The 72,089-nt window shown below is 33.8% G+C and overlaps 3 protein-coding genes across 4 annotated transcripts in view; 1 reads left to right on the forward strand and 2 right to left on the reverse strand.

Moving 5' to 3' along the window:
• The first annotated feature begins 14,273 nt into the window (after positions 1-14,273).
• LOC106135154 (methanethiol oxidase) lies at positions 14,274-30,792 on the forward strand. Its single transcript, XM_013335377.2, has 11 exons — positions 14,274-14,400; positions 18,734-18,885; positions 20,372-20,557; positions 24,608-24,767; positions 24,845-24,953; positions 25,365-25,562; positions 26,058-26,155; positions 27,152-27,336; positions 28,354-28,503; positions 29,628-29,746; positions 30,557-30,792. The coding sequence occupies exons 1-11, from the start codon at positions 14,391-14,393 to the stop codon at positions 30,606-30,608; spliced, it is 1,419 nt and encodes a 472-aa protein (XP_013190831.2). The 5' UTR covers positions 14,274-14,390; the 3' UTR covers positions 30,609-30,792.
• A 24,114-nt stretch (positions 30,793-54,906) lies between these two features.
• On the reverse strand, positions 54,907-60,103 carry LOC106135196 (uncharacterized). Its single transcript, XM_013335428.2, has 5 exons — positions 59,851-60,103; positions 59,319-59,371; positions 58,197-58,379; positions 56,798-56,922; positions 54,907-56,446 (listed from the first exon to the last, which is right to left on the reverse strand). The coding sequence occupies exons 1-5, from the start codon at positions 59,873-59,875 to the stop codon at positions 56,065-56,067; spliced, it is 768 nt and encodes a 255-aa protein (XP_013190882.2). The 5' UTR covers positions 59,876-60,103; the 3' UTR covers positions 54,907-56,064.
• A 6,567-nt stretch (positions 60,104-66,670) lies between these two features.
• LOC106135189 (sodium-coupled monocarboxylate transporter 2) overlaps positions 66,671-72,089 on the reverse strand; it is an 8,457-nt gene continuing 3,038 nt past the window's right edge. For both annotated transcript variants that reach the window (XM_060946665.1, XM_060946666.1), the window contains exons 8-10: positions 71,497-71,658; positions 69,539-69,717; positions 66,671-66,992 (exon numbers count right to left, since the gene is read on the reverse strand). In XM_060946665.1, coding sequence (XP_060802648.1) covers positions 66,695-66,992; positions 69,539-69,717; positions 71,497-71,658 — 639 coding nt within the window. In that variant the 3' untranslated portion in view covers positions 66,671-66,694. The remainder of the gene's footprint in view (positions 66,993-69,538; positions 69,718-71,496; positions 71,659-72,089) is intronic.

Raw genomic sequence — 72,089 nt, forward strand, 5'->3', positions numbered from 1 at the left:
CGAAGCAATTCGAAGTACAAATAACTTCATATGCAACACTGGACTTTTATTCTGATAATAGTTTTAGCAAATAGTGAAATTAAAATCGGTCAAGTTGTTTTTGAGATATTTACAATCTAAAGTGTTCGCGAGGTCTAAGTTCGCGGCGAACGATTAGTTAAAAGAGTTATGAATGAGAAAACCGCAAGCAATATGCAGGGAGCATGGTTAGTGGAAAATTGTAGTTTCTGCACACTCCTCCGGGAAAAAGGTTTCATAGAGTCCAAAGTTCCTAGATTTGAATACAATTTAACACAAATTCGAAACATAAATTTATATCGAAATGTCAATTTACAATTGACGTATAAATTTGTGACAAATATAGCGTGATATTCCCTTACCTGTCGCGAAACTCGTCATCTGATATGAGATTCCAGTTTTGCCTTCAGGAAATATTGGATGTTTCTGAATCGATTTCCAAACGTATCGACAACCCTGGGAATGTATGATTGCCTTTGAATATTTTCTCCTCATTTCAAAATGTAGTTTGAATTGGTTTTAAATAAAGTTAGTCCTTAGTTCTTGTAAATTATGTGGTGAAATGAGTGTGGATAAAATAAATATACTTTTTTTTGTGTATAAATTTTTGAATAATAATATGAAAATGATACTACTTATACATCAAAGCGTAAAATGTCGGAAAATGTATGTATAATTATAAAACTTCGTAGTTTTTTTTTTAACGTGACTTTAAAAATATTGTCTTTCAGTATTATGAATCTTAAAATCATAGCGTACCTGTGTAACGGTAATTTAACCATGGATTAACCTGCAGGTTTAAGACTGAACAGGTTTTAAACTGCAGATGAAAAAAAGTCAAAAGCATACGACAAAGAAGACAGTAATTGTTGATTTCTTTGGTAAAGGCATTCTATGAAGACATAAGGTAAATATTATACGGTAGTGTAATAATAGATTCAACGTAGTAGGTAAGTAGTTAATGATTAATCTTGTCTAAGCGTTTGAAATCTTGACATTTAATTTTCAGTTGTTTGTTTGTTGTTAAAGAACAGTATTTCATATCTGAAACTGACACGTGTTAATAATTAAGATAACGGAGAAATTTACTCATAAGTTCTGATACTTGATTACATGAACATAATTGTGGAATGTAGTTAAATAATGTTAATCCAAGTATTTGTTTATGTAATTTTAAATTCAAAGCTCGGGGTTCTCCTATAAATTGAACATGTATGTTTTCTATCTTTACAGGCCCTAATTTACAATTGTCTTAATGTAGTTTTTAAATTTCAAATAAGTTGGTATACTTAATTGAATGTTCATAAGAACTTCATTATGAATTCCGAAAAAGAGACAAAACATTAAAACTAACTAAATACACTCACTACTATTTCTTTTTTGTCGAATAAAAAGAATCTCTATTATTTATTGTCAATTTACGTTCGGAACAAAGGTAAGTTGAAAATAATGAAATTGAAAGCAATATGGGTCTGAAGGAATTCATCATAATTTCCATGAGGGCGTCCCCATGGGGCAATAACTCCCTGTTTTAACGCTGTTTATGAAAGTTTAGTTGCTAACGAGTGGAAACTTCATCGGTGGTTGTACCGAAATGAAATTATTATTTGATAGTTTTGCAACTGATATATTTTTTATACATAATCTTATATCAGGTCTATATTCCTTGCGGTGGGAAACCAAACAGTCTAAAAATGACCGAAAGGCCACGTTCAGCTGTTTGGTTTAACGATAAAATTGAGATTTAAATAGTACAGGTAGCTAGCCCATCGCCTTAAAGAAGAATCCCAAGTTATCAACCGTGCCATCTCGCCCTGAGTGGTAAACGGGAGGTGGTCCTGATATCTCCTAGACCCACCGTACAAACAGCTATCAAACAATATATTTTTTTTGTCACTTCCAGACCTGAATTGAGCGTCGGTGGTCGAATTGGTAAGGTGGCTGCGTGATGCGCACAAAGGCACAGGTTCGAATCCCACCTCGGCCATGTACCAATGACTGTTATCGAAGTGTGATGTTCTTACAGTGAGGGACAACATCGTGAGGAAACCTGCATATTCAAGTAACTGAATGTGTAACCATGATCGATCCAATACGGGGTTAGGTTGCGGCTGTCAGATGGGAGTCGCTTCGTGTATAAACCTGACTCACCCAATCTAGGATCCATGGTCAGAGGCATACTCCAATCTCCTCTCCAGAGTGGTGAGGATGCAACTGGGACCAAAGCCAGAAGAAAGAAGACTTCCAGAACAGCATTGAAGCGTGCACTAGATAAATTTGCTTATTCTGTTTGCCTTTTATCATCCACAGGAAAAAGAACAAATTTTGGTCTGTATTTTGTACTCGTACCACACGGATATCTAATGCCTAAAGTATGTATAACACAGATTGGATATATATTAGGTACTGCACTGGCCGCAATCACAGTAAATCGAGGCAGACTCTCAGGGGACCTGCGCACAATCTATCAGGCGCATAATAGCTTAGTTAGACGGTTTAATAATTTCTGCTGCGATCATATTGTCTTATATTCAAGTTGATTGTAAAAAAGAGTAAGGAGTTATTAAAAATACATTAAGTTTATTAGTTTTTTATTATGTATGCACATTGTGCAAGATTCCATGCTGGGTTGGTAGTGCAGAAAAAATAAAGCGTGTGCCAGTTGTTAGCCTTTCTCCCACGGAAAGCCGTGCAAATTATAAAAGTCAATGAATGGAAAGGCTTCTTAACTTGGGATTATTCTTTTAGGCAGCCTGTATTGATAATGAAATTGAATGTGTCTTTGTGGCATGAAATTGAAGTATTTGAACGAATAACCAGGGCAAACTACAAAAACATTATCTTTAAGTAAAAACTACTTTTATTTATTTGTCTCACTAGTAAGAAAGCTTTAAATAGATTTATTGTTGTTGTCCAAAGTAAACTTTACAAAACAAAAGTAAAGTTCCACGGATTTGTTGTCTATCTTAGGACTGACTTCTTGAACTACTATGAACAACTTCTTGACAAACACCTTAAAATCGATACATTTGATGGAAACATCTAATTTTGTAGCATAAAATCTTCCACAAATTGTGACATTTTGCTTATTCGTTTGGTTAGCATAACAATTATTATTTTGTTAAACATGTTCTGACGGTGCACTCAGAATTGCCTCAAGACGAACGAATCACTTCACTATTCGAATCAGTGTGACATTTAAAGACTAATAAAAGCTTCTACGCATCGAATAATTTTGACGGCCTCTGTGGCGCAGCGGTAGTGCGCTTGTCTGTGTCACCGGAGGTCCCGGGTTCGAATCCCGGCCAGGGCATGATGAGAAACGAACTTTCTCTGATTGGCCCCTGGCTCTTGGATGTTTATCTATATACGTATTTATTATAAAATATAGTATCGTCGAGTTAGTATCTCGTATCACAAGTTTCGAACTTACTTCGAGGCTAACTCAATCTGTGTAATTTGTCCCGTATATAAAAAAAAAAAAAATATTTTATTTTTTCTTGAACTTTTTAAACAATATATCTGGTCAATATTTGTAATCTTCGTAAATCCACATGTATTGCGGTTTAAGACTAAGAGTAAGTTATCTCGCCGTCCAGAACTCTCAACGGGACTTTTGAACTTTTAGCCAACGCTGCCCACCAACTTATAGTTAAAGACAAATGTACTAACTCCTTTTTCAACTTTCCAATTCATTGGCGTTCTTAAACTTAGTTTCGAGTTCTTAATTAGGAGAACCATTACCATTGAAATAGTTTTCAATTCGTACGTAATATATGGCTTTGAGAATTTAAGACCGATTGAGTGGCATCCAAATAATAAATTTTTAAGACACGACCGATCAACTTGGTGGTTAAAAAAATGTGCTATTTGTAAAGAACATAAATGATAGAAACTGAGATAAAATTATTCCAATTTCGATAAAGAGAATATATAGCAATTAATGTTACTCTTTCCCATCATTCCAAGTTCCAAGTTGCACATTCCTTATGGGCATGAGATCATTCATAACTCTCTTCATGCAAGCTCGGCGGTTTCGGGTACTCTTGACCATACTCTTCTAAACAGATAATAATCATCATTAAACTACTTTTAAGTTGTTGACATAAATCTTTAGCGAATGTATCGTTAAAATCTATTTGCAAACATATCCCATCCCAAAACCCATTTCCCCCAGGTCATATTTTCCCTCTTTATATTCGAGTTCATTCAGAGGCTAACATTATTGGCGTCGATATAACACAGAGCATCCCACATGTCATTTCAGTGCCTGCAGGCGCAAGAAATTGCATGAAATACATCTACGTTACGCAGCCATTTTAGAATGAACCTTATACCCGCTCTCGTGTGTTACTTAAACCCGTGGTTTAAAGAGAGGCTTATTAAATTCTGAGAGGTCAATGAATACTGGTGAAAGCTGCATATGTTGGCATCGATGTTCCCCTATAGGGCATATTGGACGCAATCTGTGATACCTGACATGGTGGGGAATTTCATTATAACCTATTCAGTGTTCATGATGGCTAGGTTGTCATCGGTCAGGCCGTGACGTCATTGTTTACTGCGAATTGAATCTCAATTTTTCTTCAAAGGATTTTTATTGCTGAATCTTAAATAAAGAGACCATGTTTTGTTTTGTATTACGTAGTTCTGTTCAACGTATTTTTAAAATTTTGCTCAATGGTAGCATTTCGTGTGATATTGTAAAAAAAACCCTACTTACCCTTTAGGGGTCTTTCTATATATCTATATCGCTCTATACATCAATTTCATATAATTTGCCACAATATCATTACCAGATTCAATTTCACCTTTACCTTAAAAACTGACTGACTGTTGACACAATATTCTCCATACACATAAACTATGATAAACGCAAAATAGAATCTAAACATCCATTGCTCGGTGCTTACCCTCATATACTTTTATAACGCCTGAGGGTGCATAAAATGCATCCCATTGATTCCCACACAGTCATTGCCCTGATCACAAAATAAAAAAAATACGGAAGATATTTTTATTTTATTTTTTTCAAATTCAAAATTTTTATTCATTATTATAGGATTCGAAGAATTCGAAGTGTCAAGACTATTGTTTTACTCGTGATTGGGCATATTTTCAGTAACTGCTTCCCAGCCCATGTACGTTTTCGAAAAATAATTAGTTTAATTTCTTTTTTGAAACTTATCTTGGGTGTGTTTTGTATATTTTATTAAGTTAAGGTACTTATTGCTCAATATGATACCTATAAAGCCCAGTAGATGCAACATTGAATACTTACATTATTGTTAACAGTAATGTATGAAATGAAAAAAAAACAAAGAATACGATTAACCCGAAAAACCTTGAATTTCATCCCGTCAACCTTCATTTACAAATGTTTGCCTTCGTCTTCTCTCGGGTCTACTGAATAAGTTTTCCTTAGAAATAAGTAAATTCCGCGTTATTTTTTGATGAAGCAAAAGAAGTCTACAGGATAATAAAGATACGTGATTTAGTATTTTCGTTTGCAATGTGTAAATAAATTGATAATTAAATAAGTTGAAACACACGGTATACTTCTATTCTCTCCTTTTTTAATACCATCCAGTAGCAATAGCTATACACGTTAAATGCGCTATCGCACTGTTATTAAAGAACAAATCAATGTTTTGCAATTTTATACACAATGGCATGTTACGATGCGGGTCGATAACATTTTTATAGTATCTATACAGGTATATAATATCTTTGTATGTCTGTATTAAAAAGTAACTATGAATTTCATCAATTCATATAACACTATTAAACGAGCAATATGTATGTATATTTATATTATTTTGTACTCGCGTTCTCGAAAACGGCTCTACCAGTTTCTTTTCGAAATATAGGTGGAGAAGAGTGTTAAAAATCGGCCCCACATCCAGCCACCTATTTTTCTACATTGTATGGTTTTTCTGACGTCCATCAAACACCGCTCGGTCACCCAGGTTCTAGATTTATAAATTGATGTTATGTTATGTAATGTTGTCGGTCCTCAAAGAAAACTAGCATTGCTTATCTCTCACGAGATAGCCAACAAAACTTGTGTTTGAGTTATTCATTGATGCGCATTGTTCTAAGTATTTTTCTCCTTTAATTCATTTATTAATCTACTTAAGCCACCCGATATATTGTAGCAAGAAATAATCTCGTATCAAAAACATATCGTTGCAGGAACACACGGCCGATGTACAAACTAGTTAGTTTGTGAACTACCTACAAACAAAAATTAAAAACATATTCCAAATGCCTAAAAAACGAAAAAGAGCAGGATATTTAGTTGTTACCGGCAAAAAAGAAAAATGCTTACAAAATTCCCTAACTGTCTAGGTGCCTACTATTTTATTTAAGTTGACATATCCAACTAGAAATGATTACTTTGGGATTCTCGGCCGCTCTCGAGCGGGCGGTAACTCTGTTACAAAGTCCCTAATTTGAGTCCTCTGTTGGTGCGTCGTAGGGGCCGAAAATTGAATCAGATGGGTGACAGCATGGGAACTTGACCCATCCTTGATGAAAACCGGGCTGATGTAAAATAAATTTACGGTAAATAAACTTGGGAAAGCCTGTTCCATTAGGTTAAACAAAATATGTGAAAAGTGTAAAGTTTATACTATTAATTCATATATATTTATATAATTAATAATAATAAATTACTCCTTCCGTGGAGTGCTGGACAGCCTTCATCTTTCTACTAACCACGATTCCTACATACTGGACGTGTGTTTAGAAAAATCGAAAAATAATTGCGTTTTAAATACTTTAGTACAAACTTCAACAATTTCTTAGACTGAGGTGTTGCTATCTCTTTTGGTGTAGATAAGTAAGTCGTAAAAAGTCCCCAGATTTACAGGCAGGGCACTCCACTGTGAAGAATAATATATAAAAAGTCACTGGCTTAACCGTCACAAAAAAAAATATTTTACTTTTACCTCGGCGTTGAGTTTTTGAAAGGGCGTAGTCACGAAATACGCGGTCGAACGCACTCAACTGTTAAACTGTAACTTGGGGTCCTTTAGAACCTCCTTGGGTGAAGAGTAAATCTGCATTTTATTTACGCAAAAAGAAAAAAACGAGCATGGAACAAGACAACATATTTTTGTTTTCATAATCAAAGTGATTGAGTAGTACCTATTTCATGAATTTTTATAACAATTAGAAAAATATACCGGTATTTATAATAATATATTTGTATTTTTTAAAAACCAAGAAATGAACTACATATGTAGGTATATTAGAGTAATGTGATTGTAATTTCACACTGAAACGGGTCTGAATATTCCAAGTGACTGTTATCACTTCAAGCCGCCAAGGGACGGCGTCCTCAAAGAACTTTGCACTCACCCCACCCGCTAACGACGAAACTTTCCTTATTCTTGTCACTATAATATATTTTGGCAATACTGACTACTTTTGTTTTGACAAGCAGTGATTTTTGACATGGAACAGAAAACGAACATCTGTGAAATTATTAAGACTACGATTTTGTATACAAATGAAAAATGACATGGTACATACAAATATTTATAAATCACGCCTTTTTCCCGAAGAGAAAGGCATTCTATAGGCAGGTATATTCTAAAGGCAGACTACATCTTTCCTGTTGTCACGATCGTGACATACTTTTTTCGCTTCTTCCACATTTATAACTCTCTTCATTCAAGGTCGTCGTTTTCGGGTACTCTTGATCTGACCTTTTGCCAGAACGTCTCCGATTTGATCAAGATACGTTCGTCTAATTAATTTTAAATATAACTGAAAGCTCGACTTCGAAATATAAGAAATTATCACTGGGAATAGGAAGGATATACCAAAACAGACTGTCCAAAAGATAAGTAACATAGACCAACTATTTCTGGACTATTTCATCCTAAATCAATATTGATCAAGTAATGGTTGAATAAACGTGCACATTTGCCACAGGTAACATTAATATTTGTATTGACTGATACAAAAGGGTTGCTTAACATATATACATACATGAAGTAAGTCTCAAATTAAAGAGTCTTCAAATGTGGTTTCAATCAATTCAACATCCATTTCAATATTATAGGTAAAAATTGAAATATTTCTGTAACGCTTTCACGACTAGAATGTGCAGTTGGCAATATTTTTTTTGGAAATTTATACCTTTATAAATTTCCAAAAAATCCGAAATATGTTAACTCGTTTCTGAAAAAGTACTATTCTGAAAAAGCATGAACAGTACAAAAAATTCTTACTTGAAATACAAATATAAATATAATTTCTTGGCAAAGTACAATAATAGAATGAAAGGGTTGAATTCTATAGTTCTGAAATAAGAAATAACAGATTTAAGTTTTTAAACAGAAACAATTATTTTTCTACCAGGAAACCTCGCCTTTTATCTGAACATTGAACTCTCTTGAATCTTAACATAATTATATACATAATGAAAACATAACATAATGGAAAATCTACATTTTTTCCCAGCAACCGATCTAATATTGTCGAAGAAATTATGAGAAAATCTTTATATTGGTTTTTTCAAATCATCACTACACTGAAAATACTGCTGGCTGCCTTTCCACAGTATAATTATTTTGTGAAAAGTGAGGCGCTAAGGGCCACGCTTCCAATTTGATGGAGGTCTGATTTATTCCCATTTGAACCTCAAGTGGTGCTTTACTTTGGTGGAGAAAACTTTGCTCCTGTATATGCAAAAAGTGTTGTTGTTTTTTTAGATAATTTTACTATAGTTTGTCAGGACTAAAGAAAATAATAAATTAATTCATCACTATTTTATGTGTACAAATTTTTCTTATTATTATTCTTTCCACTTTCTTCAGTTAAATACCATTCACACCTTTTAACTTAAAAGGTATAATGGGCAATGGAATTACCCTCACCCAAATCCTGGTAATAGAGTAAACCAGTGACCTATAAATTCTCACTCCCCTTCTAAAAGGATAATCAGATAAACTATTCTGGAGAGAATGGGAATTTAGAGTCCCAAAGAGCAGCCTAATTGACAAAACATACTTGATTACAGCTGTACCTCGCGAAACAGGAATAAATTGTTTTGGCAAAGACTTTTTAGGAGAGACTAATTTGGTAGTAAAATCCTACTTAAACTATTGAAATAGCCATACCCTTTGTAATTTTTGTCTCCCTCTACATTAGATCTCTTGGCAATTTTATTTGTTACCTTCACAATTTTATTTTTAAAAAGATTTCTACAATTTGTTTTGTCCCTTTTATTTTATTAGATGTATCTTTTGTACTCATGGTCCACTTTTTCTACCAACCTTTGTATGATTTAATCCCTGAACGAATTTATAGTTCGTCTTTTTGCATTTTTAAACTCGCGTATTTAAAGGCCTATTTAAACCTTTAGGCTCACATCAAGATCAATTGGCAAAAATACGGTCTAATTGAGAACCTCCTTTTTGGAAAGCCGGCAAAAAAAATTAAATGAGGTATAAATACACACAAGGACGCAGCACACAAATTGATCGAATAGTCTGGATTAAACAGTTAGAACATTTACGAAATGATTAGGTACTAAGTGTACAAAGGAACTGTTATATAAATAAATAGGATTCGATTAATGTTTCAGTTATTTCAGACTAATTGAATCAAGCTCAACTCTAATTAGTCTCAGTAGAGCAATATTGATATTCTGGAACTAATACAATGTGAAGTTCGTAGGGTAAATTTAAGCTTAGCAGTCCCTGTCATTACCAAGACTTTATTAAGTACTTTCTAATTATCTTTCCCTAGTAAAGGACTTTATCGTTACTTCAAATTAATGCCTTTATTACAATTTAAATTCTTTATTATTTATTCAATTCCAGTATTAACATATACAGCTAATTGTGACCTTTCAGTCTTTCAAGACTATTATATACTCTATCTGAAGAAAAAAAAATTCAAATATTGAGTCGCAAAATTATTGTATCAAATATAATATCAATTTAAACTGTGTTTACTGAGAAGTACCATTAAGCGCCTTCACACAGAAGAATTATATCTTTATATCAATAAAAAACAAAAGATTTCCAACAGATTTAAACTCGACCCCATGCTGTTGTTTCAAAGCGTCTGTTGGCCAGAGATAAGAGGACCCCTTTTAAGTTTCACATCTTAAATAGATTTTTGGACAACGCCTATAAATTACATATAGATTGATATAAAAAATATTTGTTCTAATATAGCTTTTTTTTTCATCAACACAAAAAATTAAATTACATATGTACATACATATAATCACGTCTATATCACTTGCGGGTAGACAGAGGCAACAGTCTTGAAAAGCCTGATGGGCCACGTTCAGCTGTTTGGCTTAATGATAGAATTGAGATTCCAATAGTGACAGATTGCTAGCCCATCGCCTAGAAGAAGAATCCTAAGTTTATAAGCCTATCTTTTAGTCACCTTTTACGATATCCATGGGAGGAGTGGTCCTATTCTTTTTTGTGCCTGGAACCACATGGCACATGAAATTCTTGTCATCTTATTGTATTTAGGTACAATATTCGCGTACTCTATGTACAAACAAAAACGTAATTGAGACTAAATGTATAACTTTTATATTTGTGTATATTTTTAACAAAAAAAAAAAAAATAGCTGATCCTTTTATTCATTGAAATTTCAATGTTTTTTTAAGTGTCGGTGGTTCCTGTTACTTTAGAATAGGACCATTCCACGTTCACAAAATTTGGGAGTCTTCTTTAAGGCGTTGCAGTAGCAAACTGTCACTATTTTTCAATCTATTTATCTACCATTAAACTATCAAGCAAACGATACTTTGTACGATACCTTTATACGGGAAAAATGACACAGATTTAGCTATGTAACATTAAATCTAAGATATATCAAAAATTTTATGGTAGATTGATACTGAAAATAAAGATATTTTTTATTTAAAACTTTTAAATATAAACAGCGTGTAACACTATGTAATATTCTATTATCTGAGAGTTGAGGCAACGATATAGAACAAGGTGAGAGTCGAACGGATAGCACCCTCCACCCCTTACCACTTACGCACTCATCAACATCGAGTTACTAAAAATAGTTAGAAACTATGCCGTGGGGTTAACTAGGAATAATACATATATTGATATAATAAATATAAAAGCGTGTTTGGTTGTCCATCTTTCACATCAAAACTAGTCAACCGGTCTTCATCAAATTTTGCATACATATAGTGGAGTAGAGTTGGAGAAGAACATAGGATACTTTTTTAGATATGTGAAAACTTAATGAGGTAAAAAAGAAAAACATTATTACATCAACAGAACCAAAAATATATTATTTGAATACCGTAACATCTAATTAATTAATCCACAACTCATATCAACTATACAGTTCGGGCTTCAACAGTTAACTAAGGCATATCCAAACGATTTCCTACATCCGAGAAGAAAAGTCATTGGGGAAATTCGTTGGGTGCGTCGCACCGGCGTGTTTTCAGAGCCAGTGCTGTTTTCGCTTACGCCGCGAGAGGCCGCCTCTGCCGCCCAATACCACGTGACTTGTTGAATCGTACATACCAAAACATGTCACGTATGAAACAAACGCGATAAGTGCAATGACAATATACTTTGACATGAATTTTATAACAAAACCACTGTACAACCATGCTAGACTTTTCATGCTCCTAAGTTTCACTTTAGCAATATTAGTAGCCGGAATATTATTACGTACGACTAATCGCTCCGTTATTAAGGAGGATATCCGCAACGAAACGGAATATGAGCTCGAAATAAATGCGACAAATGTGGAGCCGGGGAAAACGAGAAGAAAAGAATACCTGTACCGCCTCTTGACAAATACGACCCGTTCTCTCATACAAATGGAAATAAAGGCGAGGAGACTCGAGGAAAATATGCGTAGGATTAAGGAGAAGACTGCAGATTTATTGTGGAAGAATAAGGACAAAGCGTTGTGGCATATTTTGTTCAAGAATATAAGCAGACATATTTCAATCCGCCACGAATTCCACCAGCATGCTAGCTTGCATAGGATAATGCAAGATAAACATGTACACCACGGTCGTAGAAAAGTTTTCCTACGCCGGTAGACTGTTTTAGTGTTAAGGCAATTGACAATAATATTTATTTTGTATAAAAGAGTTTAGTTGATGCAACCCGGAGAACTCGGATCACGTACGTACAACATGTCTAGCTTATTTCTTTGGCTACAATTTTATTGTGTTGCGATATATATTCCGGTCGTGAAGTCTTAACGATGGCACGCTCACTGAATGGTATTATTGCTCGTATATATTTCGAAGGAACGCAATTTGTTTTTGTCATGCTACGTTTTGCACATATCCGAGTCATTAATCAGCTAAGTGAGGATAGTGGAACGGTTATGGGATTACTGGCTTTAATGTGTTTATTATCTTTGATAAACTGTTCTTTGCCATGTGTTTCCGGTAAAATAAATACATTAATTTATAGGGCAAATCACACAAAATAAGGTAGTCCTAAAGTAATTTTATGTATAGAATATGCAATTTATATACGTAAAATCCAAGACCATCATTTTCCAAATTACCACCATTGTTCGTATATATGTATTTAGATATTCCTGTAGTGAACTAATCCATAATGGATACATACGTACCTACTACATACTACATACATATAATTACGTCTATATCCCTTGCGGGGTAGACAGAGCCAACAGTCTTGAAAATACTGATAGGCCACGCTTAGCTGTTTGGCTTAATGATAGCATTGAGATTCAAATAAAGTGACAGGTTGCTAGCCCGTCGCCTAAAAGAAGAATCCCAAGTTAATAAGTAAGTTTATAATCGCCTTGTACGACATCTATAGGAAAGAGATATAGTGAACGTATTCTTTTTTCTATTGGTGCCCGGAACCACACGCACATCCCATAAAGGATACATGCATATATCACGTGCCCATCTCTTACAGGGTAAACAGAGCAATAGTTTTAAAAAACTAAGAACACGTTGAGCTGAATGGCTTAATGTGGATAGAAAAAGCCCGTCGTCTCAATAAAAAATCCGAAGCCTAAAAGCCTTTCCTTTAACAGTCTTTTCCAATCTGCGCTAGAAGGGAAGCAGCTGGCACACACACACTTTGTTTCTTTCTTCGCTATCGGACCAGTATCTATGAAGCTTGCACTAGATAAATGTGCTTATTTCCTTAGTTACCTTTACCATAGCCAAAGAAGGTTGTACTTTTCAACTACACGACGTATATTATAGTATCACTAACTTAATTGTATTAAGTGGAGTTTGCTTTGCAATCAACGGTTACATTAAAATTTATTAGCATACGTTATGGTTTTCTACAACCAGTATGCAAACATTGTACTAACACCTACCTAAAATCTATTCGTTATTGAATTATGCAACGCAACTGTACGGTTTGCAAATAACTGATTGTTTTTTTTTGATAACTTCATCTTAATCTTTACCTAAAATAATTACGTAGGAAATTGACAGAGTTTTTGGGATACCTACTATATATTAATGCTTACTCTTATTACTTACTTATTTTATTATTATGAATGATGTTTATCAACACGCAAAGTAAATACCATTAGTAATATTAGACAAATTGAAAATATTGAATTTTCGTACAATACAAATATTAAAATTAAAAGATCATATGGCAAAGTGAACTTGTTTTGCTAATGGTACTAACCTGTCAAACTACTGTCGCCGAGCAAAACATACAATGATGTAATAGGGAGTTAGAAAGAGATGGATGGATAGATAACTGTATATTTATTTTTCAAAGTAGTGACGCTATGTGATCGATTTTTACTGATATCGACATCCACTTACACAAATTTTTGGAATGCATAGAAACGATAGCATTTTGTGTTCTAAACAAAGAAAGACATTTTGTGTAAAATAGATGATAAATTCTGATCTGAGAAGATATAACATAGAAATTTACTTACTTATATTTATTTCTTTCTTACTTATATTTATTTATTAAGTCGCACAAGAACAATTTTATTCCATGAAACTTGTGACTCCACTATCAAATATTGTGTGTATAAATAAAAGTAAAGAGTTATCTCACTTAGGGTCACTGTGTATCTAAATAAAAAGCATGTGAATCATATGAACATGTTTTGGAGCATTTGACTTGACCATCATCAACAGTTCTTTAAATAGCTTCTTTAAAAAAATAGAGATTATCCTACACATCTTGATGAATTACCTAACATACGCTGTCGATACGATACGATATAGTCTTTAATTTATCGATAGTCGGCAGTAATTACTTGAATACAACACTATGTTTTAAGTGTTTTGTTGATATCACTGCGCAGTGACCGGCCGGTTGTGTACTCTTTATTGGTTTATATTGGATAAAAATATAGTTTTCGAGAAATGTCGTGCTGTAAGTACTACTCTTTCGATTTTAGTTTAAAATGCTTACATAATAATAATTTACCATGTAAAACTAAAAGTTACACGCGTGTTTGTTGGTTTGAAGTTACATATTTGCATGCAAATTTAATGAATAACATGTCCAGTTTCTGTTATTTATTTCTCTTTATTAACGTCTTAGCTAAATATTATTATTGCAACCATTTTTTAAGGCTCTCAATAATTTAAGTACATATAAATACAACTTATCGTTTGCCTCTTATGACTAAAACTACAGGTGACATGTAATCATTTTTGTGTGGAACAAAGAAAATTTTTAATACTATTTATAATACGTACCTACTTATCATAAATTTTACATAGGTAGTAATGTCACAGTAAAGTTGTTATTGCTATAAATTTTCCTATTGCTTGTTAATATGTTCCTCACATACAATATTCTTATAGTATTTTTTAACTTAGTAGAAAGTTCTAATTATTGAATTACGGGAAATTCATTTAATTTTTTTTAATTCCATTGCGATTGTCTCACCCAAACAAATATCAATATTACTGATGATGAATATTATTATACTGGGTCCTGAATATACCTACGAGTAGTTTATCTATTCTGTAGCAGAAACAGTTCTCTCAACTGGGATCCTGGCGTTAGTCCCAGTTACATGGTTTTTCTTCCACCTCCTTGAGATTTTTTTTGACTATTATTCTATATTGGATAAGTCAGGTCAGAAAGCAGGGAAATGATGAAACATAACATAACATACTACAAACAACTTCGGAATCTGAGACGTAACTGCGAAGTACGCAACTAGTGACATCCAAATATTAGAGCCCTAAGTCGTAAATCTCTTTTTCGCGTACGCACCACGTAGTAACTCGCACATTTGTCAGTTGTAAGAAACTCATTCGTTCGCGTCACGTAATAAGTAAAATAAAAGAGTCAGAGGTCAAAAAACTGTCAGCCACATCAACCTCGGTGCAATTTATCATCTCAGGCCCCGGGGCTGGCATCAAAGCGGGTCCAAGCGAATACTTTAATCTCTGATGGTTATACGGACTGAGTTTTCTTAGGGTTAGGACACATGAGGTATTTATTCCATTATTATAATTTATTGGTAGAATAGTATATAAAATGTTATAAGTACTAAATACTGGTGTTACTACTGGTAGCTTAGGCTGGTAATTAGTTACACGACCGCAAGTTAAGTGAGAATTACATTTAGGCCTCAGTTATAGTATTTATGAAATTTGATTTGATAGCGATAACAATAACGGTGGCTATTGAAATAAACCTTATACGAGTATACAAGCCAAATTGCTTGCCCGGACATTTGTCACGTCGAATGGACGGAGAAATGAAAAAGCTTATACAATTCTACTATTTATAATTTTTATAAAGAAGTAATTAAACAAAACCAAGATTCATCGATGTTGTCATTATCCAACATCATTCTAAATTTTACGGATCAGTCAAGTTTTATCTGAATTTTTTAGTAAAAAGCTCGTGGTATTACGTTTTCTTTAATATGTAATGTCTGAACTAACCTTAAGTTGAATATTAATCGCGATCTTGAGTTAACTTTCAGATATAATGTTGGAAAGCCTTTGAAGATTTAAAGCTTCCGTTATTAAAGAAAGAAAAGTTTATGTATGAAATGTTCGAAAAAATAATCCACAATTTACGTTCTTGCAAAAGGATGAAGTCAAGAGTACCCGAAAACTTGCAAACCGAAATTTTGTACCCAAAGCTTGCATTAAGAAAGCTATAAGTGTGGATGAAGCGAAAGAAGTTACAGAGATCGTGGAAAGTGGAAGGATGTAGTCTCTGCCTTCCTCTGGAAAGAGGCTTGATTTGTGTGTGTATGTAGTATGTATGTATGTTATGTATATGTACAAAACAGTCTCTTGTTTGTTAAGTCATACTCTTAAATATTTTTCTATGCAATTAGGACACAGATTCAACACAAAAAATGTTAAAATATGAAATCAATAAGTATTATGTATATTTATTTATTTTGTACAGAAACTGAAATGTATGCGTCCTTTATGTGCGTTCGGGTGGGAGCGGATTTTCTATGGGAACGGGAAAAGCGGGAATCTTCATATTAGAAGATAAAAGCATATCGTAGATACTTAGTCCTATATAATTTTGATTTTCTGTGCAAAATATTTACATTATTCATATTGATGCGAAAATAATGTTTCTGTCAATTTACCGGACGTTCGCCGTCTGATTTCAGATAAATATGTCGTTACCAACCGAAGTTGATTATTTTTGATATTTTGTACTTAGAATACTCGTATTTATCTTTATTTAATTTACCATCTGCAAATTCATATCACGCATATAATTACATTTTGATTTTACCCCAAAGGTTTTGTCCAAGAAAGGGCAAGAAACTAGCAAAAATCATAGAAATTTAGTTTGTCTCTGTTTGTGCCGGCACCAATAAAAAAAGAATAGGACTGCCTACCGCGCAAGGGATATAGACTTCATTAAATGGTTGGAAGGATTTAGTTTGGCTTATAATAATAATTTTCTTAAGAGGTGTAAAAATAATTGTAGATTACAATCTATGTAAATGTTAGGGAAAAATAGCACCGCATTTGGAACTTTGCGGTCGGTTGAGTTTGGGTGGTCATCTAGATAAATATTTCAACTAGCTTCCAACTATACTATACTGAGTATTAAAATAAAATACATTATTTATTTTTTCAATTTATATTAAATAAATTAGTATGTCTCTGTGACCTGTGGTCCTGACTGGTAATGGTGTGAATCTTGTTTGGCTTGTGTTTTAGATGTTCTTCATTTTACAACCTACCTTTAGTTACCATGCTATATTTAAAATCTCGACTTACTTTTGGAGCTAAATTACTCTATGCCATTTGTCTTTAAATATAAATAAGCTAGGATTAACGAGACATATTGGGAATTGCCAAATTCATAGCTACTCTGCCGTGGTAATAAAATGCGATCCACAAGGGAGGAAGGCCACCGGCAATCATCATGATTAATATTCTAAAATAAAAATAAAATAGGTTAACGATACTCGTATTTCATAATCAGTAAGCCCATGTATGGGTCAAACGAAATACCTAAATAAAATACTACCTTTAAGAGTTGAAATTTATATGTTTATTTTTGTTATTCTTGAAATTATCGCATGTATGTAAGTAAAATATGAATTATTCATTATTCATTATATAAAGGATCACTAACCTATTTAAATGTCTAATTTAGAAAATTTACATCACACATATAAATATTTTTTTTACACGGCATAGTTGCTGTAGAATAATTGTTTTACACATACATACAAAACTTTACATCATTCAGGGCTTAACGTGTTTACCTATCCTACAAAAAAACGAAATGGGGCTTAAAAGTCGTTAATTTGTGATATACAACCGTGATAATATTGTACGGAATGTAGGCATTACAAAAAATAAAATAATTTACTCCTCCATAAATAAATTTCGATTTTAATATCGCACTGATTAAAATCTCTTGTGTTGCTTTGTCCAATTAACCGCGGAGAGTTATGGGCAAAATGAGGACCAAACAATAGCCAATTGATGAGATTACAGGCTACAAAGAGTAATTTATATGCAGGCAATACCTGACATGATTACTAAATTGAGAGGGGTGGCGTCCCTCCGTGTTATCCCTCAACCCTCGTTTATGCAACGGAAAAATAATGTTTTGATGCATATCGACGATTTATTGGAAGTGACAGTTCTTTTTTCGGCCACCAATTTGTTTGTCCTTGTTAAAGGAAATTGAGGGCGCCCGTGAGTGTGGAACGAAATTAAGTATTAAATGGATGATGTACTTGTAATACGTATTTTCATTTTTTATATCTCATTATTAACTAGACATAAAACTTAAATGTTATTTTTTTATTGTAATTAAAATACCACAATGTTTCAAATACACTTAGTCGTCGATTGTCTGAAACTTCTTAGGAATTCGCAGCCCGCTACAGATAATACTTGTTAGTTACTTAAAAATATTATAAAAATACAATAACTGATCTTATTAATGCATTCCTAAAACCAGGAAATCACTGCAAAATTCCATCATTAGGCCATGCCATTAGTAGAACGTGATTTTTCAGTATTTTTCCCATAATTGAATGTACATAGAATCACGTGTCAATTTAAAATACTCGTATATGTATGTATTCGTACATACATCACTCCTCTCTCTAAATAACTTTTCCACATTGTCACAAGCCCTGCATATTTAGACTAAGTTGTCAGAAAAACCGTCCAGGCATATAATTGCCTGTGCCTCTCACACGTGCACAAACAAATTAATTTACCAAATCCTGGGACAGGCAAAGGACCGGGCTACTCGTCGCCTCTGGAGGCGTTCACAAAGGGACCCCGGGAGCGCCTCCTGTACGTGGTCTGCGTGCAACCCGACCGTGCCAAACAGGATTACTTGGCGACGGTAGACGTAGATCCTTCGTCACCCACTTATTGTCAAGTAAGATTCGAAGCTTTTTATATTAGGTACTTTATTATAAAACTATATCATGTTTGGTAATATATATGTATTTTTATTTAAAAAAAAAATGAGCGCATCCTGCTCTTGTTGAATTTGTTCTATGTCAAAATGGATCTAAAGTCATAGCCTGGATGAAAAAAAAGTTAATTTGTTAATGAAATTGCTATCATTGTGTGTTTACAATGCAGATATTAACTAGGAAAAATTTACAGTGTGATTCTTTAATAACATTACACAAAAAAATCATTAGAAAAGAACTTATTTGTTTTGTATATACCTAATCGGAATCGCAGATATGTACATATTTCTGTTTTATTTTACCTGCCTCTAACAATTATTCCCGATTTAACTTTTTCAATGATTTTTTTTTGTATCTGTAGCTTTGATGCATCATAAAAAATCAAAAAAACATTTATTTTATTCTATTTTTAAATACTTACATAAGGAAACTCTAACTGGATATTCCCACGGGAACAAGGTCCCCAGCAAAACCTAGAACATTATCAAAGTCCATATTTGTTCAAAGACGCACAAAACTTCTAAACGAATTTATGTAAGCAGTTTGGTAAACTTACTTACTGCCGTACAAATCGGTAAATAACTTTGGGTTGTAAAAGGAATTCAAAGGATTCAGAAAGGCGAAACTTCCATAAAGACGTGTCTTCTACTAAATTTACGGAGATGGGTTTGTTTATGGAACACATAATGTGTTAACAACATTGTTAATTGGGATATTTTTATTATATAGACATATTGGCAGTTTAACTTTGGTGTTAAACATTCTTTGGATTTAAATAAATTAAAGTATAAATAACCACATAATATCATAAAAAAATATCTGGATTCAAAACCAAAATGATTTTGCCTGATAAACATACTGTAATAAAAATGCCACACTGAATTATTTAATAACTAGTATAAAAAAACGCCCAAGAATATCAGACTAAAATTGGACAATTTTATGCCTATGTCCAGTTTGTCCAAGCAATTGCGTACCCTAATCCTAAAGGATCGCAAGCGTCCATATTATTGTGCTTCGTTCCCATTCCGGAACTAAATTAACAGGAGAAATGCAATATATCTTCCGAAAGGATTTGCTGCAGGATTTTTCGACATAGTTATTGCTTTCGGAACACCTTTTGTCCTTTTTATAAATCCTTTAAATTAGTTTTCGCTCAGGAAAATACTTTTGCATGCAAAAGCAAATTATCGCACCAGAAGAAATTTTTAATATCCGATCTGTTTTCTTTTGTTTTAGCTCAAATATAATGGGTTTGTTAAGAGTTGTGGCCTACGTTTAGATTTTATATAAATAGAAAACTATTTTAGTCTCTGATAAATATTTGTTCTCTTGTTCGTATTTCGCCCCGACCCTTGACCAGCACGTCCTTTGTTTTGATTATGATACTCGTACGTTGTTGGATGTACTAATATTTTAATATATATATTTTTATTTTATCAACAGGTTATGCACCGCACTTACACAGGCAATGTGGGTGATGAGCTTCACCACAGCGGGTGGAACGTCTGTTCCAGTTGTCATGATGACCCCAATCTAAAGAGGGATCTTCTCATCCTGCCCGCTCTAGGATCTGCTAATGTCTATGCAGTCGACGTTGGTTCTGACCCGAGAAAACCGGAGATACATAAGGTATTATAATATTATACCACTCATTAATAAAATTACTCCTGTCTCTAGATGAATCTATATAAACCTATCTCGTAGATAAAAATCTTATAAACTCGGGATTCTTCTTTTAGGCAATGGGCTAGCAACCTGTCACTATTTGAATCTCAACTCTATAATTAAGCCAAACAGCTGAACGTGACCTATCAGTCTTCTGTGGGCTTTTTCTATCCCGAAAGAGATATATACATGATTATGTGTAGATAAAAATCGTAACTCGCGTAAATATTCTTGACGCATATTAGTAAGTTTGAGACTTGTTTTAAGTAAGTTTAAGTAAATAGTCTATGTGAGTTGGAGGTAAGCACTTTAACACTTCGTCATAGGGACTACAAATTGTGATTCTTATTTGTACAAAATACTTTTTAGAAAAACTAAAATTAACGTTAATTTTTATAAACATATATTTACTTATTTTTCTCTATCTCTGTTTCGCCGTATATATCGTACCGTATATTCGTAATCAAAACAAGCCTAACTTTACCTACTTGTTATTTTGCAGTATAGTTTAAAGTATTAGATTGAAATCACGTACCTAGAATTCGGTCTAAAAATTTTGCCTCGGATAAAAACGTTGCAGCGAGGATGTCACACAATAAAACTTTTATACTCTTGTAAACTGTTACACCAAAACTGAACTGAGTTACGACATGACTAAAACTAACTGCTTCATGGATTTATTCACATATAGTATAAATAACGTTTATCCCCTGTATGGTCAACGATTTAGACAGTCTTACATGGATGGACATTATAAGGGCGACCATAGACTATATATTTAAATTTATAACCAGAAAAAGAAGAGTAGACTCAAAATGAGATTACTCGAATATTTTGCTGGAAAAGGAATAAACAGTATATTTTGTTTTACAAAACCGTTTTTGGTTCTTAGACAAGAGACTCACCATAAAGTCTCTGTAATAATAGGAAGCATGTTAATTTATGACTTATGATTATTTATCTCAAGTCGACAGCTACAATACACTAAGGAATAATGAGATAGGTAGTTACAAAAATATTTTTCTAAAAATGATTCGTCAAGACTTGTTACTTCTTTCTCCTGGCGTTAGTCTCTGTTACGTCCTCACTAAGACCAGACTAAATATGTACTATTTTCAAGTAATAAATTTTCGCAGAATCAAGCAAGCTACATGAAAAATGAAGACAGTTTCGCCTTTGTGTATAAATTATGCAACCTCTTTGATTTAAGATCCCAGGGGCACAGCCCTGTTTGGAGACCAGCTCGTAAACTGAATTTTTATGTCAACGCTACGGTAAAGTTTTTTAATTTCTCGCATTTTATGTTTTGGTGTATAAATTATGGAAAGAACGGAACTTTACTTTTCTTTCATCTGAATATACTAAAATAAATTAAATTCTGAAATTATTTTTTAAATATACATATATGTCTATTACTGTTTTAATTATCTCACAAAATGGCACAATGCGAAGTAATGTTACCTGTATTATAATCTATATACATAAAACCGTTGAATTTGGGGCTTCTGTAAACAACTTTTAGCAGAATATAATTATCTAAAACGAGTCTATTTTACTAAGTTTATAATAAGTGCAGATAAAATTCAAAATCGATTGATTTCATGCATTTTACCGACTACAAAAAAACTTTTCCAAGTCTTTCACTACATGTGAATCTCAAACAAAAGTCACTTGTCTCAAGTGCACCCGTGCATTTATTGAAATTAAAAAACGTCAGTGGAAATATATTTGAATATATAGAGCGAGTTGTCTGTAGCGTTAAGTCTGTACTCTAAACATTTTATACCGTTATGATCAACAACTTTGGTGCAGGGGTAAGATTTGTAGTTATAAGAGTTATTTGCATCGTAAATTTGTACATTTTCGACTTTCCTTATACTCTTTTTTGTCACGATAGCTCTGCTTTGTCATAGTTTCGTTAGTCATACAAAAAAAACCTATTGAATCGAAAATAGAACAAAAAAAATTGATGTTTAGTGCAGAGTAAAATATTACATTACTTTAGGAAGTGGAAGTAATTTAAATTAAAAAAAGACCCAAAAAGAATATTTTTTTTTACAAAAAAAAGAAGACATTTTGTCGAAACATAGAACAATCATTCCACTTTCCCTGACAGGCAGTCACTTTCCTTTTTACTTTCAGTAAATGTACGAGTACATATGTAAAATTCAAAACGATAAATTTCTTAAAAAACTAAATACTTACACTGACAAGTGGCAAGCGTCGTCAGCGTTGTAATGTTACTAGGAAATTGCATTTAAATTTAGCTAGAGAGACTTTATTCACAAGAAAACATTTCCTGCTTTCGGAAAACTAATATTTTGTCGAACTCAACTGAATTTAAATTCCAAGTGGCCAATCTGAACTGCACTTTACTTAAACGTATAGCTGCGCTGTTATCGTCTTATTTAAAATATATATTGCAATATACATATTTTAATTTTAAAATCTGCCATGTTTTCACAAACTTTTTCACGAATTAAAATGCTACATCTCATTCTCAATACTTTCAGCTATTGCTTCTTCCTCCTGGCTTTAGTCCCGGTTGCATCCTCGCCTCTCTGAGATACGTAGATCAAAACATATGTATACCCGGATACTTAATTGATCATAACTTCGCTAACATTATCATATCAAGTGGCTTAGTATTTTATTTATTATCTTTTCTACCACCCTTGGCGATCTTGTGCATTACACATCCAGTCTTGACCTTCATGCCGGCGGACAATCATCCACCCAACGCTCCGATGGTCTGGTCCTCTGATGTCTGCTCTCGGTTACAGGCGCTTGGTCACCATTCCAGGACTTATCCAACAACTTTCTTGCATTATCGTAATGTCTTGTACGTCCACTTTTTTTCTTCTATGACATCCAGTTAATATAAATAACATGAATTCTCAGAAACTTAGAATTAAATTTTCCTCGTGAAATGAAAATTTTAATATAAAATCCGTGGTATTCTTAGAAATTTCTCGAGCAGCAACTACATAGTTAACTCGCATGCATAAAGTGTGGCTGCTTTAAACATGAAATAGCAATTCTCCACTGGGATCCTAAAATTCCTGCTTGATGTTCGTAACATTATATTAAGAATAGTTTAAAATAGCATAGTTTTAGGTTCTTTCTGTCTTATTCCGTCTTTTATTCTTTACGTTGAACATGTTAGTGATATCACCCATGTGAAAATACGAAAATTAACAACTGAAACTGAAGCAGAATGATTATTTTGCTCTTCTACCCTAAGGTGTACAAACATATTAAATATCAATAGTTTCTTATATTAGATTCAACAGAAGAAGACTAGTGGTGTTAGTATCAATTTCATTCTAACAAGTCACTACCGACCACAGAACCGGTCGTCCAACTGACCGACCTTATAGTCCTGCATACGCTACTGCGTTGACCTAATTCAATAAACTATTTAGAAATACCGAGATTCGAAATTGCCAGCAAACCTCAGCACGGTCGATAAATCGAAGCGTAGGATAATTATTGGCACATAGTTGGCACAACTAGTGCCGAACTCATCCCAATTCTGTCGGGAAACTTGGTACTTCGCACATTCCAAGTTGCAGACAGTTCGAGAACTCGTTATTAGCTAGTTCGCCTTTTTCGCACATCTTCTGTTGGTCTGTGAATAAGCAAACATGGCGATAACTTTTCCTACGATTTGTTTTCGGCCAGTTCTGTTCTATTTTTTAAACTTTCTTTTTTAATTTGTTTTATTGTAAAACTTTTTTGTGATAATAATATTACAAAATTTGCGAAATGTGACCATACCTTTCTGTAGTTTTTTTTATAAAATCGTTCAAATGCAAATTTTTCTTAGAAAAAAGAAACCTGAGACACCATATTACGATAAAACACATAGGTACATTTTACTACTATCTAAAACAAAAGAGCTGTTAATTTAAGTAATACCGTAACAGCCCCACTACCTCTATTACCATCTAATGGTATAAGAAAACTCAAGTTACGTCCCTTTTATCGAGTCTACGAAAATCTCATTACCAGGTAATCGACGGCACTGAGATGAGGTCATTCAACTGCAGTTTCCCCCACACGGCACACTGCCTTGCGACCGGAGAAATCATGATTTCCACGATGGGAGATAAAAACGAAAACGGAAAGGGGGATTTTGTACTCATCGACTCCAAGACTTTGAAAATGACAGGTGAATGGGCGCCTTTATACACTTTGACGAGGGAAGATTACCTTTTTAAATAACTTTAACGCTTGATTGGATTTTAGGGACGTGGACGAAGGGAAAGCCCGCCAAATTCGGCTACGACTTTTGGTACCAACCCTACCATGATGTAATGATTGCAAGTGAATGGGGTACCCCGAAGTATTTTAAGACGTGAGTATTTCTTAAGTTTGCAATATAGAAAATGTCTATCAATTTAAACAAAATAAAATTATTTTACTGAATCCATTTCCGGATCTTTTTAAATTTATCTACTAAAAGCTTATGATGTTTTGATGTACATTTAACTCGTAAATTCCAGTATAATTTGTTGAGGTACATAATCATTTAGCCATACGCTGAACGTGGCATTTCAGTCCTTTTAAGATTGTTGGCTGTGTCTACCCCATGAGGAATATAGACATGAATATATGTATTAAGTATGATATGGTACATACATACATACATATGTATAACTTTACTCCGTTTTACATATTAACATAAATATGCTTTATTTAAAACTACATAAAATGTTTTCTGGATAGCCAAAAAGATGACAACTTCAGAATTTTTGTTCTTCCCTAGGGGATTCCACGCAGCAGACGTGAACAACAAAGAACGATACGGCAGTGCCCTAAACGTTTACAAATGGTCGACTCACGAATTGCAGCAAGTCATAGATTTGGGTAAAGAAGGTATTGCGCCCTTGGAAATCAGATTCCTTCATGATCCCAAAGCTTCTGAAGGATTTGTCGGGTGCGCTTTGGAGGCCAACGTTTACAGGTACGAGATTTGTTGGGATTTACTCACTGATATCATCAGAAGTAAGTTTTGCTATCGTAAGCACTATATCGGTTAGAGAAAATATAGTATTTCATGGTCATCTGTTTATAAAAACACAAGTAAATGTTTATTGAAATTTGTTCAATTTTATTGAAGCTATGACTTATTCAGACTACAGCATTACATTTATGTTTCAAGTTATGTGATGAAATATTGTATATATATGTATACCTGCATAACTTAAGATACTTGTATTTTACTTTTCAAAATTAACTTTTTATCCAAAATTACCCTCAATTACTCTCAACAGAATACAGTACAAAATAGTTCAACAACTTTTAAACGTTTCAACCACAGTTTCAGGTAAAGTAACGAAGGCAAAAGTTTTATCCGCATTAGTGACACCAACACAATTAGAATATAGTTTGAATGTATACTTTATCAGCAAAAGCAAAAGTTTTCCTACTTTCTGAATAATTCCTACAATTATCACAGGTTCCACAAAACTGGGAATGGGATGTGGCAAGCCGACAAAGTCATCGACGTACCAGCTAAAAAAGTTTCCAAAGACGGTGTCGAGACCCAGCTTAACGGTAACTTTTCTACTTTTCTTGTTTAGGTCTACACAAAATATATAACATACAGAAATAACTCCGCATTCTACACACTGAATCGAGTATACAAACTTACTTAAACTGCGTGATTGAAGAAGGTGTGTGCATTTTGAGTAAGTAGATAATGGCAATTAGCGTAAATAGAAATAGTGCAGTGAAAAATATCAGTGTGTCGAGGCAGCGGTTAATATTGGATACGACCTTTACAAAGGGATGAGAGAGAGAATTAAAAGACGTAACATTCCAAATAAATAACATTTTTCAAAGCTTTTTGGGTGAAAATCTTTGACTGTCCTTATTTTATACTAAGAGTTTACCCAACATTAACTTTTCGGCGAGAACACTTTTGTTGCGACCAATCCAAAGTTAGGTCATTACGCATTGACGCATTTTCTCTTAAAAATAATTTCCTTTTCTTGACACCTTCCATTTTTCTTCAATATTCATGAACCTAACTTAGAGAATTACTTTTGCAAATTTCTAATATAGCCGAAACTGGTGACAGTTTTTTTAACTTATTTGTACAGCAGAAATATCATGACAGGTACGATATTTATAAAAGAGATTTTGTAGTTTTTTTGGATTTACTTAATCCCTAGTACAAAGTGGTCAACAAAACATAAACGAGTGGAGAGAAGTAAGTACTACTTCTCTCCACTCGTTTATGTTTTGTTGACCATATCATAGATTAATTAACTGATAAAACAGAATAAGTTAAGCTTATAAGAATTTTTGACAATTCTTTAATTTGGAGAACCAATTGTGTTATCAATGTTTTTCACAATTTTTAATTTCTACCAAAACATTTACCATTAAAAAAGTGCATGATTTTCCAGCAAAGTGAAGCGAACCGAAGAATACTCGTAAAATTTAACAGTCATATTATTTTTCCAAATCGAAAGACCACGTTCTTGCCGTCGTCGTTTCAATCTTTTCCCTTTGTAACATGACAGTGCTATTAACTTTTTGCTCCAGGTTTAATGTCGGACATTCTCATTTCCCTGGATGATAAGTACTTGTATTTCTCGTGCTGGCTTCATGGTGATGTTAGACAGTACGATATTTCTGATACAAGGAACCCAAAGTTGACTGGGATCGTGCGATTCGGTGGCCTGATTCAACATGATAATCTGAAACTGTTAGAGGATAAAGAATTTAAGGTATGTATGTATGTTTAAACAATGACTTCTGAATGAGCTCTTTGGTTTCCTCTGTCATCATTCTTTTGCATAAGGCACGGTTGCATCCTTACCATTTAAGAGAGTAGCCCGGGTCAAAACGGATTTGACTATGATCCTGGATGTTAAGTATTACAAGTTTTTACACTAATCGACCCCAGTCCGATCTCTGCAACCTTATGAGGGAATCCGTTTGATCATGGATATGTTATTATGTTATCAATACTTATATATATTCCTGGCTGTTATAACGAATTTCTCTCACCCCATGAGTAACGTAACAGAAAAAAGCGATTGGTACAAAGGCGCGGTAGGATTCTAACCTGTTTAATCTTATAGCCAATATTACTAAACGTATGTTTAGTATTTCATGAAAAATGGGGAAAAACATATTTATTATTCATCGTAATCGTTCGTTTATCGTTTTGGAAAGTAAAAATGTAAATGCCAAGTCCAAGCTGTAGCTCAAAGACCGATTTACCCGATTCGTTTTTGTAGTAAACTATTACGTTAATTAAATTGCCACCTACAAAGCAACTCAATCCGTTGAGTTCCTAAGGAATTTCCAATAGTAACGGTTCAAATTAATGTTTCATGACTAAACACAATTACGTTTTTGCTGTCTCACTCTTTTCATTTCAGTTTATGTTTCTGTTGTTTGTTAAATTACTTTCTAATGCTTTTCGTTTGTAAATGTTTTGATATTTCATTATGGAAGTTGTTGCGATTTCCGCACGACAGTTAATCCGACTCAAATGGTTCCTAGATCCCATTATTTCATGATACCTTCTTGGTTTCAAAATCCACTGCAGCAATGTCCAAACTAGTAATGTGACCTTAACTTTTTTTGTCTTTCTGTTTGTGTTTCTTGATGCAATAGAGTTTATTTATCTATCTATCTACGATAAAACAACATTTTAATTAATAATTTGTACGTTATTGATATGACACCTAATGCACACACGCAATAACCTGCTAAAAAGATAAATAATGTTTTAGGAACCTGCACCACAAGTGGTTGTTAAGGGGAAGAAACTTCAGGGAGGTCCACAAATGCTTCAACTGTCTCTTGACGGAAAACGCCTTTATGTGTCTTCGTCGCTCTTCTCACCTTGGGACAAACAGACTTATCCGAAAATGGCTCAAGAGGTTTGTATCTGTTTTAACATGCTGCTACAATAATTGTCCGATTGAACAGCAATACGGCTCGGAGCAAGGCTGAAACTTTAAAGACCTCATTCAAACATTCCACCATCACCGCTTTGCCTAGAAGAATTAGTAATCATTGTGTGATACCATAGTGCCAATTCTGTTACACTAGCGTTTAAATTACTATCATACGCTAAAATATATCCTCCTCGACAATGGTAAATTGATAAACCCTTTCCATGATTTTTTAACGTATAGGTATTAACATCAAGGACACGTTATGCCGTGTGGTTCCCGGCACTAATACAAAAAAGAATAGGACCACTCCGCCTCTTTCCCATAGATGTCGTAAAAGGCGACTAAGGGATAGGCTTACAAACTTGGGATTCTTTTTTAGGCATTAGGGTTAGCAACCTGTCACTATTTGAACTACTATCTATCATTGAGCCAAATAGCTGAACGTGGCCATTCGGTCTTTTCAAGTCCGTTGGCTCTGTCTACCCCGCAAGGGATATAGACGTGACCATATGTATGTATGTATGTATCAAGGACACGTTAATTTGAAAATTTATTTTTAAAACATGCGACTAAACGTGGTATTTCCCATTGACTTGGCATAAGTAGGTATCTGACAATCTATAAAGTACTTTATAGGGGTGCACCCTTAGTGACCGTAATAAAGAGTCTTTATCTCTTATATCAAATCGTCCTTATTTATGCATTTCCTTTGAGGGCTGTTATTTTTATTACGTAGATTATGCTAGCCCGTGTCACCTGAACTGCTGATTATTTATACGACTATTTGTATCCTACTTAAGTAGCGTTTTTACAATTGACATTTTCTCGTGAAATTAGCTGTCTAAAAGCGTATTTTTGTCATAAATGTAAATCAATTGAAACATTTCATTGCTAGGGTCGATTTTAAAATCAAATCAAATGCTCTCCTGATTTCCGGGTTCTAAGATTCTTTATTAGATTTGCGTGTGGTTGATCCTTAAAAACGAAACCTTATTTAGTTCAGTCTCATCTTTGCGTGTTCCCAGTTGTAGGGATTTGGTCTTGGGGTCCGATAAGAACAGAAATTTATTAAGATATTTCTATAAAATATTTTTGTTCGTTTACAGGGTGGTTGGATAGTGAAACTGGATATTGACACCGTAAATGGAGGATTGAAGTTGGATCCAGAGTTCTTGGTACATTTTGGCGGTGAACCCAATGGCCCAGTGCTGCCACATGAAATGAGGTACAGTGGGAAATGATAATATCTATAGTGCCTTGCCTTGAGTAGCCTAGATATATATGAACAGGGAGTCGTGTTTCTTTGCAGGCGACTCTACTTAAGTGAATAAAAGAAACTTTATTGATTTATGCATATACTATATGTAACTGTTTGTTTTAAAAGTAAAGATAAATATATTAAGAAGTTGTGAAAGTTTAAGAGAAACTCATTTTTACAGAAAAAAAAGGCAAAATTAAGCGACTCATTTTAAAAACTTTCACAAAAGTAAAATAAGAATCTATTTCGAGTCGAGGATATAAATAACTTCGCGTGGATCTACAGTTTTATTATTCAGGTTTTATTAGTTTTGGGGAAAGTCCGAAACGCATTCCGTAGTCAGGAAAAGGGTTCTTGTCGGCCATTTTTCTTCGTCTGTTTGAAATGCATTTAATTTAAAAATTTATCTCGATTTTAGCAAAATTCTTATATAACTCTTGTAGAGAGGATTAATAAAAAAGTTTTATCGAATTCTCAAAGGTAAGAAAGAGGGAGAGTCTGATTGTATGTGGTGTTGTTGATTAAAGGGTAAGGCTAGTAATTTTGGGATTCTTCTTATAGGCGATGGGTTAGCACCTGTTACCATTTGAATCTCAATTTCATCATTAAGCCATACAATAGAACGTGGCCTTAAAATAGTTTCAGGAGTGTTGGCTCTGTCTACGTCTCCGTATAAACGTGATTATATGTATGTGAGTGATGTTATGTGAAAGGAAATCAATCAATTTTCTTTTTGATTGCTAGACGATATTTCGCCAGAAATAATTATGTTTTCAGATATCCTGGAGGAGACTGTACGTCAGACATTTGGTTGGCTCAAGACACATAAATCTATGAAAAATAGTGTGCCAATATTTTTATAAGTAAAAAAGACATCTCAAAAAATGTATCATTTAGGTATTTTAGATAGCATTGTACTGTTCGCTGATTTTCATATATATAACGAATTTGAAAACGAATTTTGGACAAATATCATTGTGAATATAATACGTAATAAATATAATTTAACATGATTATGCGTATATTAATTATTTTTACCATGTAATACCTAGTGAATCCACAAAGTACACCTACTTTTTTTTCTTTGGGACTTCGTTTTGCTACAACTTTCGGAAAACTATTGTTTATACTATAGATCCTACAACGTACGGTAGTATTAATTATTTAATACTTATCTGTATGACAATTTCAGCAGACCCCAGGCTATGAACCATAGTGGCGCAACTGGGACCACGCAAAGATGACACGGAGAGAGAAACAAATTTCGAGTGAAAACTATTCCACATTTACCTTTTCCTTATAAATATCACAATTTTTGCCGACATTATTCAAAATACTTAATTTTGCGATTCAATTACTTGTACAATCGAAAAGAAATTATCGTAGGTACCTACACCAAAGAAGAAAAATACTATTAAAACAAAAACTAACAGATCGTGAGCGTGAGCCAAGGGAAAAGGTATTAAAAATAAGCAATCATGAATCATCAACGAGGCAGACGAAAATGTATTGGAATAACCATGAGGAGATCTTTTACACCTAGCAGTAAACTTTCCACTAAAGCTTTATAAGGACAATAACATGTAAACTTCAACACTACACAGTTTTTACGGTTGCTATAAAATAAATAAGGAGTTTTATCTCCGCTCCCAGCGGTGGAAGCTTTTATGTAAAAGTTCTTTATGAGATCCAATTGGATTTGTATTGGGATAACATAGTGGTTGGATTGAATTATCTATGCGAACCTTCACATCTCATTGTTAACACAACATTTTAAGTGTAAGCGTTTTCATCTAGTGTATACAGTGTAAACTATCCTCTGTCACTTCTAAAATAACTCGAAAATCCTAATCAATTATAAACAAAATATTAATAAAAATAAAAGTAAATATAAATATAAGAAATACGGTGTGCAATAATGAAGTGATTTACCTCGGTAAATATAATTCATTGCCGTCTATCACATGCAAATTTCTCATTTATTCGTTTTTATATAAGACACGGGCAGATTTGATCTTATCAATAAAATATATCGCAATATTAAACTTGGATCGTTCTAAGAGATTTTAATGGGCAGATCTAATGCACAGTCAGAGCCACTTTCGACGTAGAATCTGATGCACCTCAAGATTGATGCTCCTTGGTTAAAGATGGATTTTTCAAGTATAAGGTTCGTATCTGTAATACATAATATCCATTATGGGTGAGACAGAACCAACAGTCTTGAAAAGACTGACGGGCCACGCGCATGTGTTTGGCTTATTGATGGAATTGAGATTTAAATAACTGACAGCAATACCAAGCTTATTTTTTTTATTATTTTATAAGCTTTTACCTTGATTGACTTTTACAATCTAACGTTTAAGTCAATCAAGTCAAGTCAATAAATTATAATAACCTAAATCGTGTAAGTCTCTGAATGTATTGCTACAACAAGATTTTTGTACCTAGAAAATAAGTCCCGATTAAGAGCATTTTATTATGATAAGACCAGATGTACCTCCCAATCACCTTCGTAATTATACTTTCAGCTTGAAAAGGCCAATTCAGAGTGTTTATGGCCTTTCAGAGCCGGATTCTAATCTCGGCCATAGATCGACGAAAGACCCAGAATAGAGATTGCTTTCATGATAATGAAAGAATCTTAAAAGGGTCCAGAAATGTCCAAGTAGCATTAGGGGCAGTCGTAACCATTATTGGTGTAAGCTATAAGAACATTTAAATATTCATTCCCCTTTCCTTTTGATGGGCACTTTAGCGATTGGTTTCATTTTCCGATACGCTTAAATAATAAATAAATATATACGGGACAAATAATACAGATTGAGTTAGCCTCGAAGTGAGTAAGAGACTTGTGTTACGAGATACTAACTCAACGATACTATATTTTGTAATAAATACTTAAATAGATAAACATCCAAGACCTAGCCAATCATAAAAAATATTTTTCTCGTCATGCCTTCGCCGGGAATTCAAACCCGGGACCTCACAGACAAGCGTACTACCGCTGCGCCACGGAGGCCGTCGCTTAGCATACCTTTGATTGATTTTTCAACGAATAATATTAATTGAAGAAAACGGTTGCTGTCAAGAGTATGCGTATAAAAAAAATATATTAATATCTTGAAGCGATTGTTTATTTTATGCAAAGAGATTTCTCGTCATAGGCAGATTGGCCAAAGTACTTTTCATCATTAACCATTCGTCAAGGAAAACTAAGGGTCCGTTCTATTAATGATTCGAAGATTACAATTTATTATCACCTGAAAGCCCGAGAACTGTTCATAAGTCACACGATCGTCAGATAGATATCAGTTTCAGTCTAACGAAGAGGTCAGAATTTCAAGTCTCAATCACGTCCTTAGGTACCTCTGGCGTAGTTTATTTATATTAACTAACGTAAACCACATTAGTCTACAACCCCAGATAACCAAATTAACGACCTTTATTGTCAACCTTATGATAGACACAGTATTATTTGAAATGCAGCCATCTCTTGAAAAAATACTTAGATAATATCTTTAAACCTAACAATAAAAATACGGTTGTATAAACTGCAGTTCGTCAACGAAACGATAAATCTTAGGTACAAAAGATATAAATCTTATAGACAAAGTTGAAATAACTTTTGTTGTGTCTCGCTGAAACTAAAGAAATTGAGTTATGAAACTGTACTAAGATTTATTTCGCCGCCTTATGGCGCGCTGTCGAGTTGCTTCGACCATCCGGGGTCACCGCTGACCAATTCAACCTTATCTCAAAGGTATAAAGACTAAAATAAATATAAACCAAAGTGTGGCACATAAAAACTGACCTAAATTCAACGGTGACTTTAATCCTTTTACTTAGTAAGTAACTCGAATGGCCTAAGAACGGCTCAATAAATCCAGAGATAAAAACAAAATAAATTATAGACGGTGATGGCGTTCATTGTTTCTCATTTTTAAGGGTTCTTTCGTCAACAAAGTTTCCTATGGAAATCTACGTGGCAGCTGAAGTCTAGGTTAGAGATCTATAAAGCAGTGATTTGTAAAGATCCCTCTATCATAAGTCAACTCACGCACGATGAAAAGAGTTACACTAAAAGTATGATTTTTTAACCAACCCCAGTTGTGGTCAAATTAATGTTGAAAACTTTAATTTGACATCATTTGTTTGCGAAATATTTAAGACTTTCAATTATGTCGTTAGATATGATGATACGAGTAAACCGCCTTTTCTACGTCCAATATGACTCGGTAGGTATAAAATTCAGATAAGTGAACACATTAGGCAACTTACTTATTGGTGATAGAATGTAGGCTTCTGTTTTTGAAAGATTTTTGTATGGCCCGACACGCACTTGGCCAATTTTCTTTATCTATGGCTGAAGGGATATTAATCAGATTAACACTCCTTTTCTTTAGTCATAATATTTATGCGGAGAAAACGGACGCACAAAGAAAAATAATACAAAGGAGGTAACAATACGGCCGCAAATTGTGAAAGATAATATTTTACTCTTGTTTCACGAAACAGTTGTGATGCAACTTCCTGTGACTTTAGGGAATTGAACTCGCTTAGAACGTATTTTGACATGAGTTCAACCGATGTTACTCGTACATGTCGTTTATTCATATTATGTCTGTCAATGCAAGATATGTGATACATTATGCATTTACTGAATAAAAAATGAGAATTTAGTAAAGCCTACTATCGTAATTGAAGCTTCTAACTGAAAAATAATGAAATAACAAAATTTCAAAACTAGTCAAAAATATTAATTCTACTTATCTTAATTTACAGAAAAAAGAAGGTAAAAAAGAAGATTAAAAAAGACGATTGTGAGATATAGCTTAGTAAATATACTTACTATTTAAATATTTTTTTAATTTAAGATAAAAACTTGCATATACACCAGAGTACGGCAAGTGCGACGCCGTTTTATCGCGCGAAAAACAATCGCTGTTTCACTTTTTATAATAACGTAAAACGGGATAGCGATTTACGTGCGAAAAAATGGCATCGTGTGTGTCATGCTATGAGCGGAGATTACTCTACACATTTTATAAACAAAGAATGAGCAGTAACAAAAGCAAAACGTAACGCGTCACATACGAAATGAAAGGCCCTAACATCGCGAAATTATTCTAAAACGACTACGAACAGAGCTATTAGGAAAGAAATAACTCTCGGGAATGTCCCTGTATAGTCCATAAGACGTTTCCCTGCGTATTTCACATAACATCGGTCCCCACATCCGTCGCCCAATATGTTTTCAGGCCTGGGACTCACGTAAATTGATTCTCGTATATCAAGATTTTTTATTGCGATACAAACGTGAAAATTGTAACTTTAAAATATATAAATAAGAGTCATCGTCCCGACGACTTTTCATGGGAGGAGCTGGGGTTTAAATCAAGGTCCAGGTGTGGTAATGGTAGGTAGTATTAAAGTAACAATGGGGCTACAGTCATCTTCATTTCCTTTTTATCAGAAATTCAATCCAAATTATCAGATCATTCTGAAGATTAAGGCTTTCAATTTTATTCCTTCCGTAACTCCATCGAGTATCCGATCTGTAAATATTTAGGTAATTTTATAATAAAGTTTGCTTTAGACCAGCAGCTTTTTTATAATCCAATATTCTAAAGAATCGCACCTAACGCTTTATTCAAGTTTTGGTGTTTGCGGAACATATTAGAAATACCGGCGATAACTATATCATGTTACGGGGTACCATTTTTTCGAACCACACTATTATCATTTTCAAAAGTGCTAAACTACTCGTGACACTCTGCATTTTAGACTTAATTGGAATCACTAAGGGTTGAAATTTGCGAAGCTAAAGTCATGGTAGTTTCGACTTTCCGCATAGTGGAGAAGGGTTGTCGAAGGCTCTAAGGGTGCTTCCCCGCACAGCTTACAATAGCGGAGACGTGTATTGAATGTTATATTTTGGGTAGTTCCACATTGAAGTATAGTAAAAATTCACCTACAGGAAAAGCACTTTCAGCTATTTAAACGTTAAACGCTTAACTCATCAATAATCTTGTTGCAACAAAATTATCACTCCTAATCAGAAGGTCCATAGGAGAAAATAAATTCATACTTTACAGATCAACATTAAAATATGCAAACTAAGAAAGTATAACAAAAATATATTGGCTTTTCTATGCCTGTTTGGAAAAACATTTGTTACAACGTCTGTAACAAGCTTAGGAATACTAATTATCAGAATGATTATCTTCTTACCATTGACGTAGAATGATTTTTATGACTGGGTTCTTACTTTATCCTCTGTAGAGGAACCCGGTTGTTTGACGGTTTTCTGATAGGTTTTCTGCAGGGGAACCTAACTCGTATTGAATAATTGTTAACACCCCCATGAATGTACTAGTTCTAATAATGTTATGTTATTCCTTATCTAAGACAATCTTAACTCAGAAAAGAGGTAAGATTTGAACCTGTGCCCTCCAGGCGCATTACGCATTTTTAGTCGGGCACCTTACCGATTCAATCATCTTTGTTCTACAATTTTTACAATTGACTTGTAGAAAGTGTTAAATCTCCGGTTCAATGTGGAACAACCCTATGTTTTCTATAGGTGACACAAGTTGCAAGATGACTGAAAAGGCGTGATCATCTATTGTAGCGGCAGCAGCTGTTATGTAAGGAGCCTTTATGCTTACCTATCCTGTGTGCAGCGGGGATTGTTGGTGCTTTGTGAAGGTATTGGGAAGGGGTGGAAATATTTAATATAAGCAATATGCAATAATAGAAGTATAGGTTCGAAAAACTCACCCTTGAGAAATTTCCATTTATGATTTTCTTGTAATACTTTGTTCTAAGAACTAGTGTGTTTTTTTTGTATATTTCCAACAATTTCAGAACTCAATCTTTCACTCAGTATATTTCTATAAACAATTTATATATTTCTATTTCTTAATATATATGCATAATAGAAAGGAAAGCTTATTTTCACATTTCACTTACATTATTTTCACAATTTCTTTACTGTACTTTTTTTAATACAGCACTTCGGGACACCTCTAAATAACGCTTTAAATGTTTTCCTACTTGTAGTAATTCTATTTTGTAAGTCCATTCTTGCTCCATCAATATGCTTGTATAAAGCGTATTCCTACGCCCCCTATCATACATTCCCTAATACATACCTAACATACAACTTCCTGTTACGGGTTTTGCATGCTAAATGACGACCCAATCCCGGCTAATCCAAATAATAGGACGGATTAATTCGCACAAAACAACATACAGGCATATAGGATTGTTTATCTTTACGGCCTACCCCTGGGTAAGCGGAAATGCCACACAGGTTGACACAACTATTATGAATATGGGTTCTATGAATAAGGACACAATATTATAATAATTTTATGGGTACCCCATAAACTCAATCGAGGTAAGTATAATGTTGCATGTTAAAAGTCTTTTCTAAAAATGAATTGTCAATGACGTTGTTTAGTTTTTCCAGTGGAATGATTACGGGTTTTTTTTTATTTTTTGGTTCTTGACGCGATGTTTTCTTAGAAATATAAGTGCATTTGTTGTTTCTATTTGTATAGTATCCAATAATAGGTTATAGAATAGGACCTGACGGCAATTGTTTCTGTATAAATATTAATTCATTTAGAGCTAGCCACATAGTAAGTTCGCAACTCTTCTAACGGGCTAGTCAACGAACCTTCATTTTATGATTAATACTTACATATATAAATAAATAAACAAAATATGTAACACTTTAAAATGTCCAACGGAAAAATACTGACATATACCATTTTCACGATAAAATAAAGCCTTAATGGTGGTTCCCCGCCATAAATTGATACGGCCGTAAACGTCTCTCGGGACAGTAAATGAGTTTTCAATTGCCACAGGGGAGATTAACTGGATAACCACAATATTACGATCGTATAAACAGATCTTCATTTAGTTAGAACAAAATATAGAGAGATAACATATAGACAAAGATATGGATGTCACATTGAAAATGGTCTTTAAAACCTTTCAGATACATAATAAGATAGGTGACAATATGAAATTATATTATTAAAAATTGATGAATTTAAAAACAAAACAGCTAAGTGAAGGTTGAAGTGAAGTAATAGTTCATATCATTTCATCGAAATAATCACGAAATTGATTTTGTTTAAATAAATTTTCGTTTTACCATTATACTCTTAGATGCATTTGGCATGTCTGTCCGTCAGCCAGAGAAGTTATCTGATGATATTTCGTGTCGAAAATCACATGTATTTATTCATATTTTAATATTTTTTTCATTATGAATCTTGAAGTTGTACGCTCCGAAACCAGCAAATGTATAAAAAGCTTTCGATTCGTATTTTGTGCCGAAACTTTTTTTAAACAACTTGAAGTTGTTGCAGAGAAAACAATTTGATTCTATTTTAAAGTCAATTCCACATTGAAGTGTTTTCACTGCTATCTCTCTAAACACTCATTATATTACGCTAAAACTGGGTAGGTACCTTATTACCATTTAGGCTGAAACGGGTCGAATAATAAACAGGGCTGGATTGTGGAGGTGCGAATTGAATTATACAGGAGATGTTACGCTCGTATTAGACACAAATTGGTATGTCGTGTTCTGAAATTGATATTGCATGTTGCGAGCTGTATTTTGTCAATTACATTTCTCATTATCACGTCTTGAAATATGACTGCTATTTCTGTAGCTGCCCCCGTAGCACGGCCCGCGCGACGCCGTTTTTATAATAAATTAAAATAAGTATATTTTTGACTCTTTGGAAATTGGAAAAATATATTAACAAATTTACATACATACACATACATACATAAAATCACGCCTCTTTCCCGGAGGGGTAGGCAGAGACTACCTCTTTCCACTTGCCACGATCTCTGCATACTTCTTTCGCTTCGTCCACATTCATAACTCTCTTCATACAAGCTCGGCGGTTTCGGGTACTTTTGACCTGACCCTTTACCAGGACGTCCTTAATTTGATCAAGATACGTTCGTCTAGGTCTTCCCACTCCGACCTTTCCCTCCACACTCTCCTTGTATATCTGCTTAGTCAACCTGCTTTCATTCATCCTCTCCACATGACCGAACCATCATAATATACCCTTTTCTATTCCTGTAACTACATCTTCTTTCACATCACAACATTCCCTTATCACGCTGTTCCTTATCCTGTCACTCAATTTCACACCCATCATACTCCTTAACGCTCTCATTTCCACTGCATTTATTCTGCTTTCATGCTTCTTTTGCCATACCCAACTTTCACTCCCATACATTAATGTCGGGACCAATACGCCCCTGTGCACAGCCAGTCGAGCCTTTTTGGATAGTTTCTGACTGCTCATAAAGGCATGCAAAGCTCCATTCACCATGTTCCCCGCGTTCACTCTCCTTTCAATATCACTATCATACTTGCCATCTGATGTAAACTTTGATCCTAGATATACAAACTCTTTCACTTGCTCCACTTTTTCTCCTCCAATCAAAATATTACATGCTGTCATTTCTTTCTCCATTTCAAAAACCAGTGTTTTAGTTTTACTTACGTTCACTTTCATTCCTTTCTCTTTTAAAGCTTCATGCATATCTACAGTTTACCATCTCCTGTAACTCCTCCGCTGATGACGCCAGTATAACCTGATCGTCGGCATAGAGCAGACATTTGACGAGTAACTCATTCATCCTTAATCCACTTTTAGACTCTTTCAAATCTGTCAAACAGCTATCCATAAATAGGTTGAACAGCCACGGTGACGCAACACATCCTTGCCTAACGCCTTTCTCAATCTTAAACCACTCAGTGTGCGCTCCGTTTATCCTGACACAAGCACTCGAATCCTCATATAAGGATTTCAGTGCTCGTATTAAGAGACTGCTCACCCCATGCATAGAAAGTGCTGACCACAATTCATTCCTCTCAACTCTGTCATAGGCCTTTTCCAGATCTACGAATGTGCAATAGACTTTTTGACTCTTGGCCAAAAACTTTTCGGCTATGCACCGCAAGGAAAAGACCTGATCAGTACATCCCATTCCCTTTCGAAATCCCGCTTGAGCATCCCATATTTTGTCATCAGTTTCATTCCTGACTCTATTAATCAATACCTTAGCAAACAATTTGCCGACGACGCTAAGCAGGCTTATACCACGATAATTTTTGCAGTCCAGCTGTGACCCTTTTCCTTTGTAAAGTGGCACGATAACAGCCTTACACCAATCTTTTGGTACTCGGCCGCTTCCCCAACACAAATTGAAAAGGCAGTACAACTGACTAGCTACTACGCCTTTTCCTGCTTTAAGCATCTCGACCGACACTCTATCACACCCAGCAGCCTTTCCCGCTTTCATACTCTTAAGTGCTTCCACAATTTCGAACATTTCAATTTCGCCTTCCATCTCATTCTCTTTTTCTTCGCTATAGCAGAAATCTTTCTTATTTCCTTCCTTTTTACTACGCTTTTATATTAGCTTGGGTTGTATGTATGTATGTATGTATGTAGGTATGTATGTATGTATGTATGTAACGGAATCTTTGACCTTAATTTTCACTGGTTTCTAAACGTCTGATCAACTTGGAACTTTGCACACGTATTAAGGACCGATGACAATGCAATATTTTGATAAGAGTTTCTCATTATCCTTATTAAAACTGCCAGGATTAATAAATTCATTTTTAGATCCTTCGTAAGAGAGTAAGAGAGACAGAGCTAGCCATTTCCATACAAGAAACCGAGAAGTTCTGACGTATAAGGAGTCCAAAAAAAATGTAATATATTTCCATATAATGTTACTATTAACCTGAGGCTTCTTTATTTCATCGCATTGCTCCATTTAGAATTACCATTAGAAACCATAGTAGAATTAGTAGAATATTTTAAAACAATAAAAAATATATAAGTAATAAAACAAAAGTAATAAATGAAAATTGAACAACTAAATTTACAAAAATACAAGAATAAAGTTACTACCTACAGAACTTTGCGATATTTAATACGTATTTAACATATTAATGCAATTCTTGAATTAACATTAGGTATCTTTTGCCTATTTATAATAGCAACACTGTAATACTCGTTTGGAAAATGAGTGACAGTTTTTTATGTCAAATAAGTTTTGCAGTAAGTTTTGATTGAATTCGATTCGAACACCTGTAAACTTTCTTTCTGTTGTTTTTTACCGGTGCCTGTGTATTTACCTATTTGCACTTTGTTTTGTGCTGATAACTTGTCGTTATTTGGAATTTGGAATCTTCCGTTGAGTCGAGCTTTGTTCTTCCGGATATTCGTGTGATTTTATCATCTGAGATTGGACTCTGACTGTGTTTACTGTGTTGTGCAGATATTTTGAGATAGGACTCCTGTAAAAAGTACCTTATTATTTGAGATAGGAGTCCCAAGTTTGTGTTTGTTTTTGTGAATGACAGATTTTACAACAAAAGTGCCACGATGTCTTCAGATAAACTTTGTTGCGTTCCTGGTTGTAAAGGCAGTGGAGGTATGTTTGAAATATTTTTGTTCCTGTATCAATCTGCCTCTTAATCTTGTGGTTTGATTCCTGGCAAGGCCACAATCGAAAATTATTACGTTTGCTGGATAGTCAAAAATATTATTAACAGTGATTTATCACTATAAAATTCTTTTCAACTGGGTTTAACAATCATCATACATACATATAACTTCCAAAAAATAATTGTATAAAAAAACTAAAAAACTACCCGTTTTATTGCAAATCGAACTAAAAAATAGAAAATAAATAATAGTTTAAAAAAAACTAAAAAACTACGCTTTTATTGCTAATCAAACTAAATAATCAAACTAAAAAATAGAAAATAAAAATTAATGACAAAGGAATTCAGTAGTAGCAAGTCGAACAATCAGTTATAGTCAGTTGTAGTAGTAATTACCTCGGATTAAAATTATAACAAAATTAAATTTATAAACAAAACAATTTAAATCAGAGTAAAAAGCGTGGGGTGCCTGATGTAGTAAATATTAAAATCATTCTATTAGCATATATTTATGACAAGAGAGTTATGAAAATGAAGTAAAATGCACCCCACGCTTTTTACTCTGATTTAAATTGTTTTGTTTATAAATTTAATTTTGTTATAATTTTAATCCGAGGTAATTACTACTACAACTGACTATAACTGATTGTTCGACTTGCTACTACTGAATTCCTTTGTCATTAATTTTTATTTTCTATTTTTTAGTTTGATTATTTAGTTTGATTAGCAATAAAAGCGTAGTTTTTTAGTTTTTTTTAAACTATTATTTATTTTCAAATAAACTTTCAAAATAGTCTTTCCATATCTTTAGTACACATTCTTCTCCTTTCACAACGCTACCATCCTGGCATCTGATCCTAGTCAGCTCTCTGGTTATAGTATTTCCTCGGGCTGACCTTACGGATTTCCAGAATACTTTCAGATTTGACTGAAAGTCTTCTGATAGCCTTTTATCAAAATCCTCTTTATACTCTTCTTTCTTTCTAATCACAGCTTTCTTAACCAAATCTTTCATTTTCTTATATTCCTTACGTGCTTCATTCACATCTTCATCTATAACCTCTTGCATTCTTAAGTTAGCTTTTGCTGCTAACAAATCCAGCCATGCTTTCTTCTTTAATCGCACAAGTTCTTGCACATCTTTACTCATCCACGCATTTTTGTGATTTTTTCCTTTCCTTCTTCTACTTACACCACACACTTCAACAGCTACTTTCACAATTCTTTCTTTAAATTCCTTCCATCCATCTTCAATATCGCTCATTTCCTCTAAATCTTCAAATTCATCCTTCAGTCTATTAATATACTTCTTACCTACATCCATATCTTGCAAATTTTCTACTTTTACTCTTTCCAAAGCGCTGGTTTGCTCCCTTACCCTGTGCCGCCAGCGATTGAAGATACCCCTTATCCGGGATATCACCAGTAAATGGTCCGAGTCAATGCCAGCACCGCGATATGCACGGGTATCCAGCACTTTGTTCTTCAATCTTTCATCTACAATCACAAAGTCTATCATACTTTTTAAAATACCTTCCACTCTTGTGTAGGTGTGGATCTCTTTATGTTGAAACATTGAGTTCGACACAAAAAGATCCCACTCTAGACAAATTTCTAATACACTTCTTCCATTATCATTCACCTTTTCGTCACCAAACGCACCAAGCACCTTTTCATATCCATCACGCTTTACACCCACCCATCCATTAAAATCACCTAACATAATAATCTTCTCATTTGGCTTGGTAACTTTCAATACTTCTCTTACACTATTCCAGAACTCCTCGTTTTCGCTTTTTGCTGATGTTGTACCCCTCGAACCCACATCCCAAGGTGCATAAACACCTAGAACGAAGATCCGAGTGATTCCAACTTTCAGCCTAATCCATAGCAGACGAGGGCTGACACACTCATACTCATTCACGCACTCAGCCATTCGTGCAGAAAGAATTAGACCGACCCCTTGACAGCCTCGGCTGGTACTGGAAATTCCAGACCAATACGCCGTGTAAGGGCCGTGCTGCGTCGCGTCGCATCCTTTCCGCTTCGTTTCATTCACGCACAACACATCCAAACGTCTTTCATCCATCATCTGGCATACTTCCTCAATCTTATCCTTCATTCCTCCTCTTACATTCATCGTCGCAAAGCGGCTTTCAGCAGACCGCATACCGCTCCCGCCGGGAACGAGACGTGATGGGGTGCGGACACCATCGCCGCCATTTATATGCTTTTTAAGGTTCATAATGCGATTCCCACGAGATTTGATAAATTTGATAGGTACCAAAATTTATATTTTTTTATCGTTACCGTAACATATAACAAACAAAATGACACCGTTTCTCGTTAGCATACACAGTAATGGGGTACACGATCTGACAGCTTGTAAAAGTGATTGCGTATACCGCCGCGCCGCCCTATGTGAATTAGGGTTGCCAGTGTTCCATTTGCATCGAAAATTGCCCGAATATTTATCAATTTACCTTTGATGTAATCTTTGAATGTAAATTCGTCTTTTGATTAATTTGTTTGTTTGAATTACAAATTTTATCTTTGATTTCGCTCAGGCAACTTTTTAAATTATTTTTGACGGTTTTGTTTATTTACGAAATATAATTTTAAATATTCTATTAGCTTATATTGCATGACAATAATATGCTTATCTCTGATTTTTATTATATTTATTGTTAATTATTTACCAATTCATGTACACCAGAACTTATAGGAATAAAAACCCACAAAACAGCAGTACCTACATAGTTTTACCTCGAAACACAGGGTTTTATAAGGATTTTTTTTTTTATAAATGACAGGAGATTTTATTTTTGGTAAGAAATTAATAAATAACTTTTTACTACAAACTAAAATAAATCCTCCAGTAAGAAACATAAATTTAAAGAAGTATATTGGTCACTATTGACATCTCAAAAACTATCAGTATTTCACACATGTAAGAGTCTACAATTTACAAGGGTGAAAGTAATCTATCAATCCACCTTGGTACGGGATAACATGTGGCTGTACCCTACCTTCCTAAACTGAGAATCGTAAACTGATTCCTAAGGCATTGTATTAAATTCTAAATTTCAATGAAAGGCTTTCTTCATATGATGTCTGTACATTGAGTATTCATGACGCGTTCTACTTGTATATGGGATCAGGCAACGGAAACAGATTTTATTAAGCCTGTTTTAGAGAACTGATAAATCTATTCCTACTTGTATAACAGGAAAAATATATAGCTATAATATATTGTATTTCACGAAATAGCATACTTTGGAAGGATTAAAGAGTAAAGTATCGTCTTTTGTTTTCGTGGATGTTCTTATTAAAAAAAATACCTTTAATAAAAGGATAGAGAAGAAACATACTTTTTATTGATTTCTTATCTCGTCGTAAGGATTCCAGAATAAAGGCACATAAATTTAAATTAACTAGTAGTTAGTAGAAGGTCTACGATCTTGCAATAATTCTCAGCGTCACACAAATTTATTAAAGGCAATGAAAAATTTTGACCAAATAATGTTTTGAAAAATTGCGTAGAAAAACAGTTGTCAATATTACTCAAGCACAAAATGACATAACAATCAACGCAACAATAACAAAGGCCATCATCACAGCCAATAAAATTAAATTTGTCGTTCGCATTTTCCTGGTTACAGATTTAAATGAATTTTTTAAATAGCACCGACGCGTTTTTCCGCCGACAAGTTTAATTAAAAGCCTTTAGCGGCGCGACAACGACGGTTTCGTCGAAAAATGTGAAAATTTATTTCATTTTAGTTTTCTTTCCTTAGCAGCTGTTACGCAGTTGTTGGTTGTCGTGACAACGGGTGATTTTTTTTTTGAAGACAGTTAGTAACACTGGCTGACAATAATAATGGTCTCTACTATGTCCTGAAAAATCTTGAGCATCTCCTTATTACGGAAAAAATACATATTGTTTCAATAACATACTTATTCTGATTTTTATCATAGCTATGTTTAGGTTGTTATTTGTTTTCTGTTCTCTTGCACTGTTCAATGTACTTCTTTCCGTATGCCGTACATAGTTTTGAATCCACGTAAATATTTCTTTCGAATCACGAAGAAAATAAGAAAATATTGATTGTTTGATAGATTTAAGCTACACTTCACCTGAGCTTTCATCAAATCGATTGGATCAAGGTATATGTTCGTCTTAGCTTCTCACCCCACATCCACACACCCTTAAAGGTTACATAGCAGTGAATGTACACCGGCACTGCGCCGTGTCCTTTGGTTCCCGGCACTTTAGAAAAGGACCACTACATATCTTCCAAAGGATGTTGTAAAAAGCGACTAAGGGAAAAGCTAATAAACTTGCGTTTTTCTTGTAGTCGATGGGATTCTAGAAACCTGTCACTATTTGAATCTTATTTCACAGCTGATCGTGGTCTTTTGGTCTTTTCAAGACGGTTGGCTCTGTCTACCTCGCAAGGGTTATAGACATAACTATATGTACGTATGTATGTTGACAAGGCTTAGTCGGTTTTAATACGGAACCTCTCAAGAATTCTCTCTACTTAGCTTCAGCCGTTAATGCATCTGGAGATCAACCAGGGCCGGACTAGGAATGAATATTTCAAATCACTTTAACGTAATTGAACATTTAGTGTCTAAGTGCCAATGATTTATGTACGAAGGGAAAAAATGGTCGTAGGTCGTAGGTTTGTATCATCATAACACATTTAATTAAGTAAACTGTGAGCCCGTTAAGATGTTTGTGTGTAAACAATTTTTAATAAAGTGTTTCAATCGTTCTTATGTTTAATAAATATAAGAACGATTGACAGATCAATTAAGATTAACGATGCTCCAAGAAATTAAGGTAAGGTACCACATGAATCATTTGATCTAGTGAAGTTTGAGTTTCCGCGTTGCAATTGCATAGGAAATTCACTATGTACCTAAATTTGGTCCTGTTATCAAAGATACAGCGTCATCTTAATTAAGTCGGGGTAATAACCAGGATTAACTGCCCCTTTTAATCTTCATATGAAAGGCACACTAGAACAGCAATTACAAGTCTATTAAATATTAATAGTTAACGAGTAGAGAGAAGGGTATAATTTAAGTGGTCGTGATAAATGATTGTTTACATTTGTTAATGAAAGCCTTTGTTAATTCTTTTGAATAACTTCATTTGTATCAAGTATTTATGTAATTAGGTTATTATACTTTCCGTACATTTATGATGATGCAGTTAAGTTGGTTACCGCTAATTCTGCACTGACGCTTTGGAAGCGGCAGTAAACTTAGTTTTAAGTAAGTTATGTTATGAAACCAAAAGATATGACAATTATGTGATGTTAAAATGTCCCATAATAATTAATAAAATGTTTTGAAATTTTAATTTTTATTTCAGTTCAAATTTTGTGTAGACGTAGTTCCTACATAACACCAAGATGATATGGATACACTGGCAATAGGGAAATCTCAACTAGTTTCGATCATAGTTTCAAGAATCTTTCATATTTTTGTTGTTTAACATGTGTTATACTTAAAGTTAACAAAATGAACCCCTTAAGTTTCCCAAACTTAATGGCTTTACCATCAAAAAGTTTTATCAGTATCCATCCCGGAGTTCTGAATATGAGCAAATATAACAACAACCTTTTCTTTTCCAATATTTTCAATGTAGCTTACAGAATTTGTGTTGATATAATGGATACAAATTTACATAGGTGCTGCTAAAATTTGCCTTAAAGTTGCCACATGTTTCAAGACACACAGCACACACACCTTTCAAGAAACATATTGATTAACCTGCTGTTGTATGCAAAATACACTTCTTACCACAAGGGTTAACCCTCCAGGGCGCAGTTCCCGAAATTGGCGCGAAACGGGGAGGCGTAATAAGGTTAGCTCCTGCAGAACGGCCCCTCATGGACTGATGTGGCCAAGTTCGTTTCCATATGAGTAAACAGTAGCCCTATATTTTAAAACAGTATATCTTTGAAGTCTGAAGAGCTGAAAATTCTTCTTTTAGCAAATTGTTCGCTGGTGATACTAGTAGTTGCTTGTTTTTGGGCTGAAACGTCCTTCAGTACTCCTTTTATTATTTAGTTGTATCCAAAATTATAAAAAGTTTTTTTATTGTCTGGTATATAGGTGTGCAAAATGCAAATTGGTCAAGGAGCTAAATTAGACTTATGTTTCCAGAATTGAAAGAGTACTGCATGTTTTTCTTAAGAGTTAATTTTGGCAGCCCAAAGAAATTAAAAAATTTCTTATTTTTAAGAGGCTCAACTCAAATATGCAAGTTAATGTAAATGACTCCGGAATATTTTTACAGAAACGGTACGCAAATACGAGACGCACGAAATTGAAGAAGGCAAAGAATCTGAGATTAAAATTCCTACCCTTTATTTTGGAGAAAGAGTCAATAGATTGAAATGGAAGCCAGAAATCAAAGGCTCCAAGCCTATTTGCGCAAGAATCCTTTGAAATATTTCGTAAAAAATTACCATTACCAAGAATGAATTAATGACCTATTTTCGCTTTCATTTACATTGAGTTTTAGTTTCTTAACATAATTTTTGATATTTTGGAACGTATATTACCAATAATCAGTATTGTATAAATGCGAAAGTCAATGAATGTATGTTCGATTTTGTTCCACGTAAAAAAAATTAGTTTTTAATACAATTAACCATATTTTTCACTTAAATATAAACAACTTTAAAGGAGTCTCTCTAAAAAGAAAATTAAACTTTCAAAATTATAAATGAGGTGTGCACCTTCATAGAATTTTAAACCTTTACTTGCAGCTCAATTTAAAATGGCCTGGTGAATTATTCAGCCCGCACCCTCTAAGTGAAGGGTTGAATGTCCCCTAGTGGAGCGTCAGGAAGTGAGAGTGAGCCTTGAAGCGCGCTCCCAAAGGGCAGTGATTGGTAAGGGCCAAATGGCTTTTAAGCGGCTATGATTTTACATGAAATGCTTAAAGTGGCTAGCAATACATATGTTTGCGAAAATACTTTTGATGTTAAATTGAATGTAACGACTGAAACTACATGCAGATTATTGTGTACATACATACATAAAATCACGTCTGTATTCCTTGCGGGGTAGACAGAGCCAACCGTTTTGCAATACTGATAGGCCACGCTCAGCTGTTTGGCCCAATGATAGAATTGAGATTAAAAAAGATACAGGTTACTAGCCCATCTTTTTACTATTGGTGCCGAAAACCACACGGAGTTATTGTATACAATGTTGTTTTTCTGAGCATGTTTACTACTCTGCTTCTTGATGATTCTGCCTATAATTTTGGGGTCAAAAGTTCACCGGCAACGTGATATTTAATATATACATTTATACGTTACGTCTTAAACAATATTTAATAAAGTCTATATCCGTTGTGGGCTAGTTCAGCTGATGATGATGATGGAATTGAGATTAAAATAGTGACAGGTTGCTAGTCCATGACCTATAAGAGGAATGCCAAGTTTGTATTCCTATTCCTTAGTTGCCCCTTACGACCATCAGAAAGATATGAAGTGGTTCTATTATAAAGTTCCGGAAACCACACGGCATCTTTTTTATTTGAGTTAAATGTTGTATATGAGAATTTACAAAAAACGTTGAAATATACTAGTTATTACTTTGTATTATTTAGCTTCTCCAAACTTCCGCAATACTTAAATAGAAATCTGAATGTAGTATGTTTTTTCTTCATTACCACGCCAACATGAAAGTTTTCATTAGACGAATGTTATTATTTTCGTGGTCACCTTTTACGTCATTAATAAAAAACATATGAAGTGGTCATGTCCTGAAGATATTATATAATAACTTTATTAAATAATTTTGGGATAATCAGTACTTATTTGTTAATCTTCCATTCACACGTCCTTCCAAACGTATACCTATAAGTAGAATTTTTAGATTATCCATACCATAACCATTGATTTACAGAAACCTTTGAATACGTTGTAACTAACCACTGTTGCCATGGCTACCGGAGGCACTTAGACAGGGGAGGCTCAATAACTGCACCATTTGAATTTGAAGTGCTATGCAAAGCGAATCCGTTCTCAAATCCATTGAGATCGGTTTAATATTCGCAATCAAATATAGATAATTGTCCGTTTCTGCTGCCTTCTGGTAGCAGGATTTAAGTAACCTAAGTTTAGGATTAATGATGGAATTAAATAAATAACAAAATATATACGGGACAAATTACACTGATTGAGTTAGCCTCGAAGTAAGTTTGAGACTTGTGTTACGAGATACTAACTCAACGATATAGTATCGTTGAGTTAGTATCTATAACGTAAATTCACAATAACGTATATTTATAATAATTACATATATAGTTAAACATCCAAGACCCAGGCCAATCAGAAAAAAATCTTTTCTCATCATTCCCTGGTCAGGATTCGAACCCAGGACCTCCGGTGACATAGACAAGCATACTACCGCTGCGCCACAGAGGCCACCGGCCGAATTGAGATTCAAATTGTGACAGGTGGCTAGCCCATTGCCTTTTGCCTAAGAAGTATCCCAAGTTTAAAAGCCGTTCGTCGTGATTATATTTTTATAATAAGATCTATAAAGCCATATTCCACTTCGACTTTTCCAGTATTAAACACTAATTCAATAAACCGATATGTCTTTGGCTATAATAATCTTATTTTATCTAACAGAGTATCCCTATCTTCCAGTAAGTACAGTGAATTGATATACCTTTATAGAACTTATTTCATACTTCAACGGTTCAGAAAATTAGAAAAGAGCAGTACAATATTTACTGCATTTACAAGCAAACACATTCTGTGAAACTCTTTGTATTCGCAGATTTATCAGCTTCAACGTGGGATCAAAGAAGTGTTATTATCTCTTTTAAAATACACACTTTCAATGAATTACTCGGTATAATCGCCACATTATGTTCAATGTTTTTATGCATGATATAAAGACAAATCAGATAAAGAAATTTTAGAAAGCAAAATGACTAAATAACTTTTTACTAGCTTTATATCATAAATTCGTAATTTGTACTTGATTTTTTCTTTAAACTCTTTATTTTACGAAACCACATGAAAAATTAAAGAATGTGAATTACATAAATTTACAATGGCATACTTATCCCTTGAACAAATTTTTTTCCAGTCATTTGAATCATTGAAAAAACGTACCTAACCAACTTTATTTAATATCAAGTCAATCGTATTCTTCTCTTGAATAAGTCCAGATTTCTTAACAATTCGTTTAATTTACGATATAAATCGTTCCATTTATTTCCCGCCTTTTTGAATCGCAATCTACCCGCTAACATCCTCAATACTAGATTGCACTGAATTCTCTGGCTGTTTTAATTAAATTGCTTGGGGTCGGAATGCTACCGAGAGCCACTAAATAGCTATTGAGTTTAGAACTTATCAGCTATATTTTTTGACTACTTCCTTGAAGAAGATTCATGGAAAATATTTTAATAACATGTTTGTTTGAGTTAGACAGACAAGATGAATAATAAACATAGTTATCATATTTTAATAATAAAACCATATGTGTTGACATACAGACATGATTTTAGCTAAATTGTTCTTCCCTCTCATTGACCACTAAATATGTTTGAAGAAATTTGGAAACATTAACTTACATAAATCAAACAGTTTTAAAGGTGCTCATTAAACAAGCGTTGCTTGTGTTTGTATTTAAAGTTGCAAAAGTGTTCATTTTATATAGTTGGCTCTCTTAATAGAAGAGATTAATAAGATTCTTAATGTATTCTCTAGCCCTCGGTAGAAATCATCCCTGGCAAGCTAGTGGTTCGGGAATTCAATTACTGTTTATCAAGTCAACTACATCAAACGCCTAAGTTCGATAAACTTGAAGTATTCTACAAAACATGGATGACTTGGAGGTGAATGCATCGATTTTGATAAACAATAATTAACAGTAAAATTATTTCACTGTATGAATTTTTATTTTTCCCTTTGATTAAATTATTCAGGTAAAGGATCAGGTCTACACCGGAGAGTTTTGATAAAACGAGTGATGATTTTAAATGTAACAAATACAAGGGAAATATTAGGTTGTACCTACACACAGATTGAGGAAGCCTCAAACTTATTATCCTTTTAAACCACGGTCGTAGCTGATCTTTGGTAACCAGTTACGAAAACAATATCTATTTAAAAATTATTTTTAGACTTAGATATTAATAAATTTATTTGAAATATAATTATTTTTATTAAAATTATTTCTGTACAATCGTTGTTACTTGATTTACCGCTTGGCTACGACTTAATGATCAATTAGGAATCCTTTGTGTAAATCTTTCGCTGTATTGTTTACTAACAAAAAGAGTTTTCATATTTCTACGTTATCTTAAAAAAGGGTTTTCTAAGAATTGTTGTTTAGGCAAAATGGGTGTGTTTTTATATTTGTTTACAGAAGTTTTCTTTGTTTTATAAGGAAATGATGGAAAGGTTACTTTAATGGCTTTTTTACAAACCCAAACACACTTTAAAATATATTGATTTGAAATGAGAATATTTAGGTCATAAATTAAAACAGTCTAGTCATAGGTCCGCCCGAATTGAATTATTAATTCAATCACATCTATTTACTTAAAGGGGTAGGCAGTGAATACTTACATTCCATTTGGCAGGATCTCAGCATACTTATTCCGTTTCAAATTACGATTTGATCCCAATTATTTCGTCAAAAGTTTTTTACCGAATTAATACTTTATTGGTTAAGCATTTTGCTTGCTAGAAGTTAATATTCCCGCTATAAGCCACAGAGCAAGCTCTAATACAGCTTTAACAATCTAGCGAATAGGCGACAGATCTGATTGCGTCGCGCGACTTCCTCCAAATTGGTTCTTGTTAATTGATTCTGAATAGACTACGACCGTCTCGATTATTCTATAAGTCGATTTTGAGTTTCTTGTGCTAAGTGTAAATTACGTACCTACCTAATTGATGCTTAGTTTGTTGAGTTTTAAAATGTATTTTATATTGTCTTTCAATGAAAAACTTCTTCATTAAAATAAGTGACCTAATTTTTGATATGAGAGTTTCAACGCAAATTTTGAATGATATGAACGGTTTTTTTTATTCAATGAGTATGGGACCGCTTGAGAACCTTCAAGGAAAAAGTAACCGTGAAGTATCGCTGTTTAAGTTGTTCTTTTAATGTTGATCGATTCTAGGGTAAATAAAATTTTTAACAGACAAGTATTATAGATATGATCAAAATGTTGCAACAATATCAGAGAATATAATAGAATAATGTCATTCAATACAATGTATCTATTGTAGTTTGGACCGTTACTGAAAATGTTTTTTCATCTATCGTTCCATTTAATAAATGGCCATCCAGTTATCATAGGTTTAGTAAATAAGTATCAGTAAATCTCTACAAAGTGCGACCATATGGCAGCCGAGGGTTATTTACAAAGAAAATATTCTTTTATGTTTATGATTTTAAGAAATTTTTTTTGCTTAAGAGCAATTTTATAGAGATTGTGTGAAAATATATCGAAATATGAATATTTTTTCAACTTGTAATGTATGATTTACATAACATTTGATTTCTCTTTAGATTTTTGAATACTTTTAATAATCTGACTTACCTTTTAACTGATAATTAATTTAAATACATATTATATGATCAAACTTCTTATGGAAAGAAATTACCGGAGGGACAGGCAGAGACTCAAGAAAAGTGACAATTTAATTTAGGAATTCCTACAAGAACGAATGCTGAGCTAAAAGTAGTCTTTTACGGAAATAGCTAAATCAAATGTATAAAATTGAATTTAACTTCTGCAGATTTCCCTTTGTACATATTGTAAATTAGCTTTGTTTGGCAAACGCACATGTCCATTTGATATTTCATTACACAAATCAGAGCAAATTAATATCTGCCATTCATGTTGCACATAATTGGTTGATGTCCACGAACGGTTTCAATGAAACACTACCTTTTGGGTAATCAAAGCTACATAGACACGTTGGAGAGATATTTCGGAATTTTCTTGAAAAATTAAATAATATATACATATCTCTCGCTTGAATCTTCTGTCGTGAGGGACCCGTGTTCTACTTATGGCTGTAATCCAGGAAATAAGCTCGTAAATATATTGTTCGCAAAATTTAATTCATATTTTCGTGAAAATTATTGACATTAACTGAGCACATTCCAAGACCTTATTCAAATTGAAATTTGTGATCCATGATTTGGTTCCCGCATAAAATTTGCGAAAATATGTCTCTGAATTGCAAATTCTAATGTTACCTGACCAAAACAGGAAGGCGTAATGGACGGTCACGGGGGACCCCGCTAAGAGCATCCCTTCCTTACTGGGGCCATTCGTTCTGTTTAGTATTGCACTCTACTTAGCTGCTTGTTAAATAATGTCTTTGTTATTTCATGGTATTTTTATATATAAAATCAATAGAAGAAATCATATATATAAATTATAATCTCCTTACTTAAATTCGCTATGATATTGCATTCAGTAAATCTATTCATCTGCCTATAAATATCCACATGTGCTTTTTTCATTTTAACAGATTATCCGAAACGTGTATTTGCATTTAATATTTTGTGAAAGAAATAAATATGCTAATATTGTGCGAAAAGTCGATACATTTTTTTAAACTCTATTCTTCAAAAGTACAGTGAACTTAGAATATGATTTATAGACTTCTTTGTTGCTCATGTACACACACACACAAATATATATTTAAAATCTAAGTACTTAAAGCATAAATCAAATAATCAATAAGAAAATAATACAATTCTTTCGCCATCAGCCATAAAATTTCTAAAATATTTTCGCATACACAATACAGCAATCGTTTAGCGAGCCTAAAGAAATTCGCTGGAAATTATTAAATATTATGAAAAGAAAGATGGCTTCCTTACACGTCTGTCTTATCATGACGAGGGTACCTTATTTACATTTGAATGAAAATGCTTAGGTTTATCTACGTGAATTTGGAAATTTCTTATTCGTAAACATAAACATTATTATTTTTATTGGTGTTACACAAAATGCCGGTCTATTTAACCCTGAGTTACAAGGAGCAGTTACTCTTAAAGCAGAAACTCGTATTTTTTATTATTTATTATAACTTAATGGCCGCTTTGCAACGTAAGCTCCTTAAATGTTTCAGGTTGAGAAAAATTCTAAGTGGACATTTGTTTGTACACACCGATTTCCGGAGTTGGAATCTGGACAGAATTCAATCTATCATAGATATTTTTTAATATATAGCTAAAGTTCTAAATTTATTATATAGAAGTCACTTTTTAATAAAGCCAATATATTTTCACCCAAAATGTGATTGAAAATAACCACAACTTCCATTAAAATTAGAGTTGGTTGTTTTAAGGAAACATTCTCCAGTAAAATGTTTCTTTTTTATATAAATATTCTAAATTTCTGAGCCCTAAAATTGAGGACTGTTTAATTTACAAATGGAGAGATACTTACCGATTTGTTCGTGTGCAAAAGGTGTGCGATCATTGTGTAATGAAGAGGAACATTGTCATTGTGACGGAAATCGGGGATTATAACAATTGAGATTGCTAAAACCAATTCGAAATATTGAAAAGAAAATAAAAATTCTCAGCAAAAAGTCTCGGCAATTTTTTGTTTTATTTGACTAAAAATATTTAAATTTGTCTGACCGATCAATCTCCTTAATGATAGTGCTTAAATATAATTTCGAAGTATACACGTATTGCTAATAATATTTTTGTCTTGTGCTGTGTTAAAACGAGGAGTATTTAGATATGCGAAGTGAACTTTGCATTTGTTATAATAGACTTACTAATATAATAGATATAATCAGTATAATAGGTCTTCTATAACATGTTGTCGTACATAATTGATTGAATTAAATTATTACAGATAATCAGAACTAATAGCTTCAGACATCAGTTCCAATGACAATTACTACAAGTTAGTACCTTATATATTATGCAAATATAGTTATCATCATTGTAATGGTGTTAGTCCCGGTAACATTTCTGGAGAGAAACCCGGGGTGCGCGTATGACTTCAATCCTGGATTGGGTAAGTAAGGGTATGCAATTATTTTTTTATAAACTTTCTGCATGTAAATGTACAATGTAGACCTAATGCCATAAGGCGTTCTCTGTAAATATTGTATTAGGTACACATATTACAAAAAACATAATTGAGAATGTATATTGAAGAATTAATTCACACAGATAAAGATACAGGAAGAGACCAAAAAAATTCAAAGATCTGATGAGGTAAAGAGATACTACTATTTTACTTAATAACACTCCTCTTTTTCAGTACGAGCCAAAGGAAAGGTACGTTTTTACACTACCAGTGCTTTATATTAGCAACTGAAACAAATTACTCGTTCCATCTACACTCCTCCCGAGGAAATTTTCTTGAAAAGCTTCTACTCAAATGGAATTCGTTTGGAAAGACTAAAGAAATCGAATTGGTGTCTGTAATTGATTTAGTTGCTTTATGTCCTCCTCGGTTCGACTGATTTCTTTTAGTTTTGGTTTATTTTTATTCATTTTTCGAACTCCTCTGTAGGAGTAACTTTGTTGTTGTACGGTGGGAGTAAAAGTGCATAGGTTTTTGAACTTATTATGTTTCAATTGAATCTATTGGTATATACATAATACATACATATATATAATATGGTAGACTGACTTAAATACAATGCTTGTCGAATATTTAGGCAAAATGCGTTTTCCACCATGTGAGATTAATATTTTTTAATAAAGCTGATCCTCAATAAAGAGCTAATGCAGCCACTTCACAAAAGGTCGTTTCGTCACCCAGTCTCTCGGCGTAAGATTTCCCGTTATACACAAATTCTGTAAACGGAACAGTCAGATGTACTGTGAAATTTAATCTTTTTCCAATTTTCTGAGTACCAGGACCAGTCCATATTGCTTGACAGATCTTTGGATAAACACTCGGTAAAGACCTTTCGGTCATTTTACAATATTTCGGTCCTAAATCTCGTATTGTCATCTTGGATATTGGACCGTTCTGCAGTTTTTTTGCTACATCTATGGAAATTTTGCACAAATGTGTGCCAAGTTTGTGTTTTCTGTGCTCGCGTAATGTAGCCAGAAACATGATTTCTAGACTGCAATCCACTTTATACCTGTAATATAGAAAATTGTATGTTAAACGAATGGATCGATTTTATGATAAGACCAAATTATATTTGTTGGTGACAAATAAATTGTAGTACCTAATTAGTATTATACGAGTAGTACCTAATTACATGATCTCTGAACAGACAGAGTTTTAAGTGGTGATAATGAGCGTGAGAGAAAAATGAAGAGCCATCTTTCTAACTTCAGATCCGGATTAGAGCATAATATTTTTCGCCAGATTTTTCATCATTGATTTTTTCTTCAAATTAATATAAAGCTATGATAATTCAGTGATAATTTTTGCAGAACTTAAAAGTTTTCATTAACCTACGATATTCGATCTAAGGTATACTTACTTATCAAATAGATTACATCTTCCATCCACATCTGCCATGTAGCATATGAGTGCACGAGACGAAGCTTGTGTGCATCGCTCTTCTGCGAAAATTTCGAAAAATGGCTTCTCTGTTGATGATGAAACCTGCAATGTGATTAAGAAATAACATTACTGAAGCTAAATTGAGCCGTGTCGGTTTTCGGATTTCTCAAACCTTCGTTATCTTTTTGTAAATTTCAAAGGAGGCGATTAACGCGCAATAGTATCAAATATTCCGGAAAATATCAAAAAGTTAGTGTATGGCAGGTAGCCAGCGGTTAAACCTATGACAAACCTTTTAAAGGCTACTTATTTTATTTATTTATTTATTTAAACTTTATTGCACAAAAACAAAAAAATGTACAAAAGGCGGACTTAATGCCGTTTGGCATTCTCTACCAGTCAACCAGTTGACCAAACAGAAAAAACTTTATGTTGGTGGTGCGATAAAGTGCACATGCATACTGACAAAATACATACATTACAAAAAAAAAATGCGTAAATACATACAAGATATATATACATAATATAATATACACTATAAATACATATTATTATACATACATAAAATATATAATTAGGATATATAATTAGGATGACCCATCATTAATCTGCCGAAGAAAGAACCCCTTCACAGCATGTTTAAACGCAGAGCGACTAGGAGCTCTCCTAATCATTCCAGGAAGAGCATTCCAGAGCCTTACAGCCTGAACCTGGAAAGATTTCTCCAAAAAAGTAGACCGGAACAGAGGAGTACGCAGAGTCAGGTTGTCTGAAGAGCGAAGAGAACGGGAATGGGTGGAACTCAGAAGCGGGAATTTAGATTTTAAGTAAAGAGGAGAGTGAGCATCATTGAGTAGAGAGTACAAAAAACAAAGAATTCTGGCTTTACGACGTTCAGGAATAGGAAGCCATGATAACTGCGAACGAAAAGAAGAAATATGATCGTGTTTACGGATATTAAAAATAAAGCGAATACAGTTGTTGGCTAATCTGTCGAGTTTAATGAGAAGGACTTGAGTAAGATCGCAGTAACACACGTCGGCATAATCAATAGTAGGAATGACTAAAGATTGGACGAGGGAGATTTTGGTTCTCAGAGGAAGGAAGTTCTTTAGTCTATAAAGAGAACGAAGCATACCAGTTACTTTACGGCAGACCTCAGTGACGTGAGGAACCCAGCTAAAAGTTGAATCGATCTGCAGTCCAAGGTCTTTTACGCTGGAGCAGTAAGGGATCGTAACATCATTAAATTTAACGGGATAAATACTTACATTCTTTGATAAATTTTATTCAAGGCTATTAGCAGGAAACACCACCAAAAACAAAGAAAGAGATCAGACTCACGAATATTGATGAAATTTTGTAATTAATTTTACCTGAATTTTATTAAAAGCAACAGCAACAACCTCTCCAGTGCTGGTTTCCACCGCGACCAGTGAGACGCCATCCAGTGCAGCATCAGCACACAACTCCAATAACTCTTCAGCGGCCACGGGATTCTTGCTCACCTCACACCCTATTGAGACTGATTCGTCTTGACAAAACGCCACTCTTATCACCTGGAATATTACAGAGAGTTCTGGGTAAAATGTAATAATATATTAAATAACATTTTGTTGTATTTTAAAGATTTTGCTGTGTATATTTATTTTGCTTTTGCAGTCACGACGTGACTTAACAATTGATTTAAAATTATCTTTTCAAACCAGAGGTTTCTCAAAAAATATCGTAATAGGAAAATTACATGAGAGCTTCATAAGTAGACTAACTGGCTGGCTATTATCATAATTGAAATAGTATTTATCAATGATCGCTGTATTCAATAGAACATGTTGAATGTTACGTCTTTATCCTTTACAGGGTTGACAGAGTCAACAGTTATTTGTCTTAAAATTGGAATTGAGATTTAAATAGTGACTGCTTATCTGCTGCATCTGCCCCCCTCCTAAAAGAAGAATCCTAAGTTTATAGACCCATTACATGTTGCCGTCGATTAATTATACAATCTGTACGGGAAGACAAATAGCTGGCACACACTTAAATTTATCCTCTCTACCAGACATAGAAGGTAACAAAAAGAACATGGCCTTTGTGGCGAAGCGGTAGTACGCTTGCTTGTGACACCAAAGGTCCTGGGTTCGAATCCCGGCTAGGGCTTGGTGAGAAATGATCTTTTCTGATTGGTTCATCTATATAAGTTTTTATTATATAATATTGTATCGTTGAGATAGTATCTCGTAACAAGTTTCGAACTTACTTCTAGGCTAACCCAATCTGTGTTATATGTACCGTGCATATTTATTATTTATTTAAATTTGTTAAACAAATAAAAGACATCATATCTCAGCCATAGCCGAAAGCAAACCCAGACATTTCACAAACACATAAACTAATAAACAGACACTATTTACTCAGTTCATACCAATGCAACCAGAGCAAGCAAAACAGTTTCAACAAAAAGATAAATACTTTTTACAAGTACTTATTTCATTTCATACCTCCAACGCTCCCGGGAAAGTAGCAGCTGATAGGGACTCTATTTTGTACTTTCCTGGAATAAATGTTATAGCACTCGTTAAAATGATACTGCATCCAATTAGTAGACACCTTTACAAAACTTATACTTTTTAGAAATTCTGTTATTATAAGAGGTATTTTAGATGAAGATAAAAATGTAGGGAAATTTAAAAATATAAAGATTTTAACCAAACACAATTCTGGATTGGTTTTTGATAATAATGTGCATAAAAAGGAAATTCCAAGTTATTAATTTTAAAACATATTCATATAATCAATGTTTACCAAATTATAATTCAATTTCATAACTTTCAAATAAATTAAGTGCATTTTAAAACACATACACTGCAATAACAAGAATTTGAACTTGGCGCGTCTTTTTAGACTGTCATATTGCGAGTGTTTACGATTGAACAATTAATTTATGTAAATAAGTCACTCCAAATAGTGTAATGGAAATACTACAACTTATTAAATGCAAAAAAGTATTTAAAAACTCACTTACTCACTTACCACAATCTGTTATATACGATTCCATTGTTAATCAAGCGAAAAATAATCACAATTTCACTAACAAAACAAAATCCAACAATCTGACACTCATGCGCATTCGACCGCTAACCGATAACTGGTTACGCCGTTACCAACCGGATTTTATCTTTATGTCAATAACCACGAATCGGTACAGACAGACGCGACATTTTTTTTAACACAAACAATGACAAACACTGCTATAGTTTTCCCATTTCTAGATTCCAAAGTAAAACATATTTTTATAAAATTTCTTATCATTTATATATAAGAGCAAATAAAGACTTTCCTTCTTGATTTCTTCATTGTAGGTTGCAAAAATGTGGAACCATTTTCATTACCCTAAATAAAATGTATATGTACAAAAATAATATGAATGAAAGAAAGAAAGAAGATAGTAAATAGTTTATTACGACAATCACTATAGTTATACACAAAAAAGTACTAAACCTAAATATGTATGCCATAACTGGTCCTAGCTCAGTGATACACTGAACACGTTCAGCACTGATTTTCAGCCATGACCTTGTGTGGCATCACGGACATTACAACGCGTTAAAAACATATCAAGAAAACAAAAATAAACACAAATATTATAATAAATATATTATTTTAGGTTATATCATACATACATTTAATCACGTCTGTATCCCTTGCGGGGTAGACAGAGCTGAGCTGGAACACTCTTGAAGACTGAAAGGTAAAAGGAAAGAACGTTTAGCTTTATGGCTTAGTGATGGAATTGAAATTCAAATAGTGACAGGTTGATAGCCCATCACCTACAAGAAGAATCCCAAGTTTATTAGCCATTCGCTTAGTCACCTTTTACGACATTCATGGGTAAGAGATGTAGTGCCGGGAATCACACGGCACTTTATATAAATTACCTTCCAAAATATAGTGTCAGACCAAAATTTCTTAGTGAAAATATCCGTCTCTGATTACAAAAACAAGAAATACCTACCTTCTTATTAACTGAAAAAAATGAGTCAAGAAATGAAATCACGTACAAAACGAAGTTCGGGAAGCATATTTCCACCCGTTTACTATTCCACTCACGGCACAGGTTTAATGAGTACACCACAATAGAGAACCTTTTCTCCACTGAAAATGACAAGTCATTTTGTATAGAACCACATAATTGATAATAGATAGAAATATCTACAGGGATCTTATTGCTTCAGAGTGTTTCGTGTTTTGATAAAAGTTTTTACAAATACAATTAAGAGCGTTATAGGTTGCCAATCCCCCAAAGAGTGAACACAGCACAGAGGTACGTACTCCCAGTTTAAAGTATTAAATTTCGAAAATAGTTAAAGAAGCAAACAAAAATGTAGGTTTATAGCAACCTGTGAATGTCTGAGTCTCAATTTTTTTTATTAGGCTAGCCTACTGATCACTTGAGACTATTAGCTGTGTTTAATTCGTATATAAAATATATTCACGAATAATCTGTTCATAAAATATGTAAGTATAGGTACTTACATATTTTATGAACAGATTATTCGTGAATATATTTTAGTGAACGAGTATATGAGCTTGGGTAGGCCCAAGCTCATATAAAAATAATTGCCCCATCCTAACCGTAAAGGAGGCGTTAAAATTTTATATTATACTAGCTGTACCGGCAAACGTTGTTCTGCCATATAAATAATTTTTTGGTAAGTAATAAGTAAAAAAAAATGTAAAGGGTGGACCCCTATTACTTAGGGATAAGAAAAATACTAGATGTTGGCTGATTCTCAGACATATTCAATATGCTCACAAAATTTCATGAGAATCGGTCAAGCCGTTTCGGAGGAGTACGTAGAGTAGTAGAACATTGTAACACGATTTTATGTGAAGAGGTGAGCGTTTCTATTAATATCTTAATTTTAAAGGACCACGCCAACGAGTAATTTAAAATAAATAACGGTCAATAATGTTAAGATTTCTCAAAAATAACCGAAGTACAAACATGAAAAACGAAACAACATCTAAATTGACGACCCACTTACATATTTTTGAAGTGGGTTAAAAATAAAAGGTTTCAAGTCAAAACGACATAGGTATTTGCACGTAGTCTAATATTTAAAGCCCGCCCCACCGCTGTCAGCTCCAAAAACATTTTCATGGCATAAAACGCCTAAGAGAATAATTTGAGCATATCGTCTGAAATTCTGTGTGTTATTTACATAAAATTTTACGTCGAAACTGAAACCGGCATTTGCTCATTTAGAGCAATTTCGTCTCTATGAACATGGAATTAAAATAGGAAATTCTGAGCTATTATTGAAAGTTTTCATTAAAATGTACGAGGTGTGAGTTGGGCGTTGCACATTATCAATTTTGTATGATAAACGCTTTAGCTAATACTAACAGGATTAGCGTCTAGGAATATTTAAAGTGCCTTACATTTTATAAACCGGGATAAATTTAAACATGTTTATATCGTAACCCTTTAATTAAAACACTTATCATTTTAATGGGAAGATTTCAAAACGCCATTTCAAAATAAGCTGCAGGTAAGGAAATCTTGATTATAACTATTTAATAATTATAGTCTACTGTCAACGCGCCTATATAATATAAATTATTTCTTATAATATATCCAACAACTGGTCGTTTCCCTAGGGAATCGTATGTCACGTGATCTATTCATAGCTTATGAATGTTATTATTTTATATTATAGCTAAAAATTTATAATTTCTAAGAAATAATGTGTTGCGGCCACAGCTTGGCAACACTGGAAGGCAGAACTAGCCAAGAAGTGGAACTACGTAGCCATTAATTTATACTTGAATTTGAAAAACGAATTTTTAAAATATTGAAATTAAGCGACCCTTGTATATTTTAAATATCAGCTGAAAAGATTAATGAATATGGTCAAAGCAAAAGAAGTAAATATAGTAGTCATTTAATAAGCGACCATGGAGTAGTAACCTGACAATGTATCATAAATTTAATGGCATTTAACCACGCCGAGCTTTCACCGGCTAATATGACGTATGCGTCTAGCCGGTTCGATCTTTTAAACCCTGTCATATGATACCGGTGGATTATCTCGGGTATAACGTTGTTATGAAGGGAGATACAATTATTAATGCATCAACCATTTTATAAGCATGTTAGTGTCTATTGGAATATAAGAGTCAAATATTTTTAAAATTATCTTTAGGTACTTAACTGAGAACAACGAGTCTCGTCTGAAACAAAGAGTTAGAATTTTCGGGAACACAAAGCGCCGCAGATACCTATTCGATGTGCTTACAGTCTCTTGAAATAACTTCACAATCAACGTTTTTTGACATATTTCCCTTCACGAGTACATCGCTGATTTAGGTACTACTTAATTTTTACATACCTTATAAACATTTGCGAAAGAAAAAAAACGATTCAAATGAAAACTATAACTTTTATTATTCTCAACCATTTTTCAGAAAACAGAAGGACGTAAATGAAACTTTTTCCCGCATATGAAATGTTTACAATATGCGAGCCGTTCCAGCCGCAGACATGTCTAAACAAAGGAAAAAACAAGAGAGGTGCGTGTCGTTTTAGCCATGCTACATTAATTCCTAGACTCCGAACAAGTGCCTACTGTCTCGAGGACACACTTTGAATCCAAAACGACATAATACCACAAAATATGACATGGGAATTTCAAACGTCAATGAAGTTTTTAAGGTTGAGTTCGATATTTGAGTTACGTAAAACAGTCGTATTTGTTATTTTTTGTTAGAAAATTCAGTGGCTTTGAGTAAACAGTAAAGCGAAAATGTATATACAGTCGCAATAAATGGTGAAATTTCTGCGTTATGGACATCAAAAGAAGCGGTACTGTGTAATTTATTAAAGAAGTAAACTGTCTATCTATCTCTGAGAAACCTATGAGGGCGTGATAATACCATTTATTTATTTGTTATAAATATTTGTTAATTTATTTTCTTAAATATTGTTTATGTTCACAGGCTTATAGGTCATCGATTTTAAACATTCGACATTTTCCTGGTAAATATGTCCGTCCATTAAAGAATTAAATATTTACAGATTAAAAGCGGGGAAAACTGGAACATTTTTATATATTTTTAAAACTTAATTAATCAAAGTGCTGAAATCTTAGCCAGGTGGGCGAAAGTTCATCGATCTTGTTGGTGTAATGTCAGTAACTGATACTATCCATTAACTGTAGCCATTAGCCATTCTTTTTCAAATTTCAGGTGATTCATATATTTGTTTTTTTTTTGACCTTATCCACAATATATATCCGTTTAATCGTTAAGATACTGTCAATTCTATTTACTTAGGTAAAATTAATAGACGTATGACACCAACCCTTTATACGGTGTACCAACGACCCAAAGGTTCTCTCAAAGACATAAACGGGGCAGATTCCAGGAGGATGATAAGATGTGATAAGATATATGCATAAGGCTATGTATGAAGAATGAAGGCATACATACATGAAGGCTCATGTATGTATCCCTTACGGGGTAGGAAAAGCCAATAGTCTCGAACTGTTGCCCAATTATGGCGATGGGCTAGTGACCTGTCACTATTTGTATCTCTTTGGCTGCAGCTTCCCCCGTAGCACTGCACGCGCGACGTAAATTTTATCACGCGCATAACTATCGCTATTTTCGTTTTTTTAATGAAGTGAAACGGGACAGAGATAGTTTTTCGTGCGATATATATTGCGCGCGTGTTTTCAATTAACAATACGGATCTTAAAGACCTCCTTATTCGTTAACTCTTACCCAAGGAAGGCAAAGTTACTTTATACATATATAACTATCTTCAAAGTTCACAAAGTTTTCCCAACATACTTACTAGTTGTGCCGCGCGGCTGTATTGTCACATAAAACTTGTTGTAGGTACTCTATAGCTGGCTTTTATACTTAGTTAATGGAGCCATTAAGGAAGTTTTTAATTAGTTATTACCTGGAGACGGGATAGATAAATCTTTGCTATAAAATGTCAACAGTTGCGAACTTTAAGTGCGGAGTTTTGTTTGTACTCTGTCGATGATGTGAACCGAAAGTAAGTATGACAATGGATTAACTAATGCAATTCGTAATTTTTGCTTTACCAATTTATATTGATGATAGCAAAACAGGGTCACGGCGTCGAATTGGGATACGCTTTTTTTAACCTTTATAAAAGGAAAAATACACTCACTCACTGATCATGGAATCTCAGAAACTCAGAATAAATACAGATTGAATTTGACAGGAAGGATAATTGCAGACTAGAAAACGTCCGCTTAGAAGGAATTTAAAAAAATTCAACCTTGAAAGAAATGATTTTGCGTTTTACACGAGCGGAGCCGCGGGTGCTTTCTTGTATAATTTAATTAGTTTACCAATTATATGTACTTAATTACCTGACTACGCACTATCTTATATAAAGATAAATATTTCTTATATAATTATATATACATATATAAGTAATATAATATAGGTGGACCTCTTAACAGTGACAAATGCCTGGAGAATGCAGAAATAAACGATTTTGAACTACTTACAAAAAATATTATTTTCTTGACGACAGTCCAGTAGGTACTGATCAGCTTACATCAAAATAAATCACCGTACAAAATTACCGACTATAAAAGCCTTCTTAATCGGCTCATTCTAATGATCGCAACCCGCTAATACTAATATCTCTTGTTATTGGGAGATATTTTTGGAATACCTTCTTATGTAAGATTATGGACATCGTAATCATTTAGAGCCAGCTTAGGTTTGACATTCACATATTATAACTTGGTGTAGTAATGACTAGACGGAATTGGAATTACTGAAGCAGTTTATAACGTTGCTTCTTGGCAGTTTAGAGATCATTCGAATTTCCCTTTATAGGTTGGTTTCGGTCATTAATTTTTACTTTCTTCCACCTACGTTAAAAATTCCCCATTTTCCAATTTCCGTAGGAATTGACAAAAATGAATGGAAAATGACTTAGTTTGTTATTTCCCAAGTTCAGTTTAATGAAATGGTTCAGTTTTTTAATTTTGAAGAATTAATAAACAAATAAAATTTACTTTCCCGTTTATTATATTAGTTAGAATATGGATACGGGATGTAATGGGATATGCATCTAAGACCGTTTAACTCTAATCTGCCTGATGGAAAGTAAGATATGAGTTACAAGGTGGAATATGCAACTCATATTAAAAGACCTAAATCTGTGCAACACTAGACTGGTTCATAAAATAATGATTGCAGATAATAAACGCTAATGCTAATGATGAGAAATAGAAATATTTCCACCAAAATACAGATAAGGTGGACGACTTAACGACAGCCAATATATCATCGTTGTCACATGAATAATGTAGGATGATGGGAAATTCAGGCATTCAGACGACAAATCGCTCATTCCTCAAACTTGACTGCCTTCACTGGTGATTATGACGTCTGGCGAGTGAATACTTAATTTTCTATAATATAGACTGGTTGATGTAGAAATCTTTTTTTTGCATTCTTTTAATTCTGAATACTTAATTCTTTATTGCATCTCAAATTACATGGAGAGAGGGGGTATCTCATCATTGTAATTTATGAAAATGTTACTAATCAAAATCTTCTAATAAATTTAGTTATTCTTTTTTGATTAAAAAATCTACAATTAATGATTTCGTCGTATCTTCATGCTGTTTTCCAATAACTGTATCACACAAACTTATCAAATAAACAAATACGCGTTCACGAAAACTCCTTTCAAATATTTATTATTAAAAACAATAGTTTCGCGGTCGCATATCACCACTTTGGGATCTAAGGGATGAACATTTGATCTATCAAGTCATAAAAACAACAGTAAAAATAGTAACATACAATATATTTATCGCTCAATAACCTCTTTCAGATGTCTCAAAGCTTCGTCCAGTGCCATATAAACTTCTTGCGTGTCTGGCGGTCCAATTTCCAAAGATTCTGTGCTGCTTCTCATTGGGGATTTGTTGATGATGCTCTGAGTGAGGGGACAGAAGACGTCGGGATTCATGGAGTCAGACCTGGATTTTCCGGTGAGGTAACTCATGGGCACGCCGATGAGGAGGACAGTCATAGCGCCGACCAATGGACAGTAAGTGAATGAGATTCTGAATAGGGATTGCAGCGGCTTTGTTGGTAGATGCGTGCTGGAAATAGAAGAGTTTAAAACTATTTCTGATACTTTTTTATTTTGTTTATATTAATAAATTGTGCTATCTGAACTATATTCCTTATTCATAGTACATGATAAGTGATTGGTTTTACGAGTATTTAGTCACTATAAACTACAACAACACTATAAAATTACCGTGCCGTGAGTTCCCGGCACCAATAGAAAAAAGAATAGGACCACTCCATATCTTCCCCATGGATGTTGTATAAGGCGACTAAGGGATAGGCTGATAAACTTATAATTCTTATTTTAAGCAACGGGATAGCTACCTGTCACTTAATATGATGATGATATCTCAATTCTATCAGTAAGCCAAACAGCTCATCGTGGCCTATCAGTATTTTCAAGACTGTTGGCTTTGTCTATCCCACAAGAGATATCGAAATGATCATATGTATGTATAAACTTACACTATAAACGTGGCCTTCGAGTTTTTTTTTAACTATTCCTAGCTCTCTCTTTCTATAGGATAAAGACATGATGTTCGTATGAAATAACATACTAAAAGAAAGATGGATATTGGTGACTGCTGTTTATGACATTTTTGATTAAAATAGATCACGCACAACATCGTCTATTTAAATGAATGAACAAACTATGTGCATTGCAATTTCTTCTACTAATATACAAAAAAGTCTTTTGCTGCTGTTAATTACAACTTACTAAGTTTAGTGACAAAGTTTTGGCTTAGATAAGTCAGTCATCCGAATACCTTTATAAATGTATTCGGATTATGACTTGTTTTTCATGATGGAATAAAAGAAAGCATTCTTCTTGTTCCAGTACGAACACAAGTTATTCATTCGTATTCAAGATCTATAAAAAACTTTACAAGAGCCGTGTCTTCTATAAAAGTTTAACCATAAAAGATCTTAATTTATACTTCAAACGAATTAAAATTCATATTCGATGATATCACGCTATCAAATTTTTAGGATGGTTTTACACATTACATTTTTAGATTTACAACAAAGAATAAATAAGTAATAACTGTTTTTATAATTATGTTTTCAACGTTAATATACATGATGTAATGGTGCCGTGTGGTTCCCGGCACCATTACAAAAAAGAATAGGACCACTCCATCTCTTTCCCACGGATGTCGTAAAAGGCGACTAAATGATAGGCTTATAAACTTGGGATTCCTCTTTTAGGCGATGGGCTAGCAACCTGTCACTATTAAAATATCAATTCTATCACTAAGCCAAACAGCTGAGCGTGGCCTATCAGTCTATTCAAGACTGGTGGCTCTATCTACCCCGCTAGGGATATAGACGTGATCATATGTATGTATGTATATTAACATACATACATATGCTTATATCTCACGGACCTCCATGACAGATAGAGACTTCATCCTTCCACTTGATTGCATACTTCATTACTTTCATACATAAAGAAAATCAAGCAGAGACTACATCTTTCCACATGACAGGATACCTCAATCAATAAAAGCACGTTTTAGGGTACAACTTTAAGGACACTTTTGGTTCCAGGAGAAGCAGGATCGTGGTCAGCGGACCCCGGGCTCCTCTACAGAGAAAAGGACTTACAGCAGAATATTGCATTCGCCCACGGTTTCTATTTAAGAGATCTATATTTGTAAATTGACGTCCGGTGAAAATGCTGCAGTGTAGTTTGTTCCGCCGCTTCTTATACACATGCAGTTTGGAAGCGGTAGTTGATATAATTAGATTTAAGTGATGTGACGTCAATAAGTCACGTCACCTTATATCTAATTTTGAAAATAAATATATTCTATTCTATGATCATTCACGAAAAAGCTAGACCCGCCATACATAAATAAACATTTGTAGTGCATATACTCCATTACATATGAACGTAGAAAAGTCATAAAAGTCTTGTAATAGTGGCATCGGCATGGGGAAAGTTTTAATAAGGGGGAATAAAAGCCTAGCCGATAGCTGCCAAGTTGCGCAAGATTACAAGTTTCCCCACCAAGTGTGAACTCATTTGCGAACGTGAAAAATTGTCCATACGTGCCTGGGATGTGCTGATAAAATTACGAGCTTAGGGAATTCGCGACAGTTGAAATTCAATATAGACGGAACAACACATTGTTTTATATTGTAACGCGTTTTTCTTTCCTATGAATGTTTAGGCATTTTTTTATATGGTATGTTAGCATTATAAATTAAAAAATTGCACACTTTCGTTAACATCAAGTAAAGCACGAATAAATAAGGCTCGAGTAGATAATACACGAATCGAATAAGCATCAAATAATGCATTATTAATATAAAACAGCAAAATAGGTACTATGTGACAGACATTCTTTGACTAAAAATTTTCAAAGTTTTGCAAGTGATATATTTCACAACTATTTTTCACTCGGTTAATTGTAAAAAAAAAACGAAGATTCGAATAAAAGTTGGTAAATGATAAACAGTACATCATACATTATCACATCTTCCCTTAAGGGGTACTCTCTAAAAGACAGAAAGTCCATGTTCAGCTGGATGAACGAAAATTAATTTATTATGAATAACCAATACTCACGTAACCCCTTTACCAATGTTCACGTTTTCCATCAGATAGGTAAAGTTGTCTTTGCCACATCCAGAAATCGCCAGCGGCTTCCCCTGGAAGGTCAATGCCCCCGTAGCCAAAGCATTCTCTGCCCCAATAAGGAGCCAACCGCAAAGCAAGAGGCTTAGCACGCACCCACTCAATGCACCCTGGAATTTGTATTTCATCATGTTATCTGTATGTTACATGAAAACAGTACAGCGTGAATTTAATCCCCGAACGTAAAAGGGTTTTTTGCGTTAGGGATTAAATATATGGTTTCAGAAGCCTTTGTTTGAGTTTGTGAATTGTGAGTACCTGTTATATACTTATAAAGGGTATGTCATATGTCATGAAAAAATAAATAAATGTATCTTGATATTTTTCTGTGCTAGTTGTATTTAGGTACTTCGCCTCGTACAGATGATCCTCATTAAAACGGTATAAAAAATATCAAATATCACGTCTTTATATGTTTCTTAAATTTTTTTCTTATTTATCTAAACTTTATTGCACCTAAACCAATGTGCAATAGGTGGACTTAGTATCATAAAGCATTCGCAACCAGCCGAACCTTTAGACAGAGTCAACAGGTAGTCTCAAAAATACTTGAAGGAAAAATCATGATCATCAGCAAAAAGACGTCGCGCAGCGCGTGCTACGGGAGTAGATGTTTCTTTTTTCGCCCGCTTAAAACCTACCCTTATTAGCTTAGCTAGCTTAACTGAACTTCCACTATCTTTCTACCTCAACTCATCATTTTTCCATCCAGATAAGCGTTTTTTCTACTCTACTCCAAAGACGAGATATAAGAACTTAAGTGTGGGTACAATTACAATATTTAGCGACAACATATTTTATGCCTCATAGCTAACACCTATAACGCACCCTGTATGTAGGTAGATACCTACATGTAACTAAGAAGGAATTCAGGAGGGTTCTCGGAAATTCCTGCTTCACAGAGAATAGTAAATATTGTTGAGGTCTTAAACCCTTTTAGGGAGGCCATTTTGAATTGGTTAGCTAAATTTGAATACCTTTTTATCTACGCTATTATTAGAAAGAAATATTTATTTTAAGAACAATTAGGGATTAACTTTCGAGATTAACTCGGCTTTGGATTATTAGGCCGTTTGGTATTTTGAATTGTCCTCTCCTTTCATGCTAAAAATAAATAGAATGTTCCTACAGTTACTTACTAGAGTCATAAAAAAAGTACCTACGTATAGTTAACAACATATATATTAACTTACCTAAATTCATTTCATATTGGCCTTTAATACCACGTCGTAGAGTTCCGAGCAGGGTAACTTGACATGCGGTTGAGTGGCACCTAACTACTCCAAAATGCTAAGCGTCATTTTTTTATTTTATTTTAAATCATAATTGAATAATTTACAGACCTATTATTTACACTGAGCTGTTAAAATTCTCATAAAAATCAATCAGGAAATGAGCAATGCAGCGCCATCTAAGTTGTAATGTCAGTAAAAAATACTACTATTTAGAAAATTAACTTTCCTCATGAAATGATAAAAAATACTGGTGCCTTACTGTTACTTTTTCTTTATCTCGAAAGTACAGAGGGCGCTTACAGAGAATGACTATTATTAGGTAGTTTTGATGATTTTTAATAGATGGCGTTGTTGAAAATTTCGTTTTTGATCCCCCGTGTAAGTGTAGGGTGCTGCTTTAAATTTTATCTAAGTACCTATTAAAATAATTAAATACTCCAATTTCGTTGTAATAAATAAAATAATCATACCATGCAAAAACAATTAGTAAAACAAAGGTATCTGCCTATTCACATATTATTACATCACGTGGTTGTTTTTGTTGAAAAATGATATTTTTTAAGAACAGTATTTTGTTAACAGCCAAATATATTTTTTTGTAGTAAGTCAAATATTATATTTTTTTAAAGCAGTCATAACAAAATTATTACTTACTGAACAGTTCGCTCTAGAGAAAACAATGCCAAGAGTGAACAGCCCTAGCAGAGTACCAGCAGTGACTCCTGTTACTCCTGATGCCACATGCTGCAGACGATCCAATTCCTTGGCAAACCAGACTACGCACCCGCAGTATCCTCCCACAAACAAACAAAGAAGCTGGAAATGTATATTGATTGAAGAATCCAAATATTCATAGCCTTTATATGTATAAGTAATGTTGAATACATCATGCCGTGTGGTTCCCGGCACCAATACAAAAAAGAATAGGACCACTCCATCTCTTTCCCATGGATGTCGTAAAAGGCGACTAAGGGATAGGCTTACAAACTTGGTAATTCTTGATTCTCTTTTAGGCGATGGGCTAGCAACCTGTCACTATTTGGATCTCAAATCTATCATCAAGTCAAATAGTTGAACGTAGCCGATCAGTCTTCAAGACTGTTGGCTCTGTCTACCCCGCAAGGGATATAGACGTGACCATATGTATGTATGTATGTACCTATGTATCATTATATACTTCCATGCTGGTCTGGTAGAAAAGACAAAAACATACCTAGGTAGTTCTGACCAATTCTCTAATAAAATAA

This window comes from Amyelois transitella, chromosome 11 (genome assembly GCF_032362555.1).
Source record: "Amyelois transitella isolate CPQ chromosome 11, ilAmyTran1.1, whole genome shotgun sequence".
NCBI classification, from domain to species: Eukaryota; Metazoa; Arthropoda; class Insecta; order Lepidoptera; family Pyralidae; genus Amyelois; species Amyelois transitella.

What these genes read in the sequence shown, in the direction of transcription:
- LOC106135154 (XM_013335377.2), top strand. An exon ending in TGTCGAGACCCAGCTTAACG is followed by an intron (nt 26,156 to 27,151) that starts GTAACTTTTCTA and finishes TTTTTGCTCCAG; the next exon opens with GTTTAATGTCGGACATTCTC. An exon ending in ATCCGAAAATGGCTCAAGAG is followed by an intron (nt 28,504 to 29,627) that starts GTTTGTATCTGT and finishes GTTCGTTTACAG; the next exon opens with GGTGGTTGGATAGTGAAACT.
- LOC106135196 (XM_013335428.2), bottom strand. Translation starts at nt 59,875, where the DNA reads ATGGAATCGTATATAACAGATTGTG. An exon ending in ATCGTATATAACAGATTGTG is followed by an intron (nt 59,372 to 59,850) that starts GTAAGTGAGTAA and finishes CATTTATTCCAG; the next exon opens with GAAAGTACAAAATAGAGTCC. An exon ending in TTGCTTTTAATAAAATTCAG is followed by an intron (nt 56,923 to 58,196) that starts GTAAAATTAATT and finishes ATCACATTGCAG; the next exon opens with GTTTCATCATCAACAGAGAA.